This window comes from Macrotis lagotis, chromosome X (assembly GCF_037893015.1).
Source record: "Macrotis lagotis isolate mMagLag1 chromosome X, bilby.v1.9.chrom.fasta, whole genome shotgun sequence".
NCBI lineage: Eukaryota > Metazoa > Chordata > Mammalia > Peramelemorphia > Peramelidae > Macrotis > Macrotis lagotis.
Window position 1 is genome coordinate 289,301,474 of NC_133666.1, and position 72,089 is coordinate 289,373,562.

The following is a 72,089-nucleotide window of genomic DNA, read 5'->3' on the forward strand; positions in this document are numbered from 1 at the left end:
TTCACTGTTGTTCTTTTTTTTTTAGTTTTTGCAAGGCCACACAGCTAGGTAATATTAAGTGACTGAGGCCAGATTTGAACTCAGGGACTCCTGACTCCAGGGCCAGTGCTCTATCCACTGCACCATCTAGCTGCCCCCGCTGTTGTTCTTATATTTGTAACATTCAAAGACCTAATTCATCAGGTAGTTATTTGACTACATGAACCTTACCAGTTTTGAAGGCAGGAAATAATATTACTTTCTCCCAGTACTGATACACAGAAATACCATATTGATCCCAGTATTAGTCTTACCCAGATATGATCCTCACCCCTAAAATAAGATCTCTCAAAAGGAAAAAAAAATCATACATGTACACACTGAAAACCAGCACTGAGTATAGTTCTTATGTGATATATGAGCCAGATTGAGGGAGAGAATTCCAGTGAGCATTCATTCAATCCAGGTCAGCCCAAGCTAAGAGCAGTAAAATTTTACCTCAATACAAAGAGACCTGTGGAGGAGCAAATTGGAAAAGAAAGCAAAAGAGTTTCATAGAAAAGAAAAAAAAATAAGTATAATTATGGTACTCTACAGATTGTCTCACAGGAAAAGATGGACTTACAATCTTTGAAATATCCTCTGTGAGTAAGCAAAGAGATAATATTTTTATGGTGCATTTATGTAGTTTTATGAATTTATTCATGTACATCTGAAGGTCATCAAAATGTAGAATGAGGTTATTATGTTCTTTATTCAAAGGGAGATTTTGGTTTATTCATTCATGAAAGTGACTGGGTATCATTCTATGCTTGTTATTACCTGGATGCCATTACCTATACTGGAGCATGGTTTAAAGTTTTCCTCTCTGAAACATGTCTCTCTCTCTCTCTCTCTCTCTCTCTCAGGAAAGCATTAACCTCTCCTCTCCTCCTACTTTACCTTATACTCTCCCTTCAGCCTAAATAGAGATACAGATGAAGAGGTAAGAAAATTTACTTCTGTACTCCAAACAGCATATGACAGAATTGTCATCCATCCACCCCTTGAGAGAATCAGCACTTAATGGGATAAGACATCCTGCAGAATATAGAACTGATAGAATCCAAGATTAAGAAGGACCCTAGAGTTAATCTCATCCACTGATTGTTGTTATCATCTCATTTCAGGTATTTTGACTCTCTGTAATCCCATTTGGCATTTTTTGGTAGATACTAGAGTGATTTGCCATTTCTTTCTGCAGTTCATTTTACAGATGAGAAAACTGAGGCAAACAGGGTTATGTGACTTGCCCAGGGTCACACAGCTAGTAAGTGTCTGAGGCCAGATTTGAACTCAGGAAGAGAAGACTTCCTGACTCCAGGTCCAGTACACCACCTAATTGCCTTAATCTCATCCAACACTATATCTGAAGTATGAAGGCCCTCTAAACAATCCAACTCTCATCTCTTAAGTGGTTCCCCTGTTTCTACTTGTAGACCTCTAGTGAAACAATAGTCATAATAAAAGTCACCTCAATACATTTTTTAAAAGCTCCAATTCTCTTCATGTTGCACTGAAATGTGTTTCACTCATTATTTATTCTTATTGCTAAAAAATAAATTTTCTCCTCTTCTGCATCACCCACTGCAATTACTTGAAGACAACAATCATGTCTCTGCTAAGTCTTTTCTTCTCCAAATTAGACATTCCTAATTCATAACCAGCATTTATATATGCTTTAAGGTATATAACATGTTTTACATGTATATTATCTCCTTTGATCTTCTACAACTCCATAAGGTAGTAAGTATTATCATTATGGTCATTTTTGTTATTGTTATTATTATCATCCTCAACTTGCAGATGAGGCAACTGAGGCTGAGACAAATTAAGTGAAGAATGGAAGAGGAAGAGAATAAGCATTTATATATGTGCGAGGAAGTGTAGAGTGAGTTCAATGAAGACTGGTACTTCTGCTGTGAGGGTTACCAAGTCCTTTTTGGGACTGCTTTCCACCTTTGATATCCAAGTCACCTAAATCTTACCTGTGACTCCAAGAAGCTATAGAATGCATAGAAGCCATAGCCTCAGTAAACTATTTTGGCAGACAGGCTAAACCAGATTGAGGAAACTGAGGGATCTCAGGCTCATTGATGAGTTGGGGAGGGGTGTCTACCCCAGACATGTGAAGTCTTACACTGGTGGAATGGGCAGATGAGAGCAATTCATTCCAATGGACATAAAGATAGCTGAGGTAGGCATTGTATAGTGCTTAGAGTTTGATTAGTGACTGAAAAGGCCAAGGTCATCCATTTCACATAGAGCCATCACCAGTTGTCTTGACTCTGTCTTGCCACTGGACCATTATGTCTTTGGAAGATAGAATGAGGCAACAACTTTGTGTAACTCTGCCTCATTTAAAGCCAATTTAAGCATGAATCAAAAGACATCACCCATACCTTTAGTGACAGACAAGTTATGAAGCAGCAGGTGCAGATATTCTGGTCAAAAACCTGCAAACGGGCAGCCCAAGCCATAGGGTTATCTCCTCACTGGATGCAGTGGAATTTGGCAGCCCCCTGGGTGTCTAAGTAGTTGTTCACCTCCTTGTGTGAGGAAGGAACTAGAAAAGGTGCCCTAAAATTGTCTGCTTACTCAACCCTAGCCTGATTTTCATGGTAAGTGGGATTCTATCTTTGAAACATAAAAAAATAGAAAAACTTCTTCAAAGAAGATTCTACTTACCAGCATTACATGCAATATGCACAGACTCGTAAGCAATATAAGAGCCAATAGAGCTGAAAAACAAACAGCTCTTGCTTCAAGAAAATTCAACAAGATCACATCCAAATAGCAGCCCTGAGTAAACCAAAGCTGGCAAATGAAGGCCAGCTTACTGAAGTCAGAGCAGGGCATATGGTTTTCTGGAGTGGCCTCAGTGAAGGGAAATGCCATGAATCTAGGGTAGGTTTTGCAATCAAAACCAATCTAGCAACAAGTTTATGTGCCTACCAAAATGAGTGAATGAAAGGTTCATGACAATGCATTTGCCACTTGCAGGAAAACACTTAACTACCATCATCAGTACCTTTGCTCCCACCATGATGAACCCTGATGAAGTAAAAGAAAAATTTTAGGAAAACCTGGAGATCCTAATCATCAGTGTAGTCAAAAGAGAACAGACTTATAATTCTGGGTGACTTTAATCCTAGAGTAGACTTAGACCATCAGATATGGCAGGGAACCTTTGGGAGGAATGGAATTAGAAATAGCAATAGCAATGGTCACCTACTAACTACTGAAGACTTGTGCTTCTCATCACAAACACTGTCTTCCATAAACATAATTAAACTTCCTGGATACTCCCTCTCAGCAAACACTAGTATCTAACAGACTATGTGATTGTAAGGCAAAGAATCAGACAGAATGAGAGAGTGAAAAAGGCAATGTGTGATGCAGAGTGCTGGACTGACCACAGATTCATCCTCTCCAAGTTAAATATTCACATTTAACAGAAGCAGTGGACCTAAGGCAAAATGACTACTAGAAGAATTAGTGTCAAGAGATTAAAGTGCTTCTTTGAGCAATTTTTTGAGAACTTTGAGGACATTTGAGCCAACATCCAGTTAGAAAGAGTGGATCAGAAAAGGAGTGAGCCACTTTCAGAGATCTGGTGTAGAGTACTGCATTTGTTCATCTGGGCCAGAACACTCGCAAACATCAAGACTGGTTTGCTGAAAATGATGGGGAAATGCAGAAGCTAATAAAGGAAAAACAAGAACTCCATAGGGTTTATCAGTAGGGTAGTTCATCCATTTCTAAGAAGGTAGCATTTAATTCCATCAAATGAAGTTTAGAGAGATGAAAGATTCTTGACTCAGTAAGAAAGGAAATGAAATTAAGTTTTATGCAGATAGTAACAATCCAAAGAGCTTTTATGATATTCTGAAGACTATTTATGGGTCAAAGATATATGGTGAATCTCAAATATTTGTTGTTAATGAGCCTGCATGGATTAGAGATAAGGACATGATCCTAAAGAGATGGACCAAACATGCCCTCAATGTTCTTAAATGATTTTAATCAATTAATGCAAAAAATCATTGACTGTTTACCTCAAGTTGAAACCAATACTTCCCTAGCTGAAATTTCAACTGAAAAAGAGATTTTTGAATACCATTAGGTTCCTTTCATGTGACAAAGCATGTGGTATTGATTCTACTCCAACTGAGATTTACAAGGTGCTCATACAAAAACTGACTGAAATTTTCCAGGTTAAATGGCATGAAGAAGTTATCCCCCAGAAATTCAAGGATTCCTCCATCATCCATCTCTATAAAGATAAAGGGAATAAATTGTCCTGTGACAATCACAGAGCTCATAAGATTCTTGCAAGAATCCTATTCAATAGACTGTTCCTTCACATGGAAGATGGTCACCTCCCTGAGAACTAGTGTGGCTTCAGAAACGACAGTTGACATGGTGTTTGCTGCCCAACAACTCAAGAAAAATGCCAGGAGCAGAACAGAGGTCTGTATATAACATTTGAATATCTGACCAAGGCCTTTGGTATCAACAGTCATGAGGGTTTATGGAAAATTATGTCAAAATTTTTTTGCCTAGAGAAGTTCATCAGTATTGTACATCGTTCCACAATGGCATGCTTGCCCAGGTTCTACCTATGCTCAAGACTTCCAAGCCACCAATGGAGTGAAACAAGGATGTGTCCTTGCTCCCATGCTTCTTAACATGATGGTTTTAGTCATGTTATCAAACACCTTCATTGAACATGGCATCTAGGTCAGCTACCAGTTTCTTCATTTGAAAAGGATACACACCATCACCAAAGAGGTGAGAATATTGGTGCGTGATTTTCTATTTGCAGATGATTGTACATTCAGTGCTATCTTTGGAGCTGAGATGCAACAAAGTATGGACCATAATTCTTGTCTAACAATTAACACCAACAAAATGCAGGTGCTCCAATCAGCTAGCACCACATCATTCAAATGTGGAATCATTGGTTACATGAAATGGAGAAAGTTTTCAATACTGTGAACAAGTTCACTTCCTTGGCTAAGTGTCCTTTCCAGGGAGGTACACATTGACAAAGGAGTTGTCACTGCCAGAGGTAACTCGGTATTTGGAAGGCTCCAAAAGAAAGTATGGGAGAGAAGAGATATTAGACTGACCTCCAAACTGAAGGTCTACAGAGCCATTGTCTGTACCTCACTGTTGTATGCCTGTGAAACCTAGACAGTCTATCAGCACCATGCCAGCAAACTAAATAATTCCATTTAAATTGTCTTGGGAAGATTCAAAAGATCATCTGAAAGGAGACCATCAAGACTGATTTGATGAAAATGATGGGGAAATAGAGGCTGCTTAATGAAAAACAAAAACTCTATAGGGTTTACCAGCAGCATAGATTATCTATTTCTAAGAAAGCAGACACAGAGGTCCTTACTTGAGCTAAACTGCAAAGTATTCAAACATTACTACACAGAGTACAAGTTCGAAAGCTTGGTCATGTTAGAATGCCAAACATATGCTTACCAAAAAAGAATATTTTATGGAGAACTCACACAGGACAAGCACTCATGTTGCGGGAGGAGCAGGGGCAATCAGAAGAAATGATACAGGGTCATCCTGAAGGTCTCAAAAACCTTGGAATTGATTGTGCACTGGCCTAGGACTACCCAACATCAGAGAGGATGCTGTGCTCCCTGAAGTGGGCAGAATTGAAGTAGCTCAAAGGAAACCATGAGTAAATTCCCCAGATGTTCAAATGGACTATTTGTGCCTGACCTATGGTAGAGCATTCTGAGCTCATACTGGTATGATTAGCCACAGCTGGACACTAATTTGTCTCTAAATAGTGATGTCATTTTGGTCTTCTTTGATAACAAAGGACAAGAACCAACCAATCAACCAACTATGTTCTGGGCATTTTTAAAAATATTATATCCTCTGATCCTAATAATAATCCTGTGATATAAGTATTATTAATTTCTCCATTCGACAGTTGAGAAAACTGGGGCAAACAGAGGTTAAGTGGTATATGTAAAGTCAGTTAGCTAGTCTGACATAAGAATTGAAGTCAAGTCTTACTGATTTCAAGTACAGAACTTTATCTATTACACCATATAACTGCTTCTACAATAATAGGATTATCATTCTAAAAGTGAAAGAAACCTAAGAAGCCACTTTATCTAATCCACTTATTTTACAGATGAGGAATCTGATGACTTGGGGAAGTTAGGTGACTTTTCTAAAGTCACACTTAACAGTTATTGTAGAAGGGACTTCAGAATCTCTAGCACTATCCAGTGTCACATGCTTTGTTATATGATATGGCTTTGCATCTTATCACTATTCTTGTCACTCTCTTTAGATATGCTTTAATTTTTCAGTGTCTATCCTAAAATATGGTATTCAGAAATTCTAGGTCTAGTTTATACAGTGTGGAGTATAATGGCATAATGGATAAAGTGACAGACCTGGAGTTCAGGAAAACTCATCTTCCTGAGTTCAACTATGGTCTCAGTTGTATTACCCTGGGTAAGTCACCTACCTTTGTTGGCCTCAGTTTTCTGTAAAATGATCTGGAAAAGGAAATGGCAAATCACTCTAGTGTCTTTGCCAAGAAAACCCCAAAACAGGATGAAGAAGAAACAAACATGACTGAAAATGACTGAGCAACAAATAAGTTTATTTTTTGAATCTGTTTGCATCTGTGTGGAAGTTTAGGGGAAAGGAGTAAGAAGGGCATCCAGGATGGAAAAAAAGACCAAGAAGAAGGCCACAGTGAGGGAAAAGGTAGATTGGATAGGGAGAGAATAGTCTCTGCTCAACAGAAACTTTATAGGAAAGGCTGGAGATGAAAACTTACCTTCTAGAATAGAGTCTGTATGATGATCCACACTGTTAACATTCATATTGAAGTTACAGCTGACTACCTTCCTTAATCTTCTTTATAAGAACTGCTATTAAACTATACTTCTCCTATGTTGTTATCTTTCTGTAGTTTTTAAAAACAAATGCAGAATTAAATATTTATCTCTATTAAATTATACCTGGTTAAATTTTATTCCAATCTATCAAAAATCTTTTCAGGATCCAGAAACTTTTATTCAGTATATTGGCATCACTTCCAGATTTGTGTCATCCATAATTTGACAAATATTTATTTCATCTATATATTCATTGATAAAAATATATTGAACAGGAAAAGAACAAGTTAAGATCCTTACAGTATGCCATCAAAGACCTCCTATTAGGTCAATATTGATTTATTATTCAATATTCTCTGGATTTGAACTTGAATTTATCTAATTGCTCTATTGTTCAGCCCATGTGCTTTCTTCTCTAAGGAACAATTTGTCTTAAAGTTATTTTGCCCTAAGGTCATAGATTTAGAGTTGGGAGACATATCAAAGATCATCTGGTGTTAACTTCTTAATTTTACAGATGAAGAAACTGAGCCCCCAAAAGATTAGATGACTAACTGGTCCCAAGGTCACCAACCAAAATGGTCAGTGACATAAGCAAGATTTAAATTGAAGACCAACTATCCCCAATTTTCAATTCATTGCCTAGTAGAAAATACTTAGACTGTACATTAAATGTACTTCTTAACTATGGCAAATTTTTTCTGTTTTCATGACTATAAAAAGTCTGTAGGAATTGTTATTCCATGCCCTTCCCTAATCAAACAGCCTAGTAATTCAAAGGGAAAGAGAAATGGAGGAGAAAAAGAAAAGGGAAGAAAAATGTGATTCATTCTAATTCCTATTGATTGCTTCCCTTTCTACACATTACTAACAGTGGTTCAGTGACCACACTTACTTTCTGTATCCTGGAAAATAATTTGACTGAGCCAGGATACTTGAAATCATTTCAAGCAGCTAAATGTTCTCTTATCATCTGTCTTGCTCTTCAATTCTCACTTAGTCATCTTTATTTATTCTACCCTTCTCAGTTTGAAGATACTTTCTTTAACAAAAAGTACACAACCGAAATAACTATTAATGTTGTGCTGTCTCTCCCAAACATACTTCTCCCACCTATGACCCTATACTTGATCATATTGCACTAGCAAGTAAATAGTAAACTTTTCAAAACTACTTTAGATTGATTAATTGGTTCATGAATGCATTTGTTAGGAGAAAGCTCATATAATCTAAACCCATCAATTTACTCAATAATATTTAGTATACATTTAATAAAAATGTAAAGCATTATGCTAGTTGCAAGGGAAAAACAAAGTTTAAAGTAGATAGTCTTTGGTTATGTGGCACTCAGTCAAGAAAAGGCTAAGACAAAAAACACAGATAACCATAATATAATAATAATTACAGTAATAATAATAATGTCTAATTAATGCTTTAAGATTTGTAAAGCTTTTTACATACAAAATATTACTTGATTCTTACAACTACTCTGATACATACATTAGAAAAGTAAGAGGAAAACACTACTTTATATAAAATCTAAGAGTAAAAAATAAATTGCCAACCAAAGACATTTCCTTAAAGAAAAGGCAGCATTTAAATTCAGCTTTCAAGGAAAGATGGATAGAAATTTAACAAATTATCAAGAGAACATTCTAGAAATAAGAAATAGTATGAGTCAAGGAATAAAGACAGGAAAGAACAGACCATGTTTCTGGACAGAAAGTAGTTCAACTGATCTGGAATGACTAATGGAGGAGATCAGATTGACATAAGGCTCAGGCTTACTCTGTAGGCATCTCTAAAGTGCCACTGAAGGGTTTTGACCCAAGTGACATGACCTGACCTATAGGTTAACAAAGATTATACTGGTAGTGATGAAAATGATGAGAATAGATTAGAAGGGTTGAGAGGGAGGATTATAGTAAGAACCAGAAGATTTATGAAGAGGCTTTGAAAATAAAAGAAAATAATATATAGAAAAATATATAGAGAGAAATATAGAAAATAATATATAGCAATATTGTTTTAAGAACAACTTTGAGTAAGTTATTTTATTTATTATAAATACCCAAATTAGCCATAAAGAACATATAGAAAAAAGACACCATCCACATCTAGGAAAAAAACTAATAAATTGATGTATAGAATAATTTTATACACACATAGCCAGAGACAAATACCTGCTTTTGTTTAATGGTGGGGGATGGATAGGGAAGGGAAGAAAAAAAGGAAAAAATAAATTTATATGATAATTTTATTGTAGATTTGAAAGTAAAACACAAATAAAATTAATATATTGATCTCATCTGAAAGTATGTTTTATAGCTATAGCATTTCCTGATCTCCCTAATTTTTTCATTAACAGAAATCCACTTTTTTCTTCCTATAGAAAAATAAATTCATTTTTTAAATATGAAAATTTAAATAAAACAAAAGTTTCTTCAATGTTTATATACAAAGATACACACATACATACATTTATGTATACTTATATACATATAAATATGTGTATCGTGTAATTTAGACCTCAGAATGAAAGGAGGAAAGAGGAAAAACTTTGAAGCAGTGGGGGAGGGGAATAAGATAGGAGTCAATAAGGGTAGAGGAAAATGATTGTTGAACAGCCACAGGGGCTCAGTTAAAGTTGTGCAGCTTAAATTTGCAGCATCTGAAATCCATTCCATTGTTTCCCTGGGGATCCCCATAGCATCTTCAAAGCTCCAGGAATTCTTAACCTGGGATCTGGGGACTGCAAGGGGTTCATAGATAGATTTCAGAAAAAATATATGGGGGGGTTTTTTGCATTAAACTCTAACTGAAATTGAGCGTTTTGTTCTACTTTTTAAAAAGCAATTTTTCTAAGAGTCCATCAGCTTCACTAGACTGTCAAAGAGTTTCATGACACCCCCGGATTACAGGGCCTAGGCTTAATATGGAAGCAAGTGAATCCAAAGGTAGAAAAATTGACTTGGAAAACAAAGATTTCAGCTCTCTTGTCTAAATAGGTAATTGAAATACAGAAGAAATGAGAAAAATTTTAAGAAAGTACTTTAAGTTCAAGTTACCAATGACAAATTAGTTATTTGTCACACCAGACTGGAAAATATTTGTTGAATTGCTGTTAGTGATCTTTGAATGAGCATGGAGAATAGGACAAGTATCTGAATTTTGGAGGGAGGGAGGGCGGGAAAGAAGGAAGAAGGGAGGGAGGGGGAGAGAGAGAGGGAGGGAGGGAGAGAGAGAGAGAGAGAGAGAGAGAGAGAGAGAGAGAGAGAGAGAGAGAGAGAGAGAGAGAGAGAATGAGAGCAAAGCAAAGTACAGGCTGATGAGTTTGACATTAATTCCTGACAAAATTCTTAACTTTTTTCAAATGTCTAAGTTTTATTTAAAGTTTTGAGTTCTGAATTCTATCTCTCTTTCCATCCCTCACCTCCCCTTTCCCTAAAATGGTAAGCAATCAGATATAGCTTATACACAGGCACTTATTCTAAATTAGCATTTAGTATAAGAAGATGAAAATAAAAGAAAAGAATGAAAGAAAGTGAAAAACAGTATGCTTCAGTCTATAGTCAATCAATATCAGTTTTTTCTCCGGAGACAGAGAGTATGCCCCATCATTAGTCCTTTGGGATTGTCCTGAATCATTTTTATTGCTCAGAATAATTAAATCATTCACAATTCTTCATCAAACAATGATGTTGTTACTGTATACATTGTTCTCTTGTTTCTTTTCATTTCACTATGCATCAGTTCATGTATGTCTTTCCATTTTTTTCTATAAAATAATAATATTCCATTACATCCATATACTGTAACTTGTTTAGCCATTCCCCAATTGATGGTCATCACTTTGAAAAAGAACATATTATTAAAGAATTGTTTTCTGAGTATTTAAAAAGGGAAGTAGTGATGACTCAAAGAATGATTACAACAAAAATACCCCTAGCATTACTATACAGATAGATCAGGGGACTGCTGTAAGCACAGAGTACTCAGATTTCAATAAAGTTTTTGACAGAATTTCTCATACTTGTCTTATGGGCAACATCAAGAGTATGAAAACGTAGTCAGCTGGGTTTGAAATTTGTTGATGACCACTCCCCAGGAATAGTTATTCATTAACAGATCAATGTCTTCTGGAAAGGTGGTCTCTAGAGATCCAGAGATCCAGAGATCTGTCCTTCACTCTGTAGTGCTCAAGAATTACATAATAGGCATATTCCACGTTCCTTCCTTCCTCTCACCCTAGCCTTTTCGTGGGATAAGGAGATAGTCTGAAAACATAAGCACAAACAACACAGAGCAGAAGCTTTCCAGAAAGAGAGGTGGGGGGGGAGGAAGATCTGGGACCATGAAGGAGGTAATGAGGAATTTACTGACAGTAATATGCTGAGAGATAAAGCTACGCCAAGAGAGTATGAGAGTGAAAGAAAGAGACCAGACCCAGAATGGACTAATGATACTGTTGTCTCTGAATATTCTGAGAAATATAGAACAGTACAAGGGAGCTCCTGTTGATTGCAAGGACTACAAAGACCAATCTGAGGGAAGAGTTCATTCCATCGTTAATGCCTTTGTTAGATTATAAATTTGAATTGGAGTATGTATTGAAGTTCTATAGAAACTAGGTGGCAAAGTGGATAGAGCACTGAAGTTGGAATCAGGAAGAATGAATCATCTTCCTGAGTTCAAATATGGCATTAGATATTTACTTACCATGTGATCTCAGACAAGTCACTTAACCCCATTTTCCTTTTTCCTTATTTGTAAAATGAGATCAAGAAGGAAATGACAAACCACTTTGCCAAGAAAACCTAAATGCAATCATATAAAGTCTGACTCAAGTGAAACTACTGAGCAACAAAAACAAATTGGAGCTGACAGCAATATGAGAAGTATGTCCCAATTTCTGCTGTTTCTCATGGAGACTGTGCTGGGGAGCATAAACATAATGATGATTAACAAAGAAAAGAGGACCCCAAGATTAAGTCTGGTTTCTCATATAAGAGGTCTCTGATAAATGGATTATACTTGACTGGAGACATATGTGGCACGTATATCTAATGTGGAATGAAGCTTGAAGGAATTACCTAAAATAAAGAGAAAATTGCAAATAGGCTAAAATTGTGAACCAAGACTAATGGAATGAAATTCAATAAACAAAAATATAAGTTCTATATGAGTTTTTTTTTTTAAATCACCTTCCCAAGTAGAAAAGCAGGGAGATGTAACAATACAAGAATGGAGGGGCAGCTAGGTGGCACAGTGGATAAAGCACCAGCCCTGGAGTCAGGAATACCTGGTTTCAAATCTAGTCTCAGACACTTAATAATTACCTAGCTGTGTGGCCTTGGGCAAGCCACTTAACCCCATTTGCCTTGCAAAACCCTAAAAATCAAAACAAAAAAAAAAAAAACAATACAAGAGTTGTCTGAAAATGATTAGGGAGCTTCAACAAACTTCAAGCTCATCATGAATCAGTAGGGTGACATGGAAGGCAAAAAAATAAAGCTATAAAAATACTGGATGGAATTAAAAAACTGACTAACCTGGATGAAGGATGTGATAGTCTGACATACTTTACTCTTCTAAGACCAGGTAGGGAATATTGTGTTAAGTTTACCAGACTTCCCATTTTAGAAAGAATAGCATGACAATCTGGAATGTATCCAGAGAAGGGTGATGAGGATTGTGACAGGGTAAGAGACTGTGCCATCAAATAACATGTAGGGTGTCCCGAAACACTTAGTGCCATTTTCTGTCTGAAGGTGTAAACCCATAAAGTTTACAAACCACAAAGTTCTATAGAAATGGACCTGTTGGGGGGGGAGCAAAAGGATTCTTAACCTGAATTAAAGGGGCGGGGGATGTAGTGATAAATACTTCAACTATTCCAGTATTTTTTTAGGTTTTTGCAAGGCAGTGGGGTTAAGTGGCTTGCCCAAGGCCACACAGCTAAGTAATTATTAAGTGTCTGATGCAGGATTTGAACTCAGGTACACCTGACTCCAGGGCCAGTGCTCTATCCACTGAGCCACCTAGCTGCCCCTACTATTCAAGTATTTGAAGGTGGAGAAATAGGATTAGACTGGTTGGACCTGAAGAACAGAATTTGATGAGATGGATGAATGTTTCAAAAAGAAAAAAATCTATTCAATATAAAGGAATAATTCTTAATAACTAGCATTGTTCAAAAATGGAATGAACTGCTTCAGGAAGTAAATAAATAGGTAGTAGGCTCTCTATCACAACTATTGGAAGCATTTTTTGTCAGATTCCTGTAAAGAGAACAACTTGACTAAATGTTTTTGGCATTCCCTCTCAATACTGAAAGTTTTATGAGAATAGAGATGAGTGAAGAGGCAGATTCATTTCTATGGACTTGTGTATTTTTTTGCCATATTTTGTCTCAGCTGGACTGAAATGACACAGTTAGATTATCTAGAAGGTTTAATATGTCCCTGAGGACTAGCACAGAGGGATGGTAAATGTGAAACTGGGCTGGCTCCAGGAGATGGAGATAGGTGTAAATAAAAGATGGGAAGACCAAATGAGGAGAGCCTTAGACATCTATGGACTCCAAGCACTCTTTGCTGCCTTCCATGCCAGGATTACAGACCTAAAACTAGAAGGAATCATGGAAGACATCTAGCTCAAACTCCTCATTTTATAGATGAAGAAAGTGATATTCAGAGAAATTAAATGTCATCAGAGAGGGACTGCCACATAAGTACACGTACAGAAGACATATACAGAGTAAGTTCTGACTAAAGTTATACAATAAGCATTTGATCATTGTTTGACAATGTATTAGACAGGGAAGTTAAGTGGCAGAGGGGATTCACCTTTCTGAGTTCAAATATGGCCTCAGAATCTTACTAACTGTGTGACTCTGGACAAGTCACTTCACCCCATTTACCTCAGTTTCCTCATCTGTCAAATGAGCTGGAGAAGGAAATGGCAAAACCACTCCAACATCTTTGCCAAGAAAATCTCAAATAAGTCATAGCCTGAAATTACTAAACAGCGACAACAATGTATACAAAAAGAGCCACCTTCAGGGAGTTCAGTATCTAACATACAAAAGGGAAATGAAAAATTAAGGGAGAGAGGAAGGGGAGGAGAAGGTAACCCACACAGGGGCATGTGTTAAAGTCCAGGAAGTCAGAAACAGAGTCAAGAAGAGAATGAAGATTAACTGACTAGGTCCTCTCTCCAGAACGGTGATCCCAGGAGTAATTTCCAAAAGGGAGAAGAGCCCAGCATGGCAGGGGAATGATCCAGCATGAAGAGGCAATGGTGAAGAATGGATGTTCCCAGATGAGAAGACCCCAGAGACTGAGGGAAGTTTGAGGGCAATGTTTCTCCTTCATTCTCAAAGAAGAGTATGACATCAAGGAGGTGTTGCCATGACAAGCACATAAATTGGATTTGAGTGAGGGGGGGAATGTGCTAAGTCACCACCCCACTTTCTCCTCCTGAGCCATCTAGTGACCCAGATATGGAATCAAGATGACTAGAGATAACTCTGGATGCAAGGCAATTAGGGTTAAGTGACTTACCCTAGGTCATACAGCTAGTAAGTGTCAAGTGTCTGAGGCTGGATTCTAATTCAAGTCCTCCTGACTCCAGAACCAGTGATTTAAAACACCATACCAGCTAGTGGTTGATTCATGGTGTCTGATGACCAAGGAAAGTTTGATTCCAAGGCTAGCAGTATACATGGAAGCATGACTTGGCAGCAGTTTATCTGAAAAAGATTTATGGTCTTTAGCAGGATTACAAGTTGAATATGAGACAGCAGAGAGATACAACAGCTAATGAATCTTAAGCTACAACAAGGCAGGAATAGTGTCCAGGACTAGGGAGATACCAGTCTTCAAATACTCTGTAATCTGCCTTGGTCAAACCACATCTCAAGTATGATGTTTAGTTCTGGATGCTACATTTTAACATGAACATTGACAAATTGGAGAAAGACTATAGAAACATAATGAGGATAAGCAAGGCACCTTTTCATGCCATGTAAGAATTGAATGAAGTATCTAGTTAGAGCTAATCTTGAGAAGAGAAAGTTTAGAAGAAATATAATAAATGTCTTCAAGATGAAGAGCTATTATGAAAAGTGGGATTAAGGCTGTTCTACTTGGTGCTATCCAAAAGCAGAATGGACTGCCTCAAGAGCTAGTGGATTCCTTCTCAATGGAGGACTTAAAGCAAAGACTAGTAGTCCAAATTACCTTGGGACTGTATTATATAGGAGATTCTTGTTCAGATATTGGTCAATGATGGTGCATATCCATAATTACTAATACTACTAGAGAGTCTGAAGCTGGTGTATCACATGGGAGTTTTAAGCTAGAGTAGGGTGAAAGTCTACTGGATGTCTATAGTAAATATCTTCCCAATATGGTGAATCCCTAGGATAAGAAGGCCATCAGCTTCCTAAGGAGAAGCAAACAGACCTGAGTTCTGGGAGAACAAAGCAAGTTAAAGTTTCCATATCAATCAGTATTGGGCCTAGGTTCTTCAAAAGCTACTGTGCTTCCAACCTGTGTGAGAAACTGAGACTCAAAAAAAAATGGGTTGCTTAGATGGTCTCTGGAAAACCTTTCAACTCTGAGAATCTTCGAATTTGAGAGGGAGTATGCCACCTTCAAGATGATATGATAAGTGAATGATAATTGTGTTCCAAGCATCAAACAAGCAAAAAAAAAAAGATAAAAACTCTCATTTCTAAAGCATTTAAAAGTTTACAACATGCTTCTACTACATCCCTATGACATAGATTATACAAGTAGAATTCTCTTTTTCAGATGAAAAAGCTAAAGCATATAGAATTAAAATTATTTGCCTAAAATCATAGGAAGTGGCAAAACCCCAAAACCGAACTTAGTTGGGAGAAGCAATTCCAAATCTGTTTTTCTTTCCATTATATTTTAAACTATTTCAGGAGCCAGGAAAAAAAATAAAGAGTAATATTAAAGGTACCACAATATTAAAGGTAGGAATCCATTAATTATCAGAAAGGTAGCGTATAGTAGCAAATTGCTAACCTAAAGATGGAGAGCAAATGTTCATGATCATAGATATGCCTTTGTGGGGGGGGGGGTTGCAAGACAATGGGGTTAAGTGGCTTGCCCACAGTCACACAGCTAAATAAGTATTACATGTCTAAGATGGTCCTCCTGACTCCAGGACTAGTGCTTTATCCACTGTGGCACCTAGCTGCTCCAAGCATTCCTTTCTTTTTTTAAAAAAATGGTTTTATAACACAATGATTGGAACCCTGGAAAGATATAGAGTACCTTTAGTTAAGAAATAGTTTATCTCCTCCCATGTTGAATCACTATACAAAAACTTAAAAGAAAAATAAAAAGAGGTACATTGGCATAGAGAACTATTGTTTAAGAAATATCAGTAAGATTGTACTACCATTTATTCTAATGAGTTCAAAAATGAATGAACCCTTTATTTCAAAGTTAGTTTTTGTTGTGACTCAGTGTGGAAGGAGATAAGAATCTGACATCCATTCTCTTGACCTGCGGCAGTGATTTTCAGTTATATAACACAGCGCATGTGTGATACTACTAGCCTGAGAATCACTAATTGGATAATAAAATTCTGGAGAAGCATGTAAACCACACTGGATTGAATGTAGACAGTCAAGTTTGTAGATTCATCTTTACACTCATTTCTACCACTGAACATGGGCAAGTTACTTCATATCTCTGGCTCAGGGTCTCAGTTTCCTTACCAGTAAAAAAAAAGCAAAATTGGACTAGATAATCCATAAAGTTTCTTGCAGAGTCAAATGTTCTTTGTCTTGGTGATAGATAGTATTGAAAAAGTGTGGTCTAATGGGCAAAGGACTTGGAATCAGGAGGGCTTCATTTCAAAGTTAGCTTCTAATACCTCCTAGATGTGTAACCATAAGCAAGTTGTTTAACTTCTTGAAGTGCCAGATTTCTCATTCAAAAAAATGGAATAATATGACAGAATGTCTATAAAGCATTTTGCAAAACTTAGTGCTGTAAATGTTAATTGTTATTACAAATAGTTTCCCCTGTGGGAAGATCCAGGTGTCTCCCAACAGAGATGATCTGAAATCAATAAGACCAAAAAGTTTTAGTGAGTAATTTATGAAATAAAGATTGCCAAAAAGTGATCATATAAATATAAATGCTTAAAGAAGCATAAACTTTTCCCTAAGAAAGCATAAAGGTTTTCCTTCATAAATACCCATGATCATGAGTAAACTTTTACGTTTTCATTGATAGAACATGAAAGGACAGGTATCCAGAAATAATTGGAGTTTAGAAAATAAATTTGGGATATGTCTGTATACCCATGTGAGATTTTAATTATAGAATGTAATTTTTGAGGGCACAGTCTTTTTAAATATGTATATGGTGGTATAGATGTATACATATGTATCCTTAGTATCACAGAGTTTGATAACATAGAAGGTGCTATAATAAATGCTTGTTGAATGAATGAATAAAAACACTGATAGAAAACAGAACATGTAAAAATAGACCAATAATAGACTGAGAAAAATGAGGGCTCTTTATTCTATCTGGAAAAATGCAGATAAAAAAGACAGATTTAGGAGAGGAATTCTTAAAACAATATCAAATAGAGGATAAATGTGAACTTATTCACAAAACATCTTGATACACCAGAACTAGAAAGCATCCTTTGAAACTCCAAAGAGGCAGATTTAGGATAAATGAATGGAAGTAAGCACATTGTGTCCTATGGTGAGTGGGATGTCAGTTACTGGAACTTCTCGTTTCAAGAGAAGATATAGGTTGGAATTATCAATGTGTTCAATACTTAGGGAAGATGGATTCATATTGAGTTACTAACATTTTTTTAAAAATATTTGGAGTATAAGAATCATAGCAGTTTAGGATTGCAAGAAGACAGAGAAATCATCATTAGAATATTTAGGTAGCCAGTGACAATTTTGGGCTATCTGCAATGGAGAATACCATCTATATCCAGAGAGAGAATTGTGGAGTTTGAACAAAGATCAAAGACTATTACCTTCAAATTAGGGGGGGAAATGTAATCTTATTATGTAATTTTGCTATCTCATACTTTATTTTTCTTCTTTAAGGATATGATTTCTCTGTCATCACATTCAACTGAGATCAATGTATAACATAAAAACAATGTAAAGACTAACAGAATGCCTTCTGTGGGGTGGGGGGAGGGAAGCAAGAATGGAGGGAAAATTGTAAAACTCAAAATAAGTAAAATATTTCTAAAAAATACATTTTAAAAAATTAAAAATTTTTAAAGAATATTTAGGTCCCCTTGGACCTCATATTCACTTTAGTTATATTTGTATACATACATATATATATGCATACACACATATGTATGCATAAATAAGGACAATAGAATATAAATTCATTAAGGTGAGGAATGATTTATTTCTTTGTTTCTTTTTCCTTTTTCTCTTAGAGGTCAGAGGGTAGCACTGGAGCTTATCAAACAAAGGAGTGACATGGTTAGAGTTAAGCTTTAGGAACATTATTTAACTGTGAAGTGGAGGATGTATTGAAATAGGGAAAGAGTTGAGCCAGGAAGACCAATCAGAAAGCCATTGCAATAATTTATGTACAAGACGATGGGGACCAACACCAGCAAGATGTGAGCATCAGGGGAGAGAAAATGACTTATGCAAGAGATGATATAAAGATAAGATTGACAGGACTTAACAACAAATTGGATGGTGGGGAGAGAAGAGTGAGGAATCAAGGTTACAATTAGGGTGTGATTCTGGGTGACTTAGAGGATGATTATGCCCTTGGCAATAATAGGGAATTTCAGATGGAAGACAGTTGGGAAGAAAAGATATTGAATTCAGTTTTAAGATGTCTGATAGGCAGTTGTAGATGTCCCACATCTAAGGTCTCAGGCAGAAATCACACTCAAGTCTCCCCAACTCTGAGTCTACCACTCTATCTGCTATGCTATATAGGTATGTTCTAACCTAAAAAACAACAGTACTATGTTAAAAAAGAGAGGATTCACAGCTGAAAGCAAAGTGATATAATGCTAATCTATCTCAACTTTGGCCTCAAACCACAAGTCAATGTTGCCCAAGAGAATAGAATGGATGAGGAGGAGAAACAATAAAGAAAGCAACTCATCCTCTTTCCCTGTAACTTCATCAGTCAAGTTGTATCATTGTTTGTCCTTCATTCTTGAAGAGGGCTATGATATCAGGAAAGTGATGTCATGACTTATAAGAGAATTGAATTTAAGTAAGGAAGGGCTGTGCAAAGTCATCAGCCTCTCTCTCGCTCTCTCCTCTGGACCTATCTAGGTCTAGTGGCAAGGACTTAGTAGAAGACATTGGCATTTCAGTTTCCCTGATGCAACATTCATTAAGAGAATAAGGTGAAAAATGAGGGAAAGAATGGCCTCTTTTACCTAATCAAAAAAAATTAACCTGGAAGGGGGAAGACCCACATAGTTTCTGGCCAAAACAGAAACTATTGCTATTTACACTCAGTCTGAACCAACACACAGTCTAAACAATGACCAAATGAGGTTTGGCTTGGGACCTATCATTGGTTAATCAATGAAATGAAAGTTAGAGGGATTTGAGTTTAAGTTTTGGTCCTTAAACCCCAGGATATCTTGTAAGGTTTCAATGTGATTATGAATACCAAAGCTAGCCATTTTCACATCTTAACCCTCCCTCCTTGGACCAGTAAGATCCAAGGCATTATTTAAACTTTATATTTTCTCAGAGTACTTAACACAGTATGCAATTAATAAGTGTTACTGAATTGAATTAAAGTTTGTCTCATAATTTGCTATTTTTGAGCTGGACTCAAGACAACCTCTCCCACATTTCACCTTTGTAAAGATGTAAAATTGTTGTGTTTATATATATACATATAGAAATGAATGCATACAATTATGTATATATATATATGTGTGTGTTATATACATATATATGTAAAAAATAGGGTGTCCCCAAAAGATTAGTGTAACTTTAAACTATTAAAGCAATTAAAACTTAAAATTGTTCTAAGACATTTGGAGCACCCAGCACTATCTGATTCTATCTTGCCCATGTGATAGTGAGTCAATCTATTTTAGGGGTGACCAGTCCTCTAAGCCTGCTCCTTCCAACCTGGTATTTCCATAGTCCTTATACCTTGAGATGAGGCATTGAACTGCCTCTATGAAAATGCACACTAATCTAAGTAATTCAATGGCACACTAACTCAAATGAAGGAACAGGCTAAGACAACTGGCCACCCCTAAAATAGATTAACTACTTATGCCTGTTTGCCCTGGGGTCTGGGGTTTGTACCTCAGGGAAGTTTGAGTGATTGGTGCAGTCAGTAAGTCAAACCCCAAATATTATCTTCCCCAAGGTTTGCATTTCAGAGTCTTACTAGTAAGGAGCTATCCTAGGAAGAAAAAAGCCATCTGATTGTTCCCATCTATTTGATGTCCACCAAATACAAAGCCATTGTCACCCTACCTGGTCAATAGACATGTGCAAAACATAACAGATATTTTAGCAGAACATCAAACAATACTCAAATCTTTTCTAATGATGCATGTTTTGCCCTTGATTACTTCCTTGCCTTTGAAATCCATGATAAATTATCATCATCATCATCATCATCATCATCATTATATGCATTGAAAATAATATACCAAATACCAGCCAAGAAAACTTCAAACCCTGACTTGACCATGAGTCCCACAAATCTGAGCCAGAAGATTAAAACAAAAGTGGAGGGAGGTTCATACAGGTGCATCTGATAGCTGTCCCATGCACAACAGAAGGAAGTTTCCTTTAGGGTACCTTGAACTTCTTAAATTCGGGATCAGTGACCTAATGCCTATACAGAGGTGGAATGAGTCTAGGTCAAGGGCCCAGCCAAGTGTGCTGTTGATAACAGAATGTGATCACTTACCTTGCACATTAGCAAATACTTTTGGACTTGATTGGTTTGCTCCAACCAAAGTAAGAGTTAGATGAGGGCAACCTCTGCCCCCAGAGTCAGACATTTGGATACAGTCTGTCAACAAAGGGCTTTAAAGCCTGTGTGGGAGCTCCCAAATGGGCAAAACAAAAAGAAAAGAGCAGGGAGGGTAACTTCACAAAACAACAACAACCCTGGAGCTGGTAATTTGGACATTCTATGTTGTCTTCGAGTGACCTCTGGTGGCCAGATTTCCCACACGCCTCCAAGTCTATGCCTCCCAGCTCAGACAGCTGACCATGGTACATTCTTTTACATTTCTGTCCTCTCCTTTTGTCATTCACTTCAAGCATGGAGCAAGATTCAGGTACAAACCCATCCAGAAAAAGGTTCTCTGTGTCTGACTAGCCTTCTCACTAAACTAGAGCTGCCTGCTGCCCTGTTCTCTTTCAGTGAACTGCTGATACCTTTCTTTTGAAAGAGAAGAAAGCAAAGATGAAGGAAAATGTGACATCAGCAATTGTCTTTCTTTTGCTTCTTTTTCTCCACACCAACCTCCTAAATGGTAAGTGAGAGTTTCTTCTTGCTTTCTATTATTCCTGGGGCCCTGGAGGGGAGGAGAGAGATTTGAACTCCTTCACAGACCTCTTGGAACTAGTGGGTACTAAAATGATTTACTTTGTTTGTACTGCTGTGATATCATCTACCTTCTGGGAAATTAGAAGGAAATTGTGCAACTGATATTTGTTCATTTGCATATGTAAATTCTGGAGTTTTACTCATTATCACATTGGTGATAGAGCAGAAAGAATTCTGGATTGGAAATTAGGTAACTTTCATGGTCTGCCACTCATTAGCCATGTGGTCTTGGACATGTCACTAAAACCTTTAATTTCCACATCTGTTAAATAAGGACAATATAATACCCATCCTACCCACTCTACAAGGGTGTTATGAGAATAGTGTATGTTTAAATCCTTTTAAACAAAAAATTATTAAACAAATATGAGATATTCTATTAAGTGATGGAAAACAAAAAAGATTGATGGGAGGAGAAAGAACTATGGAATAGGAAATCAAAGATTTGAGAACTGACTTCACTGTGGTATAATTGTGCCATTCAGACAATTTATTTCATCACTCTCAAGCCTCAGTTTCTTAATCTGTATAATGGGCATGATGATGCTATTTGAACTACCTAAATTTATAGGATTGTTGATAGCTCTAACAAGTGAACTCTTTCTGAGCGCATTTTCTGTGTTAACAAGGCAGACCCAATGGAATTCATACTTGAGTTGGATGGTGGGAGAGGGAGAGAGAGAGAGAGAGAAAGTCCCTTAGTTTAAATTACCTTCAGTATTAAGGAAAATTTTGGGTAGGTCTGAACTTAAAATTTCTGTTTTCATATGGAGATGTTAATGAGCAATAAATGCTAACAAAGAAGAAGAAGGAATAAAGAAGAACCTGAATAATCCATAAAGAAGATATGTGTGTGGGGGGGGATTCCTTTACCCTTTAATTGATATAATCACAGAAAGTAAGGGACAGATGACATAGGTCATAATGTGCTAACAATGTACCATTTCCCAAATTATTAAGTCTGAAGTTCTCTGAGTGACGGCAAGACAATGAATGTTGGCCATGACCCCAGAGATCTTTAAAAGCTAAGCCTGCCAAATTCTGGACACTCTAATGGTTTGAGTCATTGAAAAGAGAAATAAACAGATACAGATATAAAACCAGATCCAGAAAGCAGGCCTTAAGGCAAAAAACAGCCATAGAAAGAAAAAATATTCAACTGTGGATTGAAGTGAGAATTAGCCCCAACCATTGATGACTGCCATTCAGGAAAGAAGTTCCAAGACGCACAGATGAGGGTGAGGGACCCATCCAGAAGAGAGACTGTACCTGGTGGGAAGTAACATGAGGTCTCCACAAGAAGAGAAAGGGCACTGGGGTTCTGATGTTCCAGAAGCATCAGCAGTTATGGCCCCATGTCCCTGCATACATTTGCCTCACTACCATTGTATTACACCTCCCCTCCCTCCTCCTCCCCATGACCTCTCTGCAGCATTTCGTTCCATTAACTATACTCTTTCTCCTAGATCCTCAGCTTCAGAAATATCCATTCCTCATTTTCTTATCACCTATCTAACATTTCCTTCTCTGGTTCCTTCTAAGTTCTCATACTCATCCAGTTTCTTTCTCTTCATAGTATTCTTCCTCAATGCCTCATCCTTGGATCTTTTTGTCTTTTTTTTTCTTCCTCTTTTCTCTTTTCTGTGTCTGTTTATTTACTTGGCAATCTTATTTTATCCTGTGGTATAAACATAATGACTCTAATATTTATAAATCTAACCCTGACCTCTCTTGAATTCTAGACCTTCATCTCTGAGGTCTGACATCTTTACATAGCTGTGCTATCAGCACTTAAATTTTAATATATGCTAAACCAAGCTTAACATTTTTTTCTTCAAAATCCTTCTTCTCCTTCTGACTTAAATGTCTCTATGGCACCACCATTCACCTAACCTCCTGTGTTAGAAACCTTGATGTTTTCGACTTGTCCTTTGCTTCCTTGCCCTTTTTTCACTTTCCTTCACTTCTCATGTATAAACATAATCCTGTTGACATACCATGGCATGTCAATTGTATTCACCACGTTCCTCCCTATTTCCTCAGGCAGTATGGTAATTTGTAGGTTTGGGTCACAGATATTAATGTGCTGTTTTGTATTATTAGTGGTATACAATAACAGTAATGGTAAAATTGTATTAGTTGAAATATAAGCCATAATTTTTCCCTTCAAGTATTATTTATATAAGTGTATATAAGTATAACCTAAGTATTACCAAAATTACACTATTATTTAATTCAATTCACAAGAATATATTAATTATATATTATAAAAAGATTGACCTACTTTGAGATATCATCATGGTGTGAAAGGGATCCTGGAATCTTGCAGAGGGTGATGGCAGAGAACTAAGTTTGGCAGATCCAAAAGAATGACAAGACTTTGAATATAGGTTGGATCTGGAGTATTCTATTTAATTTTGAGAAACTCATTTTAGGAAATGTAGTGATGATGAATTGGAATGTAGCAAAAAGATATCAACCAAGGTGGTAAAGGGCCTCAAGATCATGCCAAATGAGCTTCAGAGGCAGGATACTTTATTATAAAGATTAGCTCCATTTCTCTATCAAATCTTTTAAAGGCAAATACTTTCTTCATGATATTTTTAACAGTGTACAACAGGACACTTAAACAGCTAAACCCCACCATATAAAGAGATGTTTAAGAGAGAGTTAATAAAGACTAGCAGAAATGTGGGTTGTCCAGGAAATTAACATACAAATCCATCCACATTTCTTCTCTAGATAGAGAATATAATTCATAAGAGCAATCTTAAAAGTATCAGATACTCAATCAAATAGGAAGAAATTGAATTAATGTCCTTAGGCCCAATGAGGGTACCTTGACAAATTCAAGTGGGCTTTCCTTAGAGAAGGGAAAGAGAAAAGAAAAGAACTCTTCTGGGTCTGTGTTCTCTTTTGCCCATTATAGAAGATCTACTACCAACTATTATTCCACTTGCCAAGAAAGAGTAAAAGCACAAAGTCATTCCCAGATGACTTCTGCATAATTAATTTGCACCCTGTATCCTTATCCACCACCAGTTACTTTTAGTTTAATCAGGTAATAGTTGAGTTCACAGTCAAGTTACTTTTCTCCTCAGCTAACTAGACAATTGTGTATTAAGGCTTCCTTTTCAAGGTACAAGATCATATTTTTGATAAGAGAGAGAGGTATCCTTGTAACAGCAAAAAGCTGTCTCTTCAACTTTTCATTATAGCCCACTGGATGCCACTTTCCTAAGACCTGCTGTTCTGACTGGAGATGAGTTACAAATGGTATTAGGTATTATTTCTCATCCCCATTCCAGTTAGAAGGTATCAGTTGAGAATTCTGGCAGTAGTCTGTTACCTGGACCATCTCAGAATCAGGGTTTGTTATTTTTTTTTAGGTTTTTGCAAGGCAAATGGGGTTAAGTGGCTTGCCCAAGGCCACACAGCTAGGTAATTATTAAATGTCTGAGGTCAGATTTGAACTCAGGTACTCTTGACTCCAAAGCTGGTGCTCTATCCACTGAGCCACCTAGCCACCCCTAGAATCAGGGTTTGAAGGACCTTCTAAGCTTATATCCAGTCTATAATTATCTCACTGACAACCCTCTCTGCTCAAGAGTCATTACTTTTGAGGAAATAGTGACCCCAAAACAGAATAATCTACATAAATAACTATGACACAAGGCATGTAGTAAAAGATAAGGACCATCCAAGCAAAGTATTATCAGAATTGGAGGAGGAATGACTCCTCAACCTCCCTCACCACAACATATCTACTTATCTAACCTTGTTGCTCCTGCCTTCTTGCATCTATCTCCTTTTCTCCAATCACACAGCTGCAGTACCCTAGAAATTCTAATTTAAGTCCTTATAATATGTCTCTTTTGAACTAATAAAATAACCTATTCATTGCTTCTAGTCTTCTCCATTCTAATTCATTCTTGATAGTTGCCAAAGTTACAAAGTGCCTTTAAACACAAATCTGACCTTCTTGTCACCCTGTTCAATAAAATCCAGTGGCTCCCTATTACCTCTTATGATCCATCCATCAAACACTCAGCCAGCAATTAATTAAATACCTGATAATTAAGTACCCAATATGTGCTAAGCACTGGATAGACAAGTACAAAAAAATGAAATAACAAACTCTCCAGAAACTTAGGATAAAATTATAAATGTTTCTAGTATTTAAAGTCCTTCACAACCTGTCTCCAGTATACCTTCCCAGCTTTAATATACATTATTTCCTCTTTCTTTACTATATAGTACAGCCAAATTGGTCACCTTACTGTCCATATACCTATTGAGGCCTTACCACATCTTTGTACCTTAAAAGTAATCTTTCCTGAAGTCTTTCCTGAAGCCTGACATATCCACCACCATGTTCCAGCTGTCATTGTCTTCCTTAAAAAATTATCACTTATCTATTTTTGGGTGGAATAGGGAGGGGACATTGAACCAATTAATTTTTACCCCAGTTCAGCTGATGTAACATTTAGATACTTATGTATTTACAAGGTATCGATGACCTAGCATCTCTTTATTAAATGTGAATTATTTTAACTACTTTAATAAGAAAGTACAAGGCTTTGGTCCCTTGCTCTTGTAAAAATTGTCTCCCTGCCCCTTGCTCCAGCTTTAAGTATTTTACACTTGGAATCAGTTCAAGAATTCAAGACAGTCCTGGTTAGAGATAGCATAGTAGAGCAGAGCCCTCTCCCCTCCCCATGTATACACACACACACATATACACACACACTCACACAAAACTTGGAAAAAATTTGTTCTTCATGTTGTCAAGTACCCTCCGAATAACCCCCTATATCCAAGTCCTTTAGGGATGGAGATTCTCATTGATAGAGATAGAGCTAAGATAAAGTCACTGACTATTCTTCCCTCATTCACATCTCCAAAACTACAGAAGATGTTTAAGGGTATATAATAGAAGTGAACCCCATCACAGTCCCTTGTTCCAAAAGAGACTGCATTTTATTGTGTTTTCCACTTGTATATATCTGACCTCCAAGCTGGGCTTGTCATAGTAGATGAAGCTCTAAAGATCTTATCACATAGAAACGAAAAGGAGGTGATAGGAGAGGGAAGTAGACAGTTTCAGAATTTTCCAACTGAAAATAGGGTGTAAAGAGGAGAGCAAAAGAAGAAAGGGAGTGAAGTAAACAAATAACTATCCATGTTTATCATTTTCTTTAGATCTGAGAAGTTTGACACCCTAGAGCACTGGATTCAGAGTCAGTAGACTAGAATTCAAATCCTAGTTCTTCCATCTGTGCCACCTTGGGCAAATCTCTACTTTGGACTTTGCAATGCTGACCTTAATATCAGGTTTTGGCCGAGAGTTCTAAATCTATGATCCTATATTGTCTATTCATTATTTAAAATCTCACCCAGTTGGAAGTGAAGGAGCTACTCATGGTCCTGATAACATTACTGATTTGTACAAGAGTTGTGACCTTCTGTCTCTGATATGAACTAATTAGCTCCCTTTTATACAACTTGGTGGCTTCTTATTCCCAGGAGGTTTATCACATAAATGCCAAACTTAGCATAGACACCCAATGGCTTAGCACACTGAAGTTCAGAATTCTCAATATCAAGTACTCTGCTGACCTCAAGTTCCCTGATAGCTGGGATATGCTAGTCTGACATATAGTCATTTAACATTTTAAATTGTCCTACTTTCTTACATCCCCTTTAACTTCATTTGATGTTTTATATTTTGTATGGCAGAAGTTTATTTATTTATTTTTTAGAAAAATAAGCTTCTTCCAAAAGGTAGTAGTTTTGCTTAGGTGGTAATTTTGCATGTTTATTTTTCAGGGTGTGCCTATAAAAGTTGTTTTTCCTTTAAAAGAGCTCTAATTTTTATATATATACATATATATATCCTAAGATATATTAATATTCTAATGCAATGGATATTAAGAGATATAGCCAATATTCATAGAATCACAGTCTCATATTTGGAAAAAACTTGGTCACTGTCTCATTCAACCAACATCTAAAAAGAATCCTCTCTATAACATTTCCAATGAGTGGCTGCTTGACTCTTGCTTAAAGATTCTACTATCAGTCAACTATCTTAAGAGACAGCCCAATCCATTTTGGAACAGTTTTTCATAAGCTTTTTCTGACATCAAATCTAAAATTACATCTTGCCCTCTCTACTCATTGTTCCTAGTTCTTTCCTCTGAGACACAATAAAACAACTCTCCTCTCCCTTCTCTATGATAACCCTCCAAATACTTGGAGGCAGCTAACACATCCTCTGTAAGTCTTCTTTTCTCCAAGCTTAATATCCCCTGATACCAAAACTCATGACATTATCTTAATTCTACCTGTCCTCCTCCAGGGACATTATAGATTGCAACTACCCTTCTCCTCCTCCTAAACTGTGTTACCTGGAACTGAACACAATACTACAGTTGTGCCCCAACAAAGACTCTAATTATAGACTCAGTCTCCAAACTGAAGGAACTAAAGGTTATCTAATCCAACTAATACCTGAAAAAAGAATACACTGTGTGTGATTTTCAACAAATAGCTATATAACTTTCATTTGAAACCAGTTCTACTTTTCCTTTAGACTTTTCCACCTCCTTGTCACTCTTTTTTTCTCCATTCACCCATCTCTACTCTACCCCTATTTTATAATTTGTCTTTCTCTGTTACAATATAAGCTCCTTGAGTTAGAGATTGGCTTGTTTCCTTATATTTGAACTACCAATGTTTAACATAGTGCCTGACACATACTCAGGGTATATAATAAATGTTTTATCTTTCTACTGTATCTTTCTTCAAAGATGGATACCTCTGTGATAAAAGCCTAAAACTAAATTAGTATCTTTTGATTGTTATATAATGCTGTTGATATCTTGTGAACATGCGTCCACTACAACTACCAGATCTTTTTCTAAAATGAATATAGCCATGATGGTATGACCATGATGATAGTAGCAGGTCATATGTCTCTAACACCAAATAGATTCAAAAGCACTTTTGCTTCTCAAAATCTGATCTGGGTAATGCCATGTATTTTATAGATAGAGAAAGTGAAACTCAGAGGTGTGATGTGATTTGCTTACAATCCCAAACTAGTAAGGGGAAGAACCAAGTACTCAAAACTTTATTCTCTGATTCTAAGCTAAGAATTTTTGAAATAACCATTCATTCATTCATTCAGGAGTATTAATTAAATACCTCCTTTGTTAAAAATTCATGGTGTTAGGCAATGAGGATGCAAAGTTGGAAAACAAAGTACCTGCCCACAGGGAACTTCGATTCTACTGGAGAAGTCCTGAAATGTTAAGTGTTAGAGTCTAAAACTACCTTCATATAGTATTTTAAATGTTAATGGTTTAAAGCGTTTTCAAAGTTCTTAACATATATTATCTTACTTGATTCTAACAACCCCATAAAGTGAGTACTAATATTATCCTCATTTTACAGATAGAGATAATAACTAATAACTGAGGCTGAAAGATTAGGCAATTTACCCAAGATCACACATCTAGTAAGCAGTATCTGAAAGATAATTCAAACTCAGATCTTCTGACTATAAGTCCAGCATTCTAATTAGTATGCCACCTAGTATACAAAATAGAAATATATAAATGGAAAAAATGACTCTATTATACCACACTACCTATCAGTGGAGATATTTAGAAAAAGTATATACTTGCAACAGTGTAGTAATTTGTGAAACATATTACTCTCCTTGATTTACTCTCCTTGATTTCCTGATCCAGGCTTCAGATCAGACACTTCTTGGTAAAAAGTAGATTCTTTAATATTGGTTGGATGTATATCATTGAAAAATAACCCAACCAACAAATTACCAGTCACCTTATCTAATCTACCTCAATTTAGTTTTAAAATCTCATGAAGAAAAGATGGGGTCAATCTGAAGACACATCAACTCTTGGAATTTGACTAAGGAATTCAGGAATCATAAAGTCCAAAGGATTTCTACCACCTGAGAGGGTTTCCATACTTTATTTAGGAAGAGTTCATTTTTTTAAATTTGTATAAGCTTTTTTTTTGCAAAACAATGGGGTTAAATGGCTTGCCCAAGGCCACACAGCTAGGTAATTATTAAGTGTTTGATTTAAAGTCAGGTCCTCCTGACTCAAGGGCTGGTGCTCCATCCACTGTGCTACCTAGCCATGCCTGTATAAGCTTTTTTGAAATGTCAGCTATCATTACAGAATTTTCTCATTTCCTAAAATTATTAGCTCCATGTTGTTCAACAGCATCATACAAAACAAATAAGGGGATACTGGATTTTCAAACACTTGTTATGTTCAGGGGAAGAATGGGAATCATAAGGAAGATAATTCAATACTGCAGTGTATTTGTCATCTCAGTGATGATTTTGGCAGAGGGAAGTTAGGCATTTTGTGCCTCAAGAATGTCAAAGGTCCCAACTCTACTTAACTGTACATTCAAGTCAGATGGGGGATGAAACAAAGAGAAGTACCAATCACCAGCAAAACAAGGGACTCAGAAAAGTTAGGTAGAGGAAGAGCTGGGGAGAAAGGAGAAAGGAACAAAGAAACTGAAGGAAGTGACCAGGAAGAAGAGCTTGGAATACTGAAAGAAGAACAAAGGGAACAAAATAGTATGGTGAAGGAAATGAAAGGGAAAAGGAAAAATCAAGAAAAGAAAAAAGTACCATAGGAACAGTTCTGAAAAGGAGGAATCGGTGATGAAAAAATAAGAGATCAGAATTATTTGGAAGGAGGTCAGTATTAGAGGAGGGGTGGGGTGATTGGGCAGATTAATGTTGGAGAAAGGAAAGTTGGAGTTAATTAGCCAAGCATCTGCAGGGTGCTTAGTATCCGAGGAATTTTTTTTGTATTAATCACACTTCTACTGCTAGGAATTTTAGGGTTTATATGTTGCATATAACAAGTATATTAGAGCTGCAAAGGATTTTTACTGTTCTCATTTACAGAAGAGGATACAGGGATCCAGAGGTGTGAAGCAGATCACCCAAAGAACACTATAAATAATGGTTGCCTTCCAGCTAGCTTCCCCAGTCTTTTAAAGGTTAATACAGTGCCCTTCTTTCCACTTTTCCCGTGCTGCCTCTCAATGATCTAACTCCTTATGAGTATTCCCCCTTTCATATCTTCATGTTTATCACCATTTTTCATTTTTCTATGTTTTATGTTTACTCACTAAGACTTAGGATCTCTGTAGGCCATCACGATCACCCCAGTTGTACCATCCCCTAAGCTAGAATTTCACCTCTGGAATTCTGTCCAACTGCCTGAAAACCAGTCTGCCCTGGAGCTGGCAAGATTGGGGACTAGTCTTTGAATGGTTCCAGCCCCCATAGTCCCTCCAGTAGCTCCAAGGTCATATCCATCTACAGCACTGAGGAAGTGGCACCTATGGAACGGTAACTATTTAGTAGAATCTGGTAAAATACAAATCACTCATACTTATGTGGCACACATTATTAGATTGTGAGCTCCTTGAAGGTAAAACTGTTTGCCTCTTTTTTCTCTTCTTTGTTTGTAACATATCCCCAGTTACCTATCACAGTACCTAAACCATACTTAGATGTTTATTAAAAATTTTTCAACTTGATTTACCTTTAGGTTTAAGGTAACTTTCACAACTGCCCTGTGAGGTTAATGGTTGTTATTAGTACTGTTCTACATGTGAGCAAGCTAAGGTTCTAAGGCAGAGGTTCTTAACTTTTTGTGTTATGGACCCCTTTTGCACTTTGATAGTCTATCCACCCCTTCTCAGAGTAATGTATTTAAATGCATAAAATAAAATATATGAGATTACAAAGGAACCAATTATTTTGAAATCTTGTTAACAGAGTAGTTTCCAAATCTGTGATAAACAGATATCCCTTCTATGTCATGTCTTTTCTCTATCATGGTTTGAATATAACAAGAGTCATAAGAAATTAAATGGGAATTTTTAGGAGGTTTTCAGAAGATAAAGGTCAGCAGACAACATAGAAAAAAGTATTTTTAATTAACATTGACTTACATATAGCCTATGACCAAATATTTAACCCAAATTTTATAATAAAGTACAATAAACACCCTATAAAAGAAATAGAAAAAAATCAGATTTCATCTCTGATATGAAGGGAGGGTCAAAAAATATTATGTGAATTTTACATCATTACATAGGGTTGCCATGTCCCTAACCCTCATGATGTAGAAGGAATAACAACAGTACATAGACACTATGAAATCTGCCCACAGACCCTTTGGGGATCCTACTCTGATAGATTAAGCTCATAGTTACATTACTAACAAATGCAAAACCCAGATTTTCTAACTCCAAATGCAGCATGTGCTCTTTCCAGTGTTTCCCATAGCCCAGGAGCTGCTGAAGACAGAAGTGGTATGAGTAGTTGCATAGGACATAATAATGATCCCCCATTTGTTCTCTGACTTTCTCTAGGACAATCAGCCCCTGGAAAGCCTAATATCGAAAAGTGTCGTTCTCCTGAAAAGGAAACATTCACTTGCTGGTGGAAAACAGGATCAGATGGAGGAATTCCTACCAACTATACTTTGTTTTACAGAAAAGAAGGGTAAAGAAATTCTGTTTTCTCCTCATTTGTTCTAACTAGACTTAATCATCCTCAATTCAAATATAGTCTGCTAGTTGTGGGGTTGCCAGAGCAAGTCTTCCTCCTATTTCCTGAATTGACAGATGTCCTCTATCCACATTTTTTCTGTACAATTTCTTGAAATTTAGATGCACTTGGTATTTAATACTCATTGTCATTATATATTAATGAAGACTATTATTAGTAATGGGGCTTAAAGTATGATTCTCTCAGGTACTGCCTTTCCTGTATGTTCTATGAACTTTGGGGGGGGGGGTGCTTCATGCCTTTTATCACTAAAAAATTTTCTCATTTTCTAAAATTATTAGTTTCACATTGCTAGGATGTATAGAACTTAATTTCAATATCCATGCTAATAAAGGGAGTTTGGATTTTCAAAGTGGTTTTATATTCAAGGGCAGAAAGGAAGCTGTGAAGAATTTAATTTAATATTTCAGTGGATTTGTAATCTCAGGGGGGAAAGGTTTGTTAATTGATATTAAAAAATAAATAGGACAGAAAACAGTTCTGATTTCAACCTATCCTCATCTTCTTATCCTGTGGAATCTTTGTCCATGTCCTCAGTCTAGGGGAGTGAGTTCATTTAGCAAACAGGGAACCTTTACCTACCTCTCCTGATCTGATAGAGTTATCAAAAGAATTCACATGCTATCTACCATTTAGACCTCTTTTCAACTCACTGCATGACCTGCCCACCTAGTAGGATCTTTTGTTTTCTGAAAGGAAATACTTTGTAAAGGAAGATGTGAGGAGTTGATTTGAAAGTAAATAGGAAATTTGTACAATGGAAAGAATTTGGTGAAGAAGGTAATTTCAAGGATAAATAGCAAATATATTTTTTAAGATTGAAATATGCCCACATAGATACTATGTCCTCCTACCTGGGAATCAAACTTTCCATCTGAACACCGAGTTCAGTTTTCATATTTCAAGAATCTTTTCAGTGAAATATGTTTCACTGAAAAAAAATTCTATCACCTCCATGATATATCTTCTATTTAAATACATACGTTTAAGTATAAACAGACAGATGAGAAACTTGAATTTGTGAGTTCTCTTCAACATGATGATGACTGGCATAACCTTAAATATGCTGAGGTAAGAAAAGGTTGGAAAAAATGTTTGAAATTTTGTTATTTTAAAATATAGCAGACCTTATTATATGATTATTAAACATGCTCTCCTTACCTATTGACCATCATGTTTTCTTACCTTCTTTTGGTTTCTTTAGCTTACTTCTGTCCTTCCTAAAAGTACAGTAATAACTAACACATTGCTACAAATATGACCTAAGATAGAATGAAGAAACACTAGTACTTCCTTTGCTCTAAGCATTATACCTCCCTTAATGCTGTCTTGGATGACATTAATTTTTTTGATCACCCCTTCACACAGTTGCCTTGTCCTAAGCCTGCAGTACACTGAAAGACCCAGATCTTTTTCAGTGAACCATTCCTAGTCAAGTCTTCACCATCTTGTACTTGTGAAATTGACTTATTTTTTATTAAGTATTATATTCATTTATTTAAGGCAATGGGGTTAAGGGACTTGCCCAAGGGCATATAGCTAGGCAATTATTAAATGTCTGAGCCTGGATTTGAATTCAGATCCTCCTGACTCCAGGGCCAAGGCTTTGTCCACTGTGCCACCTAAGTGCCCCCAAATTGACCTTTTAATGCAAGCTTTACATTTATACCTATTAAATTTCACCTTATTTTGGTCATCTCATTGTTCTAGTCCAAATAGTAGCTATTTCTCCAAGCTTTGTATCATCTGTAAACTTGATTTCTATATGTTAATCCATAATCTATATCATCTACACCTTGACTCAAACCATTGAAAAAATTTTTGATCGGCTTAAGAGAAGCATGGATGTCTTAGACGCTGAACTAAAGATCACCCTTCAATTTAATTTTAACCCATTAATGAGTATGTTTTGGATCTAGTTATTCAGCCAGTTTGAAATTCAGTTATTTGTATTATTATCTAGATTATCTCTCTATATATAATTCACCAGCAGTGAATAAGAAATTGCATCAGATGCTTTTCTGAATTCTAAAATATCTAATGTCTACAGCATCCTCTCAGCTGCCTGTCTAATTAACCTGTCAAAAAAGGATATAAAGTTAGTCTTGTATGATCTTTTCTTGCTGGAGCAAGACAAAATGTTTTATTTTCTATTTTTTATTATACTTAGAGCACTATATAAATACTATCTACTACTACTACTACTACTACTACTACTACTACTACTACTACTACTACTACTATTATGCTGAAGTTATGCCAACCTTTGGTACTTATTGCCTATGTACATACAAACTATCCTCTTAATAATATGTTCTAAAATTTTACCAGAACTAGAAATCAAATTTATCTATTGACCACTATCTTCTAACAATTTTTTTAATGACTGAAATGATATCTACCCTTCTTCAGTCTTATGTCCCCAAATTATTTTAAAAATTACCAATAGTTGCTCAACAATCACACCTACTAGTTCTTTCAATACATAAGAAATGTTTGTCTAGGTGTGACAATTTAAACTCATTGAGAATGGTTAGAGGCTGCCTAACCATCTCTTCTCTTAGGTTGAATTTCGATTCCCTGTTAACCAATTTCTATTCCCTGTTAACCTCTTTTCCAATCTAGATAGCATCATCTTAAGAAGAAAAGAGTCAAGTAATTATGAGTTTTCACTGTAATTCCTTATTATCATTCATCCATTCCAAGAAGAAATTCTCCTCTTTTTACTTTTTGATCTTTCTCTTACCTACAACATGACTTTAAAAAAAAACCCATATTTTATTCTCTTTAATATTTATCATCAGTTTCTGTTCATTCTGATCTTTAGCACTGTCAATGCAAGTCTTATCATTCCTTTGTACTCATTTCTTCACTTCCTTCTTCATAGCCTTTCTCACACCTAGATTCCTCCTTGTCTTCCTCATCACATTCAATTCTGCTTTTGTCAACTTGAGGTTTTCATAAGGTTCTCCCCAGCCATTCCCACTCTTGCCAAATCTTTTCTCCTCTCTAATATTTTGCTATTTATAATTTCTAATTCTCATTCTTTATCTCTTCCACCCTGGTCCAGAAAGTCTCTTCCTTTAGGATAATTGATTTCCAAGAGCCAATAACATATTTCTAATGAGAAATTGGAAATACCACTCTAGAATTATTTTCCTAACTTTTTCTTTGGTTATTCCTTTCAGAGAGTCACTCATTCATGAATGTCCTGACTACAAAACTGGAGGTCCTAATTCCTGTTATTTTAACAAGAGACATACCTCTATATGGACAGTCTACGTCATCTGGGTCAATGCCACTAACCAGATGGGAAGGAATATGTCAGAGCCACGTTATGTGGATGTGACTTACATAGGTAAGAGGAAACAAAGCTTTTCAAATCATTAGCTAACAAACAAAATCTGATTTGAGTTCTCTTGGCCTCTATAAATATTCCCAAATAGTAAGATCAGATGATGCTTACCATCTGAACATGATTACCCTATTTTCCTTATTTGCTTGCTGTGCACTCTTGTACACACACACACACACACACACACACACACACACACACACACATACACTAGAATAGTTTCCAATAGTACTCTACTTCCAAGTCTATTGTTCTCAGTGACAATAAATTAGTAGCTGCCACTGCTCAAATTGGTTTTAATTTTAGGTGACTGGGAACTGGGAGAAGGAAATGATGATACAAGATTTACAGAAATGGATATAAGATCTATTGAGTTATTGAAAGAGATGAGGTCAAAATATTTAGAAAGGATGATAGACCCAGTGAATGATTCACCTCAACCATAGAGTGGAGGCACGCAAGAAGGGTCAATGTTTTGCCAGAGAGTCTGGAAGTTATAGAGGGAAAAAAACAAGAAAAAGAAGGGAGGGAGAGAGAGAAAGAATGAAGGAATTGGCTGGGAATGTGGCAGGAGTTATCAGCTAGTGGAGCTACCAGGAATTGCAAAGGAAACTTGAGAGGAGTCAGGGAAAATTGACCTGCCTTGGGGACAGTCTTTATAAAGATATTTTGGAAGGGAGTGTGTAGGCAAAGTTAATAAGGTTCTGCTGGACTCTAGGGCAGCAGGAAGTTATATTGCTAAGAGTTTAATGAAAAAAAAAGAGGAATGACCATCAGTTAAAATAGCATAGCTGGGCATGTACTGACCATGAAATGTTTCCTTTTGGGATGGGTCAAATATAATTTAGAATCATTCTTGTCCCTTGGCAGACAGGGGACAGTAAAGGACAGCTAGCTGGTGGTAACTAATAAAAAAAAATAGCTTGGTTGGTTGCCATCTTATAATACCCTCCCATGTGAAATGGGACATAGGTTTGGGTAGTTATCCAAAGAAAGAATATTTTCACCTGGGAATGAAAATGCCCCAGGAAATTTTCCTAAGGACTACTCACTATAATTAAGAGCAACAATTAATGGCCAAGATGCATTATTCTGTAGAGGAACTTGGAGCAGAAGAATGGGCAAAAATAATATGCAGCTGTGTCTGAAATTTCAGAGAAAGTCAAGGTTGTGCATCTTACCAGTCAAGTGGCTTCCCTGATAATGTCAAGAGGAGACCAAATAGAGACATAGCTACGTGCTTTAATATGGTTTTATGGAAGAGCAGGAAAGAGACATCAGTCATTAATGTGAGAGGGGCCAGAGTAAACAAAAGCTAAGCTATGACCCTGAATAGCTCCTCAGCAACCTTACTTCCTCAGGGAGACTTTCCTCTCTTTAAAGTAATTTCCCTTTCCCACTTAGTTCTTTTCTTTTTAAAATTTTTTTAACATGTAAAATTAAAGTTTTGAGAACCAAGTTTTATCCCCGCCTCCCCTCACACGGTAAGAAATCATATATAAATTGTTCATGTGAAATTATTTTCATATTAGTCATTTTGTATAAGAAGAAAAGAAAATATTGAAGACAAAAGAGAAGACAACATGCTTCAGATTGTATTCAATCAATATTTCTCTAGAGGCAGAAAAAAATCTAAGTTGTTTATAATTATTCATCAAATAATACTACTTTACTTTGTATGATGGTCCCTTAGTCCTGTTCACTCACTTAGTATCATTTCATGTAAGTCTCTCTCTTTCTGGAATCATCCTGCTTGTCATATGATACATAATAATATTCAACTACAATCATGTACCACAACTTGTTTAGTCTTCCCCCTATTGATGGGCATCCTTTCAATTTCCAATTCGTTGCCACCACAAAAGAACTGCTGTAAATACTTTTTATTAAAATAGGTCATTTTCTCTCTTTTTGGATGTCTTTAGGATATAGCCCTAGCAGTAGTATTGCTCAAACAAAGGATATGCAGTTTTATAGCCCTTTAGGCAAAATTCAAAATTACTCTCCAAAATGGTTGAATCAATTCACAACTCCACCAGCAATGCATTAGTGTCCCAGTTTTTTCCATATTGTGTCTAACATCTAACATTTTTCTTTTTTGTCATATTAGTCTCTGATAGGTGTGAAGTGATACTTCAGAATTGTTTCAATATTCATTTCTCTGATCAACAGTTATTTAAAGAACTTTTTCATGACTTTATATAACTTTGGTTTGTATATCTGAAAACTACCTATTCATATTCTTTTACCATTTATCAATTGTGAATGATTTATATTGTTTGTAAATTAACTTAGTTCTCTATAAGTTGGAGAAATGAGATCTTTATCAAAGATATTTGTTGCAAAATTTCCCCCACTTTTAAAAATTATCTACTTTGCATTTTGTAAATCTTCTTTGGTCTCAAATTCTTCCGTTATCCAAAAATCTGACATATAAATTATTCCATGTTCTCCTAATTTACTCATGATAACACCCTTTAGGTGTAAATCAGATACCTATTTTGGCCTTATCTTGGTTTATAGTTGTTCTATACCGAGTTTCTGTCACATTATTTTCCAGTTTTCCCAGCAGTTTTTGTCAAATAATGAATGTTTATTCCTAAGGCTTAGATCTTTGGGTTTATCATTCACTATATTTCTATGGTCATTAACTAAGATGCAAATTGTACCTAACCTATTCCACTAATCTAATTACCACTTTATAAAACAGTTTGAAATCTGGTAAAGGTAGAGCATTTTCTTTTGCATTTGTTATTTATTTCCTCGATATCCTTGACTTTTGTTCTAGATGAATTTTGTTATTTTTTCCTAGCTCTATAAAATAATTTTTAATTGTTTGATTGGTAGCCCTAAATAAATAGATTAGATAGAATTATCATTTTATTACATTGGCTTAGCTTACCTGTGATCTATTAATATTTTTCCAATTGTTTAAATATGACTTTAATTGTGAAAAAGTTTTTTATAGTAGTCTGGTAAGTAGATTCCAAGAATTTTATATTGTCTATAGTTATTTTAAATGGAACTTCTCTCTCTGTTCTTTTGCTGCTGGACTTTGTTGGTAATATATCAGAAATGCTGAGGATTTATGTGTAATTATATTGTATCCTGCAACTTGGCTAAAGTTGTCAATAATTTCAAGTATTTTTTAGTAGATTCTCTAGGATTTTCTAAGTATAATATTGTATCATCTGCATAGAGTGATCGTTTTATTTCCTCATTGAATTTTCTAATTCCTTTATTCTTTTTCTTTTCTTATTGCTATACATTTCTAGTACAATATTAAATAATAGGGTTGATAATGGGTAGCCTTTCTTCATCCCTGATTTATATTGGGAAGCTTCTAGCTTATTCTCATTGTAGATAATACTTGCAAATGGTTTTAGATAAATATTATTTGTCCTTTTAAAATAAGCTCCATTATTCCTAAACTATCTAGTGATTTTTTGTTTGTTTATTTGTTTTTAAGGTGTTTGAGGTGACTTGCCTAGGGTTACAGGGACTAGTAAATGTCAAATGCCTGAGGCCATATTTAAACCCAGGTACTCCTACCTCTAGGGTCACCTCCCTGGGGACTTTATCTGCTTCTAATTATCAGTCTCATAACATTTTAAATGTTATATAATGTCATTTATTTCATTTGGCAAATGTCTCAAAATAGAAAAAAAAAAGTAGGAATGTCTTTACTCCACAGAAATGCACATCATATTCTAGTTTTCAATGAGAACAATAGATAAAGATCATAATTCTCCCCATATGAAATAAAGATGAAAGCTAGAAAACTATCTAAAATAATCACTAAGTACATTTTAAAGAAGTAAACAAACAATTATGGTTTTGAATGATTTAAATATTAAAAATGTGTTAATGGATGTAATGTCAAACAGAAATGATGATTTAAAATTAAAAAGGGATAAATTCAGTGAATATGCCACCTAAATCAGCCAAGTTTATATTGTAGTGCAACTATAATTTTAAAAAAAATGATCAGAAATACAATTGTATATAAGGAAAAAAATACAAAATCCACAAAGCTGTCAGGTCATAAAATAAAATAGCACCATAGTTTACAGGTAAATCTGAGGCAATAAAAATGTGTGCTAATCTCCATTAAGTAGATATTCCTACAGAAGATATAATTTTTTGTTTATAAACAATGCAGTAGGCAAGATATTAGGAAAACAAGATTCCAAAAGATCTATCATCAGGAATGGTCACTCCTGCACACTCATATCTAGCAGCAAATAAACAGATTCCCTTTTCCTCATTAAAGTTTTAGACATTTCCTGACCAACTTTCAATAGTCTAGATGATGCAAGGGCCATAAATTCTTTAAGGTGATCTTCTGTGCTTTCCTTGTGAACAGTAAATTATGCTGTAGCAATCTGGTTGATGCTTTCTGCCAAACAACGTATGTTGTTGCAGTATCCTTCAATAGCAGGGCTAATCTGAGATGTAACATCACTGGCCAGTATGAGTAAAGAAACTGTCACGAAAATCATAGGAAGGCAGGTAATTTTATGTCCTTCTTCTGGACTAATGTTTTCTTATTTTTGTGTCAGCTTTTTTCTTAAAATATTCTTTTGTTACCTCTCTTTTTGTTTGTTTTTTTTTTCTTGCCTAGTCTGAAACCTGCTTAAACTTCCACACTCTACCATGTGGTAACTACAGCTACAATTTATTTGAATACTTCCATAGGACTGTGATCTCATTGAAATAAGATTTTCCCCTAATATTACACATCCATGCCTCCCAGCATATAGGAGTCTTATCTTTGTCTTCCAAAGGAATCTATCATCCATGCTAGCGGATGACTTCTGTTATTATTGCATGGATACCAATTGGCATATAGGCTGTCTATTGACTGTTCCTTACTCTTATCCTGTGACCAGGATGCATCTTTTCTGGTCATGAATCTCTCTCCTTTACCCAGATTTTCCTTTTAAATTCTTTGTTACTAATGTATTGTAGTGTTGTTATATCTGCCATGTGCCCCTCCATTACCCTTTGAGTCAGCCTCAACTGAGGATAAAATCCTTCAGTCTATCAGTATTCCATGATTCCATTTAAGGCATTCCAATACATTTTCCCTTTTATCCAGTGTGGTTGGAGACAGAACCATTTTTGTTAACCAAACAGTCTAGTTAATAGGGAAGGGGCCCCAATATCTCAAGTGTGTTATCCATGAATGACTAATTTCCAAATATTTACCATGCTATTTTATAATTCTGAAGTGGCAGTGGACAATTATATAGTAATCATTCAAAGACCAGACTGGTAAAATTCATTATCACAAGAGATTGATTACTACTAGATATTGATGGAATAGATTAGTGGTTTATTGACCACCAAGTACTAGAGAATGGTGGTCATTGGCCACTAGAGAATGAATAATTTGGCTAAGGCAACTCATGAAGACATCTAATGATATGGAAGTGCCATGTCAAGGGAGGGAATTCTCCCACTGATGAAACCTTGAAGCTTTGAAGTACTACATAAATACAAGACAATTAAATATTCTTGACATTAAAATTGTACTGCGTATAATTTCATTCTCCAATGATAATTCAGGAGGCACTTCAGAAACTGTGCTCCCTTATCATCTGAACATCAGTTACTCTGTTAAGTATCATTGTGCCCATTACAAGAGATCTACTTGATACAATAACAAACAAGATGGTTTTCCAATATTTCATAAAGGTCACTGAGACCCAGTGCTATTCTTAAAATGGATTATTTACCACTAGCCAATTTGGATTAACTCATTGTGTACTGGAGGCAATATCTTGAAATCCTTTTAGGGATGTAGGGGTGTCTGGTTGGTAGTCAGAATGGCAAAAAAAAGTATCTGAATTGTGATACTACTCAAAATGTTATCACTTGACCTTTCAAGTATGGATATTACATATCACGAAGACACCATACACCCTACCACCTATCCATTGATTATCAGTTGGAGTCCAAATGCAATTTTAAATACTGGGCCATATCTTTTTTGTCCCTGTATACAATAAGACAAAATCACCCAGCAAATAAGAAACACTCTGACTGGGATAAAGACAAGAAAAGGCAGGCAAAGGCTGAATGAATAAAAACCCATTTTTCTTAAAAGAAGTGCAAAATTAAACCCAGTAAAACCTATTACTAGAGTCATAGACAGGTCACTTAACATTATCGTGTCTGTTTCCTCAGGTCTAAAATGGAGATAATACCTTCAGGATCAACCTCACAGGATTGTAGTGAGGAACAAAAGGCATAATGCAGTAAAGTGATCTGCAAACTTTTTGTTTGTTTTTGTTTTTGCAAGGCAATGGGGGTTAAGTGACTTGCCCAAGGTTACACAGCTAGGTAATTATTAAGTGTCTGAAGTTGGACTTGAACTCAGGTACTCCTGACTCCAGGCTGGTGCTCTATCCACTGAACCACCTAGCTGCCCCAATCAGCAAACGTTTTAACACTATTCTAATATACATCACTTTGGTTGTTTTTGTTGTTGTTAGCCTATGATAAGTTAAGAAACCAGTGATTTCCTAGTGAGAGAATAAAACTAGCTCAAGGAGTGACAAGATAGAACTTCCACTATCAGAAAAATTGAATGCCAAATACAATTCACCAGGGATAACTTCTTTATAGAATATAATTCAGTATATATGAGGCCAGGACAAGTTAAAATGGATAAAAATTCAATTTTAGATTGAACGATTAGTTCAATAAATAGTTCTAGTAAAGAAGGATTCCAAAAGCAAAGAACTTTAATAGTGACAAGCTTGACCAAGAAAATTAATTCACCACTGTGTGCTACTTTAACTATTATTGACCCTGGAAAGGTAAGTATGTTAGTGAAAAAACATATTGATAATATAAAGTTTCAGCAATCCAATTGCAAACTGTTTCTCTGAGGGTATGTAAAAATAATTCAGTGATGATTATTTTTTTAAAGGTAATTTATTTTCCATTCAATTTGATATATTCAAGAGACAAATATAATGCCTAGTATTTCTATATACCAGACAACCTTTTAAGAATTAATATTTATGAATAATCCACAAAAGATTAAATAATATGTGAAAAAGTCATTATTTGAATATCCTACTCAGATTTTCAGGGGAATATTGTTTTATTCATTAATTCTACAATCATTAAATATTTGTTATGTACAAAATTTGTGACTAGGAATCTGGAAGATAAACAAACAATTAAGATGTGGTCTCTGCTCTCATGAATCTAAAATATTTCCCAGAAGTATATTTAACTTCCATCTTGTTCTAAGTAACCAATGTTAATTCATTAACAGATTGTGAGAGAATCTTTCAGACTTAACATTTCTTTGTCCTGTCTTATCATCTGTAAAAGTGAGGGTTTAAGACTAGCTGACCTGTCAGGTCTCTTTTGGTTCCATAACTATGATATGATATTAACTAAGTAAAGGGTGTGTTATAAATAATTGGTTTTCATACTTGGAAGCAGCTTGTAATTGTTTCCTAAAAATCACTTCATAATTTCACAAATACCATCTAGTCAAGTTTATTTTTTTTATTTGGGGGAGGGGGGAGAATAATCTAGTCAACTTTAAACTGCACTTCAACTTTTGGGACATCCTGACAGTCCTAGAGAAGATCATAGACATCTTGAATATTACTCTTCAAAAGGTCAATAGATCTGTGTTTTCATCCATCTAAATATTCCCTCTACTGGTGCAGTTTCCCTCTTATCCTTGGACAACATTCTCCATGATCCTCCACAGAACTCCCAGTGTGTTGGAAAGGATCCTCTGGATCCTTTCATTTTCTAGAAATTGTGAAATTCTAATTCATCCAGCATTATCAGAGCATTTATGTTATAAATGATTGGTTTCACCCTAGGGGGCAGCTTGTAATTATTTTCCCAAAAACATTGCATAATTTCATAAATACAATATAGCCAACTCTCTTTTTCCTCATAATTACTAGACCCAACATACTGTCAGCCTACAGTGTCCCAAATAGAAGTACCAGTGTGCTAACTCAATAGAGTTCCTCCAACTGCATGTCAAAATATGGACAATAAGTATTTTTCATACACTTAATTTTTTTCTGTATGGATTGTCATGTCAATCCCTTCTGGAAACTTATGGATCTCAGTGAGGTCTTATAATGTTCAATAACTTTAGCACAATGTCATTCACAAATGGGGGCATGTAGAGAGCCTTATCACCTAGAGAGAAACTCTCTTTCATTTGGATTTTTTATGGGATATTCTTAGGAAAATAGTGAATGCTGTTAATGAGCCAACTATGTCCATGTTATGCATTTTAGATACCAATAAAAAGTGGACAATAAAATAGTTATCTCTGTAGAAGCCTCTATCAAAGAATCTTATTGGATCATATGCTGCATTTTGCTTTACCCATGATTTTTTAAATAAACAAAAATAGCAAGGGTTTTTTTTTCCCTCTGTACCTTTCCATCAAGCTTCTTGACTCTAAAGATGTCAATCTACTATAAAAAATCCTTTATAAAAATTCAATCTTATCCCTTCTTATATTTCATAACAACCCTGGGACAAAATAGGTTTGCAATAGACATTATTTATCTGTTTTTAGAATAACTGGGTGACATTGTAGGTAGAATGCTCAACTTGAGTACAAATCCTCCCCAGTCACTTAGTTGTATATCCTGACAAGTTGCTTCCCATTCTCAACCTCAGGTTTCTCTTTTGTAAAGTAAGGATAATAATAGCATCTACTTCCCAAATTTGTTGTGGTGATTCATTGAGATAAGACATATACCACTCACTACAACTCTTAAAAGGCTATGTAAATGTGCTGTTATATAAATGTTAGCTATTTTTACTTACTCATCATGAGCCCTGAAAGATGAGATGATAAAGTGTCCCAAGAAAGAATAGTTATTTCCTCAATACACAATTGAACCAAATAACTTTTATTTGTACCTTTATTTATATCACCAAAGAAAACCTATGAGATATGCTTTCATGCAGTGACAACTCCTTTTGATGGAACAGTTTTGTTTGTCATAAGAATATCAATGTCTGATCAACTATAATAGACTGAGCTCTTGTCAGCAATACTGTTATCAAAGATAATTCTAAAAGACTTGTGATGGAAAATTCCATCCATATCCAGGGAAAGAACTGGGAGGCTGAATGCAGATGAAGGTTTACTAATTTCACCTTTTTAAATTGGCTTTTTGTTTTTTTTCTTTCTCAAGGTTTTTCCTTTTTGTTTTGATTCTTCTTTCACAGCATGATTTATATGGAAATATGTGTAGCAGGATTGTGTATGTATAACCTATATCAGATTACTTATTATCTTGGGGGGGAAGAGTGGGAGGGAAAAGGTTTTATAAAAATCTTTGTCGAAAACTATCTTTACACATAATTGGAAAAATACATTTTAAAGGGGGAAAACAGATTTCAATATCAATGTGATTTCATTCTTCCAATATAATATGTCAATTTGTTGGTCTTTAAGTAGTGATCTCACTGTTGTAGCACAATTAAGTTAAGGTCTATAGAGAATCTAAAAATATGTAATATTCAGCATTCTCTGCCCCTTTTTCAACCATTGTTACTACTGAAGCTGAGGGGACTACATATGAATGAGTGTACTTTTCTCCGTTTAATGGTTTGCCAAAAAATTTGTTGCCTAATGATCAGCAAATCACTGGTGATAAGTTTCTGTATTTAACTAAATTGGACCTAGCATAACTAATTCAATCAAACACTGGGACCATTTTTGAAGACTTTCCTGCATGAGAGAATCTATTAAATCTTATATGCCAAATATTTAGCTTTTGAGAAGTCAGGATGACTCCTCTGCCCTACTCCACAGTCAAACATATGTTTACTATACCTGTGACAAAAATTCTAGCTGAATGAATTGAACATTTTAGCATTCTTGCATCCATATATATATTATAAATAAATATAAACAGAGGACTTGCAAATGTGATATTGGGAAATGACTTTGAGAAGTTAAACCTTGAGCAAACCTATCATGAGTTACCACAGCATGATAAGGATCCAAGTAGTGGTAAAGCATTTAGGATGACCCAAATAAGTCTGAGCTTCTTTTCATCTACATTTTCTTGTCAGTATTATCATGGGTCAATCAGTCAATAAACATTTATTAAATACTTCCTATGCTAGGGACTATATTAATTGTTGTGGATACCAAAGAAAGGCAAAAGACACCCTTGCCTTAAAGGAGCTCATAATCTAACAATGAAAGACACCTAGAAAAAAGAGGCTGAAAAGGGTGTGGTAGGGGAGAAAGATGAAGTCCTTCAGTTGGTTGAGAAATCATGAGATGACTTTCTTGGGCATCTTCCTTGAATGAAAAATCTGAGAGAAATGCTCTACCATCCACCCTCTACCTTTTTCAAGCAGAACAACAGAGAAGCCACGGCAGAGGGTACTAATGAGGTAAGTTTCAGAGTCAATAGATAAAACTGGTGTGCTGATCACTTTGCTAAGTATTAATAATGGGAGTACAATGGGTTTATGGTCCTATATACAGAGAGCTTCTATACACAAAGAAGATAGCTAACAATACAAGGGGTAATAAATAAAATATCAAATGTTTAGCATTAGAAAGTATTAAAGGAATTCTTTTAATGTCCACAGTTGAACCGGACCCTCCCTTGAACCTAACTTTAGATGTTAAACGACAAGAAGATGGAACACCATTTCTGTGGTTGAAATGGTCTCCACCTGCCCTGGTTGATGTTAGGTCTGGTTGGCTAACACTTCAGTATGAATTGCGACTAAAACCTGAGAAAGCAGCAGAGTGGGAGGTGAGCCATCTTTTCTTCAGGCATTCCTGTTTTAGTATTTGAGCAGCTACCCATAACCGCTAACTTGGTTTAGTATCTTAGTCTAGTATTGAATTTGAATGACCATATGGATTTTGACATTTCCATTAGTAGAAGCAAATATCATTCAACATTCTGGGCTCCTCTTCTATGGGCATTTCTTAATCTGCCCTACTTTTCCCATTAGCTTCTGAACCCTATCTCCCCATGGGACCCAGAATGTCATAGGTTAGTTCCATATTTTTGTCTTCAGAATTTCAGTTGTATTATTCCACTATCAATACTAATGTAAGGATCTGATTTCAAAATGGAAGGGAAGGGGAAGAATGGATACCAAAAATGGATAAATGACAGGAAAGGGTGAGTCTATGATTTAGAACATCAGGCCTTTCCTGAGCCCATTTACCAGGACTGACTTCTCAGATAGTCAGGAACACCTCAGACTCTTGCTAGCAAAGAACTGAAGTGACTACCATTTACCATATTTCTCTCTAGACCCATTTTGCTGGTCAGCAGACACAGTTTCAAATCTTCAGCTTATACCTGGGACAGAAATATGTTGTAGAAGTTCGCTGTAAACCAGACCATGGCTCTTGGAGTCAGTGGAGCCCTGAAAGTTCAGTTCTGATGCCCAGTGGTAAGTTATCTTGAAACTTTTTGTGGGTCTTCCCAAATCAAATAAAGGTAGAATTTGAAGGTACCAGCACCAAAGGAAAAAAAGAGAAAAGGGGACTAAAATTCTCTATACTCAATAGAGAGACAACATGAAGGGCATTATTACTATCTATGTGATCAAACCTGAGCCCTGGTTTCTCTGGCAAAGTTACCTACAAGTATTTACTACGTTTGGAAGATGTAGAAGCAGACCCTTATGTCACAATTAAACCCTTCTATTCCAACATCCCTGAAGGTCCTGGACAAGAACATTTCTCAGATTGTACATCCCTATTAGAAGTTGTCAAAAGATGTAGAGTAATTGGCCAGTTAACTAAGCTATACATTTCTAGAGCTAGAATTATGGGCAAAGTGTTATGAAAGACAGTAGTTTACATTCCTATGAATGCCATCTTTGTGGTTGTGAATCTGTCATGTCCAACTCTTCATGACCTCACTTTGAGTTTTCTGGGCAAAGATTCCTTCTCCAGTTAATTGTACAGATGAAGAAACTGAGGCAAACAAGGTTACAACTTGTCCAGAGTCACACAGCTAGTATCTGAAACTAGATTTGAATTCAGAAAGATCATTCTGATTTCAAGCCTAGTGTTCTATCCACTATGCCATCTAAACTGCCATCTTACTGGTACCCCAAAAAGCAATGTGGAAACAGAAACCAGGATAAAGATGCTATAATGAGTCTTGTATAGTAAAAAGAGTGTTGGATCAGAGATGGAAGAACCTGAACTCTCATGCTGGCTCTACCATTAAACTTTGTGTCCTTGGGCAAAGTCATTTGATCTCTCTGAAATTTAATTTCCTCATCTGGAAAAATGAGAGGATTAAACTCAATGGCTTATACTGCTAATATCCGATGACTTTAGAATCCTATTGGTATCAAAATCCTGTGAAATTCAAAAGTTGTGGCAATTACAGCACTTTGATATTTCGTATCCTTGCTTTTAAGAAAAAAATTTAACAGAACTTCTAAACATTATTTCATTCAATTTGCCACTCAAAGGAATGGATAAAAAGAAAAGGAATAAACCTAACCCCAATATTTAGTGGAAGTGTCTCTCATTGGTTTGGAGTGTGATTTGTATGACTTAAGCTTTTCTCCTAACTATTTCTAGATCTCAAAATGAAAGACACAACGGTGTGGATCTTTGTGGCTGTTCTCTCATCTATCATTTGCCTAATAATAGTCTGGACAATGGCTCTGAAGGGTTACAGGTGTGTCATTGCTTTTTAAAATCCTGCCAGATCTTGATTACCTGAGATAATAGGGATAGAGAGAGCAGGGATAACTCACAGATAATCCAAACATCCCTTTTAGTCATTAGCTCTACTCTTCCTCCATAATTTTTTTTCTATCACAACTCGCAACAAATAGCAAAGTGGACTTCTTTGAATCTGACCTTTTCTCTCTCTGCTAAGTGTGGAAATGGTTAGATTTTAAAGTTAGATCTTAAAGCTAGAGAAACAAGTAGTTTGAGGAACCCATAGACTCATTCATCAGATCCCTGAGCAATTCAGGATCTGCTAATTTTATCAAAACCTGACCTACCATAGTTTGCTCTCAAATTGTCTCCATACCCTAAAGTTTTGCTTACAGGATTTTGATTGAACACAAAGTAGATACATTTGGGAATAATTTTAATCCTGTGGGGAGGGAAAGACAATGTTTATCTAACCTAATAAATTTTCTGCTGTTTTTATAGCATGATCACCTGCCTCCTGCCACCTGTCCCAGGCCCCAAAATAAAAGGATTTGATACCCATCTGCTGGAAGTAAGTGTCAATGAATGAGAACATTAAAAAATTCACAGACATATAAAGTATATTATTGTAGTAAGCTTTTCTTCTGCCAAAAAAAGTGAATGTCAACATCTTATAATTGTCCTTGTAGCAGTACTTTCAGAAACCTAAGACCTGAGATAGCAGCAATCAATTAATCAATCATTGAATATTTATTAAGTCCTTATGAAATTTTGGGCACTGGTGAAAAATACAAACAGTGAAACAATCCCTGATCACCAAGAGCTAATATCTAAATGAAATGTTCTATGTGATGGCACACATACAAGCCTTATCAAATTGCTTATCCTTTCAAGAAGAGGATGGGAAGAAGGGATGGAGAAAATTTGGAACTCAGATTTTTAAAACCTGAATATTAAAAATTGTTTTGCCTGGAATTGGGAGAAAATGAAGTACAAAAAAATTTAGAAATAGATGACATCCTAATAGGGGAGATAACTGATTCAAATAAAAATATGTACAGCATAAATCTAAAGTGAACAAATATAAATATATTCAGAATAGCCAAATATAGTACAAGGCAATTTGAGAGGGAAGACACAGGGAGGTGAAAGAATCAGAAAATTTTTCATGTAGAACGTGGAACCTGAGTTGCATCTTAAAAGAAAAGAGAGACTCAGTAACCAAATATCTGCCCTACCATAGGAGATTAAACAGAACACTTACAGTCTCCTTAGTACCCCTGAGAGCCTTGCTGCCCAAGAGGGATATGTATATAAAAAGGGGCAAAGATGAGTCAGCAACCTAAAAGTTGGCAGGAGATCTGGAGTGACAGGAAAGGTAGGAGGAGGGGAGAAAAATGGGTTAGCCCAGTGAAGTTTTAAATGCAAAATTCTCTGTCTTTCTTTGACTGAAGACCATAATAAAAAAAAAAAACCAATCCTCATCAAAAAGGTCTCCACTGAGGTATAATCCTGGCCACCACCTTAGTTTCTATTGTATAAAGGTACACAACCAGAACCCAGGAAAGCAGACTTATAGATACCATTGCATCACATTCATCTTGGGGTAAAATAGCATCACTTGGGGAGGAGTATAGTGAATGAAAACACCACCTTGGAGAGGTTTCAGCTGTTCTCCAGATTTAAAAAAAAAAAAACCTAAGCTTTTAATTATCCTTCAATAGGATAATTTTTTTAAAAATTTTCATTCTTATGATATTTTAAACCTTTATAGATCTGCTTCCACAAAGCACTTTCATGTACATTACTTTCTCATAAAATTCTAGGAGGAAAGCAATGTGTGTGTATATGTGTGTCTGTGGTGCGCTTTGGTGTGATTTCACTAGTGTAGAATTCTGAGTGTGGAAACTCTATACAATAGAGCAGCAATTCAAGTATAATTCATAATATTAGAGAGTTCCCCTATAGTGCTAAGGGGTTTAGTGCCTTGCCCAGCATGATCCAGATCTTCATGATGTCAAAGTTCTCCCTTTAGCTATTATATCACATTGCTTCTCAAAGCAGATTTTATTAGATCTGTCTTGTACTTGAGAAATGTAAGGCTTATAAATGTTAAGTGACTTGTCCACAGTCACATTGTTCAAAGGCAGATCCACGTCTACCAACCTCTAGTCTAAGCACCCTTTGTACTATACCATCATACAATCTCTGGCATGTCCTTTCACAGGTACTTGTAATAACCTAGCCAACAGTGCCACTCACCTTACCCACCAACCCTGCCTATTAAAAAAAAAAGCATCAGCCTAGAATAACTCAATGACCTTCCAGCCCAGTGAGTCCTAAATCATGTGAGAAAGGAAAAACAAACTATAAATCTTTAAGATCAATATAAAAAGAATAATTCTAATGATTTTTGTTGTTTTTATTTTAATAGAAAGGGAAGTCTGAAGAACTCTTGAGTGCCTTGGGGTGTCAGGGTTTCCCTCCCACTTCAGATTGTGAGGATCTTCTGGTGGAGTTTCTGGAAGTGGATGACAGTGAGGACCAGCAACTGATGCCCACCCATGAAAAAAGTCATCCTAACCAAGGCATGAAGCCCACACACCTTGACCCAGACAGTGACTCTGGCAGGGGGAGCTGTGACAGTCCTTCTCTCTTGTCCGAGAAGTGTGAAGAGCCCCGGGTTCCTCCACCAACCTTCACCATTCCAGAGGTCAATGAGAAGCCAGATGATCCTGAAACAAAAATAACCCATAATTGGGATCCCCAGGACATAAACTTGGAAGGCAAAATCCCCTATTTCAATGCCATTGGGTCCAAATCTTCAACATGGCCTATTACACAGCAATCCAGCATCCACACACTGAGATCCTCTTACCACAACATTTCCGACATTTGTAAGATGGCCCCAGACACTGTAAATGTTCCAACTGTTTCACTGAAGACAGAAGACAATCATGCTTTAAATTACTCAGCAACCATTGACACTGTGAGGGAAGAAACAACAGACAAGCAGAATGAATTGGAACACTTCCATTCCAAGGCTGATCAAGATACAACATGGCTACTGTCCAATGAAAAAATGCCTTTTATGTCTCCCAGACCCATGGATTATGTGGAGATTCACAAAGTCAACAAAGATGGCGCATTATCATTGCTACCAAAACAGAAAGAAAGCAATGCTAATATAGAACAGGCCAACACTCCTGACACCAGTAAGGAGTATGCCAAGGTATCAAGGGTTATAGATAATAACATCCTGGTACTGATGCAAGACCCAAGAGCTCAGGCCATGGTGACATTTGAAGAATCTGCTAAGCAAACTCCTCAGCCTCTGCAACACAACCAAGCTGAGAAAAACCTGTCCTACTGCACCTCTTCACCAGGTGACTGCAGACTCCAGACTGGTGGGTTGGATTACCTGGATCCGACTTGTTTTATGCACTCCTTTAATTGATTGATTGATTCATTACAATGTGTGATTTTTCTTCAGGTAACACTACAGAATAAGTTAAATGCAATCAAACATAGAAGTTCAAGAATGAGGTTTAAAAATGGCACTAATTAAAACTCATCTGCAGCTCACACTTTCTTATGCTTCACCTTCAGGCAGTCATCTACTTTCAAACAGTTGATGCCAGAAAAAATTATTTTGTTTTCTACTTGTAATTTGTAGTTTTAATTTCTGCTGGTAGTATACAATAACGTGTACAATAAAATTAAAGCACATCATTTAGTTTTCTTGGTGGGGGGGGATTAAAGGATTCATTATTTTGATAGGAGATTCATGGTTCAGTATATAACCAAAGTAAACTAAATAGATGAAATTGTTTAAGGCCATAATAAAGGAACTTAGCTATACATAGAGCATGGGCCATGAGTTCTCAGGTGTGCTGGCACATCTAGTCCATCATCCTATGGAAGTGAGGAAGGAGAAAGGGGATTAAATGACATGAAAACCCAAGCTGAAAACCAATTCCTTTAGCTTTGCATTCCTCTCTCATTTTGTTAGGACTACCCAAATAGAATGCACTAAAAGAAAAAAAATCCCAGAAAATATGACCTATTTGTTGACTTGCTGTGGCATGCCCATGTGCTACTAAAAACAATGCCTTGGCTTATTGTTGCTTTTTAAGATAGTTTGATCACTATCTTAAAGATCTTCCTAAATTTCATAGAATCCCAAGCCTCTACAATATTTAATTGGGAAATTTAAAGCTTCTTTTATGGGGGCTAATACTCTTAAAGGGACAAATCAAAAATTTCCTGTTTCATTTAAATATAATGGATCTATCTTATGCACCCAAGATATTTATTAGAAGGAAAGAAGGAATGAAGGAATGAAGGAATGAAGGAATGAAGGAAAGAAGGAAGGAAGGAAAGAAGGAAGGAAGGAAGGAAGGAAGGAAGGAAGGAAGGAAGGAAGGAAGGAAGGAAGGAAGGAAGGAAGGAAGGAAGGAAATCTGGCAATGTTCACTTTAATTTAAAAGACAACCATAGAAGGATGCTATATGATATATTGCCTTATTGTATATAATACAAATTCTACTTTAATATACCCATAAGCTTGACAATGTATTTTTGAAGACTATTTTTCTATCACTACATGAAATAAAAGAAAATATTTTCTATTCTCCCAGTACAACTGTTTATGTATTCAATAGATACAGTATTTTCCACTCCAAAGTTATAAGAAATTTAAAGTAAGTGGTAGTTCATTCAGACACCATTTCAAGAATAAAATACAGAACAAGACCAGAGTTTAATGAAGAGCAGGAAGTAAGGGGGTATAATGGTATAATAACAAGGTATAATAGTGTAAAAACACAATGTTCAGTTCTTTTTGTCACTATGATATTTCTAAAGAAGAAAGTAAAATAGAGATTTTAAGGACTCTCCCAAGACCAAAAATCACATCCATCCAGAGTTTTCAAGGCTATACAGAGGATACCCTGGGCATTCAACAGGTGGAGCTTTCTATAATAAATATGAAAAAAGTCTAGGGAGTCAAATATTTGTTTCCTGGGAAAACAACAAACAAGCAAGTTTACTTTTAATGCTTCAAACTAGGGATCACAAAATCAAATCAGTGTTCAGACTTCTCACATTTATCAAAAGTCATGGGCCTAATTGTTCCATATTCCTTACCCACTCACCCTGGCACCTCCTATTCACCTCTTCACATGGTGGTGGAACCTCTATCCATGTTAAAGCTGAATTTAGTCCACCAAGCCTTCTCTTAAATGCTCAAGAATAATCTTAACTCGATAAGCCCCCTCCAACATGGCATTTAGAATGGGAAATATCCTTCATTATCTTCTACAAAAGCTAGCATATTAATAATTCTTATAGAAATGCTAAAAATAGATTATTGAGATGAGGTTATATTCTCCACTACATCAACTCCCTGAAAATAAGGTAAGCACTTTAGAAGGTTTCATGAACTTAAACAGTTTCCTTAATTTACTATATGAAAACAAATTGGGGGTGGGGGACCCATGATTTCATCAATGATAGAGATTATCTCCATTGATAGAGATCATCAGCTCATCTGCCACTTACAGCCTTAGAAGATCAGTTAAGTAAGAGACTAAGAGGTAAAGTCACATAGCTATACTGTGACAGATGAAGGACTTGAAACATAATCTTCCTGACTTCAAGGCCCCCTGTAACTGCTACAGTACATACTGCCTTGCCTAAAAAAAATAACCTGCTCCAAATTCTAAACTCCAGGGAGACAAGAGCCATGTTCATTTGACTAATTTGCTACATAACCATATGCAGTAGAATTTTTGATCATAAATATTTGTTGATGGCATGAACTTCCAGGCACCCTAATGACTTGAAAGAGGATCCATGACTTTGGAGAGTATCATGGAGTTTATTTTCCCCTGGAAGATATTGCATCAAAAGGAAGATGACCTTTTGAACTATTCTGGACTAAACTTGTCCCACTCAAATTCATATTTTCAAGGGAAGGAAACATTCCATTACAAATTATAAACCATCTTCTTCAACAACTTGATTTGCACTATAGAATGTGTATAACTTTTATCAGAGCTAAAGACGCAACTTGGGCTAGTACTAATAAAGAGAAGCATTAGAAAAGGCACGAATCAATTAGGGTCTAGTTTCCACATTTTATCAGCGATATTGACTTTTTAAAAGTTTTTCCTTGTCCTTTAGCAGAGATCAGGGCTCCCTATATATAATCCTGTAATGATAATTAAAATCATGACATAACACAATACTTGTTAACTAATTATTCTGCATTAAACAACTATAGGCACAACCCTAATGAATTTAACTAATTGTTTTCTCCACTTTATGTCAATAACTCCAGCCATTAGCTTCAGCTATTATAGATAAGTATGCCATGTTATAAATATGTGAATATTCACATATATACTTTCTAAGTGCCAAGAATATGTGTATTTTTAAGGAGAAATATGAGCCAGACATTGAAAAAAAGAAGTCAAAACACTGAAAAGTGGGTGATTTTACCAGCTAGATAAACAACGAACATCCTCCACCAAAGTCACCAGCCCTAAATTTCTTATTTTAGTCAGCCAATAATCAGATATTTATTAAGTACCTACTTACTATGGTGTACTAAGTACAGAAACTGTTGTAAGTATTAAGAATACAAAGAAAGACAAAATATAGTCCCCACTCTGAAGAAGCTCACACAGTCTAATATAGGAGACAACATGCAAATTACTATGTACAAATAAACTCTATCAGTATAAATTGGAGATAATCAACAAAGCGAAGTCATACAGATTAGTTAAAATTGGAAAAAAAGTAATATTTTTTAGCTAATTTTTGAAGGAAGCCAGGGAAACTGGTAATAGAAATGCTGAGGGAGTGCATTTCAGGCATAGAGGACAGCCACCACTAGAAAGCACCACATATTACCAATGAGTATTTCCTTGGGAGCTCAAGCAAACCCTTTCAAATTATACTTTTGTTTCTACCAAATAGAGGAGACAACAGTTGGAAGATGCACAAAGGACAATAGCAAGAGCCATATGTTTAGAATTAGAGAATTCTCCACTCAGTCAGCCACTTATTTCACATAGGACTTTAGCAAATTATTTCACCTATCTGGGTCTTTGTTTTCCTCATCTGGAAAATAAGTTGTTTGGAGTAGATGACCTCAAAAGGTCCCTTCTAACTCTAAAGAGTATGATCTTATGAAAATTTTGATATGAGCACAAACAGTTTCATGGAATGTTTAAGGGACCCTATTCTCCCAAGTGCCTAAGTCCCTTTCTAATAGTAAATCATGCTCTAAAAGAGATACCATCACAATTTCAGGTCACTTAATGGATTGTTTACTCTGTACTATCCCTTATTACTGATGGGAAATACCTCTCCCTATGTAACCTGATAAAATACAAGACTCATTTAAGAGAATGACTTGCTATAGGCATCTGCCTTCTGGGAGATGACTGAGCCCATAGAGAGTATCTGGTTGGCACTCTTTCCCCAAGATAATAGGTTCTGTCTATTCATAATTCATCATAAGACTATGCCTTTCAAAACTTTCCTATCTACTTGTATATGGCAAGGATGAGTTGATATGCACAATTGACAAAGTGCCTTCCCTCCCCCTTTCTTTTTAAAGAACTGTTGGAGGTTTGCAGAGAATAAGCTAAAGATGGAAAATGGAATTTACCTTAAATATATTTAGCTATTTATAGAAACCTTTGGAAGGAAATAGAAGGGAGTCATAAAATAGAGGGCAAAAAAGTAACCAAAATGCCTGAAAATAATAAGGGTTAAAAGACACCCGACAACTTCTATAGGAGTTTTCCAATTGATTAAATAATTCTAGTTAATGTGGAGATTTTATGAGAAAATAATACCCTACTTTCCACTGTATTTCAAGTAATTTCTGGATAGAATTTGTTTCTTTTGAGATGAGACTAACTCTGTGGTTCAATGTGAAAGCTGTGGTGAACTTTTAAATGGACTTGAATAAAGTACTTTGGTCTGAATGGAAAGGGTGGCATATATTCAATGAACTTTTTCATAGTGCCATAGATATATAAATGATTTCTCCATTATTCCCCTCTGCCCTTTTCCCAAGGGAGATACGTTCTTGGCAAGAGTCTTATATGTGGCTCAATAAACCCTTTCCTTCTTTTGCCCTTTGTTAGGATCATGAATCTAGAACCAGATAAGACCTCTGAGATCATCTAGTCCAATCCCTCCCTCCCCTTTTTACAGATAAAGAAACTGATGTCCCCAAAGGATAAGAAGTCATTTGACTAAGGTTATATGGGTAGTAATAGTCAGAGACAGGATTGAAAGTCAATCCCTCGGGGCGGCTAGCTGGTGTAGTGGATAAAGCACCAGCCTGGCGTAGTGGATAAAGCACCAGCCTTGGAGTCAGGAGTACCTGGGTTCAAATCCGGTCTCAGACACTTAATAATTACCTAGCCGTGTGGCCTTGGGCAAGCCACTTAACCCCATTTGCCTTGCAAAAAGCTAAAAAAAACAAAACAAAACAAAAGAAAGTCAATCCCTCTGACTTCAAATTCAGCACTCTTTTCAATGTATCCTTTCCTCCTAGTTTAGAAAGAGAACTGGATTGGAAATCAGAAGCCCTTAATATAATACCAACTAGCTATGTGTTTGGACAAATCATGATCCCTTTTTGAACCTCAATTACCTCCCCTACAAAATGAGGAGGATTAGTCTAAACCATCTGAGAGGCCCCTTTCAACTCCACTATTCCAGACTTCTTTAAGCTTAGTGGAGAGCTTCAAATAAAAAAGCAAAAATTCAGGACATTTGTTAAAATCGCTTCAATCCAGAGTGTTCCGTATCTGAAACATAACAGGAGACAGGGACACTCCCAAAGGAAGATTAAGAAACCATCCTCCAGAGTCATATTGCTTAAGCTATTTAGGGAGCTTTGGGATAATTGTCTTCTTTGTTCTATTCTCTCCAGTTTTTAAATTGAACCCTAGGAGTCAAAGATGCTCCCAAGGGTATCAAGAAGCCTAAGAAAGTTAATGAACCTTCTACATCCAACTTACTTCAACTAAATGACTGGCCCAATGGAAAATTTTGCCATTGGTTAACTTGACTGCACCTAATCAACTTAGTTAACCAGACTAAGTTAAGTGACACAAGTACATACCTTTGAGCCTACTGAGAGACCTTACCCTACCATTTGTTCCCTTCTTCTAGACTCACGAGAAATCCAAGCTATGACAGTAATTTAAAAAGAATAAGAAATCTTTAATAGAAGGCTGCAATTATAGAGTCCCTGCCTCAGGGCTTCTGATCTAACAAAAAAATTTTACTTTTAATTCTATTATGAATATGTTCCATGAGAACGGGCATCAAGATTATACTCCTAGAAATATGGGAGTTTGTGGTGTCAACATTCTCTGGGATAGAACCTGGTCTAGGTGAAAAGACTGGGCTACCACTACTCATTTCACAGTTTTCTAGATCAATCAGGAGTTTCCTCTACTCAACAAATCAAAGAATAAGGGGAAACAGAAAAGAGCAGTGGAAAGCTGACTTTTGGTCTGAGACACTCACAGCATGTATTTCAATAAAGAGAACATAAACTATAAGATTTAGCCATGGTGAGATTGACATCTCCCAGTATTCCACAGAGTGGGCCTACATTACACAGAATTGCCCTTTAGGCTCATATTTGACGGGACAAATGTTGTCTACATCTAGTCAATTCTAGTACATTTTCTAAATTTGTATGGAAGAAAAATATTGCTGTTCTTGTTGTTTCTATCTACATTATGTTCTTTGATTCAAACCCTGATTCAAGGTGAAGAACATCACTCTGCGTATAAATGGAAAAAAATGATTGACTGATCTGATCATTGTAAATATTTGCAGGGAATTTTAAGTTATACTACTCAATCAACAGCCTATCATTTCAAATTCATTTTCTACTTGTAAAGTGTTTAACTCTATAGCACTGCTTTTACACACTTTCTGAGACTGTAATATAAGCAGATCCAGAAAAAAAATGGTTAAACTACTTTATAAAATGTTCAAGTTCTGTTCTGTGGGGCCTTTTTTCTGTGTAATGTCCATGAGAATCTGAAATAACATTTTCAAATCACAAGTAATCTGAAAAATCTAAAAGGCAAAAATACCTCTGAAAAGAATAGTAATTTGTTTTATAAAATGCATTAAAAATAACTTTAATTTTTTAAAAGGAACTACCTCCCCTTTGTGTCCTAATGTCTTTATTTCTGATTAAGCTGCTTACATTAGGCATTGAAAGGTAATGTTTTTATGCTTTGACCTTTCTTAGTGATGGATTTGCTGTATTTTCTGTATATATAACTCTTGGCTTTAAAAATTACAATTACATAAGATTTAAATTGCTTCAAGTGGTCCCAAGCTGTGGTTGGTTGTCATTAAAATTTTGTGACCTTTTTCTCACACAGTTCATCTTGAACCATGGCAAAAATTAATAATGAAATAATTTGATCAAGCTAGTCATCTATAGCTGCAATCTCAAAATGTTTGTGTATATTTAGAGCAAATCTGCAATAAAGAAAATGTAATCATCATATAATTCTGTTGAAACAGTGAATGTAGTAAATGTTTTTATTTTGTCTACAATAGTTGAAAATGCAATTGTATCTCTGATTTTAAAGTATTGTTTAACTGTTTGAAGTATGGTCCAGCGATTGTTTAAAAGCTAACAGAGCTTTGCCTTCTGGGCCTCTGATAATGTGTAAACATTGTTTACATATGAGGTCCTGCTTCTGTGTTCATCATTCATTTGAAATAATTTAAGAGACTTATGTGGAAACCAAAGCAACCTAGAACCAGCTTGTTGGATAATGCATGTTCTCTGTAAAGCCATATTGAAATGAAGAAATGTAATAGCACAAGGTTCCATGTTTTCAAAGCTACTACTCACTACCTCTCCTTTTTTTCCCTTTCCCTAGAAAATGTTAAGCAATGGTTTCCTATATTCACTGGCAAATTAGAATGAATCATTACAATATTTGTAATACACAAGCATCCCTTCCAACTCAGAACTTACAGTTTGACAAGTTGACGACAAAAGGCTTGCCAACTGATGAGGGCAGGAAGGAATATATATAATTCTGCTGACTTAGAAAAAACCGATTAGGGGTAAAATTCATTGTCATGTTGTCACTTCAATATTGCCCTCATTTTGAGTTCCATTTATTTAGGAAAGTAGGCTCCTCCTTTATAATTATTACTGTGACTAATTTTCCCTTTTTATGCTCTTAACACTCTGGAGAACTTCTAGTCCCCAAACTAATCATCTTCAGATCTCTGATTTTACATTCCATATTTAATTATACAAAGGTCTGGTCAGAATATACTTGTGCTTTTTCTTTCCCGTCTCCCTGTCCACCACACTTCAGCTATGAGCAGGCCTTCTCCAATTTAAAGCCGTTACAAAAATATAGAGGTCATTTATAATCATTTTTTACCAATTACTTGACACCCCAAATATAACTGTGCCTGTAAAAAATAAATCACTCTTGACAGCAGATTACCTCTGTTTTCCTTAATTTACCTTCTCTTCACAATAGTTGATAACTTCCAAAATCCCCAACCCAAGAATGATATTTCTTATAATAGAAAATGTACATGGAATAGATTTCCCCCAAAGTTTAAACTCAATATTTTTATAAGTTCCCCTCCTCTCCCCATTATTTTTCTGAAGGAAAGTGCTTAAAGAAAAATCTAAAAGGCTTTATCTTCTTACTTTTTGAGGTCTATTAATGTTACTGCCCCTTGATTTGCCTGTTATTAATAGGGGTCCAGAAAAAAAGGTTAATAGGGTTAGTCCACAAATCCTTGCTCTCCTTTTAATTCTCTATTTTTACATCTCATAAAGACCCAGAAAACTTTCTTGCATGAATAACTGACTGAAATGCTGTCTCCCTCAAATGAATTTTAATCTTCAAATATTTGCCCTTTTTCTTTAAGCTTCACCTGTTCTTTTGGGCTGTCATCTTTTTTAATAAAATAATATTTGTAATTTCACTGAAAAATAAAAATTGATGGACAAACAGTCACTCAGTCAACCAGATTATAGCATCTAAAAAGGATGACCTACCCCATCTTTCCAGAAGCCTATTTCAAATTTAATCCAAGCCAATCTTTCCACATATTGATTGAAGTTCCTCTTAATTCATTTTTTTTCTATAAGGATACCCCAAACCTTTTTCATGAGGTTGAGACAATTTTTTCCTTACTCTGAATGTTTGAAAGGGAGAGAAGGGAGGGAAGGGAAAGGGAAAGGGAAGGGAAAGCATGACAGGACATATGCAGATAGCAAAGGTGATGGAAAAGGTAGAGGGAAAGACCAAAGGAAGGAAATAAATGGAGGTAAGGGAAAGGGAAAGGGTGGGAAGCATTATTTGAAAAGTTCAGAGCAAGAAAGAAGCTGTTACAACTAATTGTACTCCTTCCTTTCTTGGGAATCCCAGCAAACATTAAGGACTATGAAGTCATGACAGGAAAAAAAAACAATTTACAGACCCACCAGCCATAGAAAGGTTTCAATATCTTCTAATAGATCTAGATCTGTTCGTTGGAAAGCCCTTGTCCAAGGTAGTGAATTCCTGCAAAATACAGTAGATGTTCCTAAGCATAATTTGGAAATCTGTCTGACTTTTACCAACCATGACCTTTCCCTCCCTTATCTGCTGATACAAAATGCTGTTTTTTTTTTAATCAGGTTTTCATTTTGAAAAAAAAAAATATGCTAACAAACTGACTTGGAGTACAGAAAATTTTATATGAATGGGACTTTTTTTATGAAAAGGATAGAGGATATCAGTCAAACAAAATGTATATGTACATTGGTTGATGAACACTGGTATAAGAAAATGGATGCTCAGGAATCTTTATTACTGTATTTATAAATGTGTTTGGAAAGAAATTGTTTATGCCACATTATATTTTTAAGGTGACACGTCTGCTCCTTTAAATTATTATGATAATAGTGGTAGCTTTAATGACATTTGTCAATAGTCTTATTCACATGATCAATATCGTTCCTTGATGATGTAAAGATGCATTTTCCAATCCTTTTCCAGTGCAGCTGCTTTTGCAATGGTAGCAATGCTTAGAATGATTTAATAAATTCTTTCCTGGGCAGATTTTTTTCAAGAGAGTTTTATTTTCTTAGGGTTTTGCCGAATCTGATGTTGTGTTGTGTGTTTATTCATCAACCAACTTATAGGAAAATATACCTAAAATATTATTTTAAAAAACTTCATATTCTAGCATCTTTTAACAAAAAGAGATATATAAAAACAGATCAGATTAAGTCATCAAGTCTCTATTAAGCACTTACTCTGGACTTAATGGCTGATTGAAGGTGAGAGAAAGTGTGAGGAATCTAGGGGTTCACCTAAATTTGAAGCCTAGACAACTGGGAAGATGGCAATGTCCTTAACATTAATTGAGAAGTTGTGAAGAGAGGAAGATGGAAAGGAGTATATACAAAAGATATGCTAAAGGTAGAAATGATAGAACTTGTCGATAGATTACAAATGAAGATTGAGAAAGCAAGGCAACTAAGTTTCAAGCCTGGATGACTTGAGAGAATGCTGATACTCTTGATAGTAATAAAGAAATGAGATTTTAAATCCATTTTTGGACATGTTGAGTTTAAAGTATCTATCTATATCCATATACATATACATATACATACACATTCACACACACACATTTGTGCTGTGGAACACAGTCAAAGCACTAGCTGTTTGGATATTCCCTGCTCCCAATTTTAATGAATTTCCTTGATTTTATTTCTACAGTCATCGTTACTAACTCCAAGATTTCCTCCAGCTTTTCAAAATTACCAGTTTACCTAACTGACATTTAACACAACCAGTCTCTTTCTCTTTCCCACCCATCATCTTGGCTATCCATTTTCTATAACCAAATCCTCACTAATCAGACTCCCAGAAGTCAGATAATCCATCTCATACTTCACTCAATTTAAGTGACTAGTAGTCATCCAAATTTTTTCTCAAAGATATCAAAAACACCTATAAGTCATGGTTACATTCTAACCTTCCTAAATCTCATCTCTCTGGATGAATTAAAAAGCAAATTCCCCAACTCAAGAACCTGGGCAGTACCCTTTTGAAGTCCCCTCTGCAATATTCAGTGATAAATGTTTGCTTTCCATTTTTAGAACTTTCTTTCTTCAAACTTAAAACTATATGTACAAGTTAAATTTTCTTCTTTTTAAAATTTTGCTTTGCTTTAGATCCATTCAATAAACATTTACTGACTTATCCTGATTCATATAAGGCCATGGAATCCTGGTGACTTTACACAAGCCTCTGTCACTTAAATCCAAATCAATGCATGTCATGGCATCACATCCCGGATATCATGGGTCTTCAAGAACAAAGAACAAACAATTGATGCTTACTATGGACAAGGCTTTGTAAGCACTAACAGAATGGTATGCAAAGATAAATTAGGAAACAAGATCACATTTTAGAGCACTTTACATATAAAATTTTCACTTACATTGTCTCATTGTGTCCTCACAAAACCCTGAGATAATTTCCTTTTTACAGATGCATGAGACTCAGCTGCTCTTTTCCCTCTGACACACACTTGGTCCCTAATCTTCAAAGAATTTAGGCATCTTATGCTTCCAAGAATCATAATTACATTGGGAAGGGGGAAGGAAGGAGGAGAACAATTCCTTCCTCACAAACACAGATCAGAACATCTCTCTACCTTGAGTCATATGACTGATGATGTAGTCAACTTGGTGAAAAGTTTCTTAGAACTCATCCTCCAGGACTCCAGGGATAAGCTATTATCCATCACTAGGCCAGGCTGGTACTCCATCAGCATCACCTTCAAGGTCCCAACATCACCTCCAAGCTGTGTGAAGCATCAGAACAGGGTTTTAAAGAACAAGGAATCAGGTCAAATGGCTGGGGACAGGGAAGATAATAACAACAATAGTTTCTATGCTAAGTGCTTTTCAAATAGTTTAACTATTTCAATCCTCACAGGAACCCTGGAAAGTAAATTCTATTATTATTTCCAGTTTATAATTGATAAAACAAATAGAGATTGAAAGGTTTACCCAAGGGGTGGCTAGGTGGCATAGTGGATAAAGCACTGACCCTGGAGTCAGGAGTACTTGAGTTCAAATCTGGCCTCAGACACTTAAAAATTACCTAGCTGTGTGGCCTTGGGCAAGCCATTTCACCCCATTGCCTTGCAAAAACCTAAAAAAAATAAGAAAGAAAGGCTTACCCAAGGTCACAAAGATAGTAAGCATCTGAGAGTGGATTTGAACTCCAATCTCCCTGACTCCAGATCTGGCACTGTACCTACTGAGCCACCTACCTATTTATAGAATAAAAAATATTTTTAAATAATGCATTCATCTCAAAAATTCAGTAGATGTTATCTATTATATGCAAGACATTTGTATGAATATACAGAAAGGGACAGAAATGAATGATACTGTCATTCTCCCTTTTTCAAATCTGAATAAGGGATCAATAGCTGAAATAAATTATATTTTGGGTTTGTAACTTGAAGTGACTTTAAAGAAAATGATTATCATGACCATATCTTCATCAATGTATATATCAAAAGATTCTTTTGATATGAATCCTCTTTTTGTTTCATTTAATGATATTCAATAATAATTTTTAAAACCTTTGCATAAATCCTGCCTCTGACACTAGTTGTGTGACCCTGGACAAGTTATATAACTTCTATGTATGTGACCTTGATTGCTTCAAGTTGTTGACCTGGCCTCAGACCTTCATGCACATGATGTTTTACGAATCCAGAAAGATCCCCATCAAAGATTTTCCTTAAAGAAACTTTAATCCTGTTTGCACTGTCATTCTTAAGATAATAACAGCTCAGGTTGATGCTTTATTTAATGCAACACCTGAGACCCCCTTCACTCATCCTTTCCCTTGAGTGGCCCTGAAAAGAAACCCCAGATCTGAGGCACTCCATGAGTCAACACTTACCCAAACAGCTCATGAGACTTCACTAATGTGTTTAATTTTACCAGGTAAGCAGGGTTATGCATTAGATCAAATTAAAAGGTAAAAACAGATAAATAAAAAATTTACTGAATGAATGAAGGGATTAATGAATGAACAAATAAACTTTTATTAGGTGCTAAGTTACAGACACTATTCTAAACACTGGGTATATAAATGCAAGTCAAAAAACTATCCCTCTAAAATGGAAAGATAACCGGAGGTGACCAGAGGAAGCAGAGGAAGAGTTATGGGAGAAATGATTGGCATGTCCTTGTCCTTTCCATATATAGTAATATTGATTTTATTAAAATTAACATTTAATAAAACAGAAGAATGGATAAAGTGATCATTTCAAAATTCTCTAAATATCTGTAAAGTATATTTTCCTAACATACATGACCAAGGAACACAAATGGTTGGAACATATAAAAAGAATAAGTGTGTGGCCACAGAATATGCAAAAAAGAGCATAAGAAAATAACCAATGTGGACAGGAGGCACAGGGAGGACATACATGAAGAGGTACATGTATTCAGAATACACTGACACATAGGCAGAGCCAGACCTATGCTTGGGGTTCTTTGAATAACTAACTACCTTAGAAATACCTTATACCAGAGGCAACTTGGTGGCAGAGTGAATAGAGCACCGATGCTTACCAGCTGTGTGACTTTGGACGAGTCACTTAACTAACCTTATTGCCTTTTCAAAAAACACAAAAAAAATTTTAATACCTTATAACTACTATTTAACACCTTATGTTGTTGTTTAGTAATTTTCAGTCATGTCAGTCTTTATGACACCATTTGAGATTTTCTTGGCAAAGATACTAAAGTAGTTTACCATTTTCTTCTTAAGTTCATTTTATAGATGAGGAAACTGAGGCAAACAGGGTTAAGTGACTCACCCCACAGTCATACAGCTAGTGTCTGAAATCAGATTTGAACCAACTCCAGGGCCAACACTCTAGTCACCAAGACACCTAACTGTTCCTTTAACACATTATAGCAATCTTCTAATCCCAAAATCAAGTAGTAGACTTTGTCTTCCTACCTCATCTCCCCCAATCAACAGTAACTCTGAGGAGGTTACAGCTGAACTCATTTCATTTTCACAATCTTCTTTGAATGGCATTCAAAGGAAATTAAGAAAGTACAAAAATGAAGCATATAAGATAAAGTCTTTGTCTTCTACCCTCCAAGTCTATATAGTCCTTGACTTATTATTACATCTGCCAGCAATAAAGCCCTTGGATTATGTACTGTGTTCTATTCAGTGCAAAACTTTACTTGAATACACTTTCCCTATAACCTTTCCAGGTAGGGAGGGTGAATATTATTATCCCTGTTTTATAGATTAAAATGCACACATGCACACCACACACACACACACACACACACACACACACACAACCTGAGGTTCAGGATTTGCCTGGTATTGAACAACTAGCAAATATCAGAATTAGAATTTAAACCAAGTTCTCCTGTCTCTAAAACCAGTGTTCTTTCCACTTTATCACACCACTGGACAATGCTAAGGGAGAATGAAAAAGAAAGAATTATCCCATTTTACAGGGGAGAAAGCAGAGTTCAAGTTCCATGCCTACAGACCCATAGCTAATAAATAGCAGAGGTGCTCTTGAAACCCAGGGCTTCTGACCTTAAATCCAGTGACTCTCCCTATATTAGTCTTTCTGTCCAAGTAAATAAAGACTTTTCTTTTCTGTTGTAACTCCTCCTTTGAACCTGGCTGGTAGTCAGAACCTTTTGATGTCTAAAGTCCTCTTTAGCAAAAAAGCATAAGAATCTAAAGAACAAAATACCCCTTTGCTCCAAGTACTGTGACCACTTCAAACTTTTATTCCACTCAATTTAACAGCTGGGAGGAAGAGGAGAGAATGGAAGGTGGTGAAAAGAGATGGAGAAGCCTGAGTCTTGGAGACAGGGTTAGACTATAGTTATTGATCAAACAACTCTACACCTTTGGACCTTATTACTCTAGCTTTATTCCTTCATTGCGTTTTTTACTATTCTGAGAAGAACTGGTGGCAAGTATGGCAGAGAGTATTATCTCAGTATAGATGGGGTAATTCTAGTATATTAGAAAATAAAAAGCTCTAAACTGGAAACTAGCAATAAATTCTGTCTCCTTTTAATCCTGGAGCACTGATTTATTGTCCATATATAAAGAAGAAATTGGCAGGTGCTGATTACCTATGCATGCTCATGTGATTAAACATGACCAGTAGGCAGCCTTTTCCACACTACAAGCATATATACTCCACCTTTTGAACCCCACCCAAAAACTTGGTGAGAAATATATGTTAACAAGTAGTCCTTCCTTTTTCCTTTTTTGCTAATTCTTTCTTTCTGTCTTTCTTCATTTATTTGCTTGTTCTATTGTTTTTAGTTATATGTTAAGATAGTTTTCTATATTCATTTTTTCTTTTGGCTTTTGCAAGACAGTGGAGTTAAGTGACTTACCCAAGGTCACACAGCTAAGTAAAATTGTTAAGTGTCTGAGGTCAAATTTGAACTTGGGTAATCCTGACTCCAGGGCCAGTGCTCTAACCACTGTGCCACCTAGAACCCATTCATTTTTGTAAAATTTTCTCCCATCCTTTTCTCCTCCCCCCCCAACATAGCAAGTAATCTGATATCGGTATACCCGTACAATTTTGGGGGGGATTTTTCAAAGCAATGGGGTTAAGTGGCTTGCCCAAGGCCACACGGCTAGATAATTACTAAGTGCCTGAGGTCGGATTTAAACCCAGGTACTCCTGACTCCAAGGCCAGTGCCCTATTCACTGCACCACCTAGCTGCCCCACAATTTTTTTAACACATATTTCCATATTAGTCATATTGTGAAGGAAGAATCAGAAGAAAAGGGGAAAAATAAAAGAGCAAATTTTTAAAAAGTGAAAATAGTATCTTTCGATCTGTTCAGATTTCATAGTTCTTTCTCTGAATGTGGATGGTATTTTCCATCATAAGTCTTTTTTTTTTTAGGTTTTTTCAAGGCAAATGGGATTAAGTGGCTTTCCCAAGGCCACACAGCTAGGTAATTATTAAGTGTCTGAGACGGGATTTGAACTCAACGTACTCCTGACTCCAAGGTCGGTGCTTTATCCACTACGCCACCTAGCCACCCTCATCATAAGTCTTTTAGAATTGTCTTTAATCACTATATTACTGAGACCTAAGTCTAGCGTGGTTGATCACTCAATACTGTTGTTACTGTGTACAATGTTCTTCTTCTGCTCACTTCACTCAGCATCAGTTCATGAAAGTCTTTTCAGGTTTTTCTGAAATCTGCCAGTTCAACATGTCTTGTAGAACAATAATATTCCATGACATTCATAAACCACTACTTGTTCAGCCATTCCCCAATTGATGAACATCCCTTCAATTTCTAATTTTTTGCTACCACAAAAAGAATTGCTATAATATTTTGTACATGTTTTCCATTTTTTCTGATCTCTTTCACATCAAAACCTAGAAGTGGAATTGATGGATCAAAGGATATGCACAGTTTTATTGCCCTTTGGGTATAGCTACAAATTGCTCTCCAGAATAGTGGATCAGTTTACAGTTGCCCCAATAGTGTATTAATGTCCCAATTTTCCCATATCCTCTCCAATATTGATCATTTTCTTTTTTTGTCATTTTAGTCAATCTGATAGATATGAGTGGTACCTCAGAGTCATTTTAATTTGCATTTCTCTAGGTAATAATGATTTTGAGTATTTTTTTAATATGACTATAGATAGTCTTAATTTCTTCATCTGAGAACTGCTCATTCATATCCTTTGAGCATTTACCAATTGGGGAATGACTTGTGCTCTTATAAAGCTGACTCAATTCTCTATATGTTTTAGAAATGAGGTCTTTTTCAGAAACACCAGTTCTAAAAATCACTTACCAGTTTTCTATATTTCTTCTAATCTAGGTTGCATTGGTTTTGTTTGTGCAAAAACTTTTCAATTTAATGTAATCAAAATTATTCATTTTGCATTTCATAATGTTCTCTGTGTCTTGTTTGGTCATAAATCCTTCTCTCCATAGATCTGACAGGTCACAAGAAGTGAGTGAGAGAGATATCATCCTTTATATCTAAATCATCTATCCATTTTAACCTTATCTTGGTAAAGAGTGGGAGATATTGGTTTATACCTAATTTCTGTTATACTATTTTCCAGTTTTCTCAGCAAGCTTTTTTTAATCAAAAAAATTAATTATTGGGGCAGCTAGGTGGCGTAGTGGATAAAGCACCAGCCTTGGAGTCAGGAGTACCTGGGTTCAAATCTGGTCTCAGACAATAATTACCTAGCTGTGTGGCCTTGGGCAAGCCACTTAACCCCATTTGCCTTGCAAAAACCTAAAAAAAATTAGTTATTTTCCCAGAAGCTGGAGTCTTTGAATTTATCAAAAGATAGATTATTATAGATATTTACTACTTTGTCTTGTGAACCTAACATATTTCACTGTTCTATCTCACTCTATGTCTTAGTACCAAATAGTTTTGGTTGCATGGCTAAGCTACCTAACATTTGTTTCATTAATTTCCTTGATATTCTTGATCTTTTGTTCTTCCAGATAAATTTTATTATTTTTCCTAACTCTATAAAATAATTTTTGGTAGTTTGGTGTGGCACTAAAAAAAAGCAGATTAATTTAGGTAGAATTGTCATTTTTATTAAATAAGCTAAGCCTATCCATGAGCAATTGATATTTTTCCAGTTATTTAGATCTGACTTTAATTTTGTGAAAAGTGTTTTGTAATTGAATTCATTTAGTACCTGGGTTTGTCTTAATAGGTAGATTACCAAATATTTTGTTATCTACAAATGTTTTGAATGGAATTTCTCTTTCTATCTCTTTCTACTGGACTTTATTGTTATGGCAAACAGTTTTTCCAGTATTCCCTAACTTCTCAGGGACCTCAGATCTGACTTGGGGACAAATTGTTCATAATGTATAATTAATATTCCATGCTCTTGGTAAAGGGTAGGAGAAACAGGCAAGGCGGGTAGGAAGAGGAACAAAGCAGAGGCCAAAATAAATCTGGCAAGGTTTAAGCTAGCAGAAGCAGTAGTGATGAGTCTGAGAGGAGACAGTGTCTATCTAAGCTCCAAGCTAGATTTTGCCTTTGTTGAAATTAGCACTACTGATCAGAACATTAGGGCCAAAGAGACACGGTCACATGCCTCCCTCTTTCCTTTCCTTTCCTTTTCTTTTCTTTTTTTTTAGAGAAGCTAGATGGCACAGTGGATAGAACACTGGCCTTGGAGTCAGGAGGATGGGAGTTCCAATCCAACTTCATTTGATCTTACTATGTGACCTTGGGCAAGTAACTTAATCCTGATTGCCTCACATTCAGGGTCATTTCCAGTCATCCTGATTCCTATCTGGTCACTGAATCCAGATGTCACTGGAGGAAAAAGTGAGGCTTAGTAGCTTAACACAGCATCCCCTCATTCAAATCCAATTACTGTGCTTGTCATGGTGCCAACCTCCCTGATGAACTTCCAGAATGAAGGACAAACATCTTCATCATCCCTTTTAAAATGTATGGTAGTTTCTCTGCACACTTTAAATTCATTTCCCTCTCAGTGGGTTAGATACAGGAAACTGTTAACATTAGCTTTAAATGTTTAATTTCTTGAGCCATTAAATGTAATAAAATTGTTGATCATCCAAAAAACAAAAAAGTTTGAAATAATTTTACTTAAAGCCTATACAAATGTAGATGAGAAAGACAGAAAGATCAGTTGTTCTAAAAAATGAGACATTTGGTTCTAAAGCAGCCAGTACTGTTCAGGGACTGACTTATCGACTGGCAAAAGAATCTGTTTAGTCTCAGTTTTTAGTCTTAGTTTAAAAAACAAGTCTGCAAATAAATAGAGCAATCATTTTTTCCTCTTTTTTCTGGGAAAGAACTATTTAATGCTATGGTTTTATAAGAAAGGGGAATGATTTGCTTGGAAAAGGAAAGCCATACATCTGAGGGGGAGTGAGCTGATTGGGAAGCTTCCTTCATGTCCTCCAGGCAAAGGAATTGAGATGGAAAGAAGGTAGTAAGTTGTCTAAGTATGTTAAAAAGTTTCTCTGGACCAGGGAATAATTTATAACTCAACCTGCTTTTCCACCAGTCTGACCTATTGGGTTTATACATGTATAGACTGTTTTAGAAATCTTTATAATACAGTAAGAAAAAAAGTGAAAAAGTGAACAAAAGAAAAAAATGACTGATTGGGAGTAAGGAACCTCTTTGACAATCATTAATAATATAGTTATCAATTAACCACCCATTATATTCTAACTATTTGGACTGAAGAAAGAGAAGCATAAAAGCATAATCCTCCCCTACCCCTTCCCTTCTCCATTAAATTCAGTATAAGTTAAGTTCTCAGATACATAGAGATCTTCAGAACTTGCTTTCTCTTTGAATTCTTCCCAGTAGACAAAATATCAGGAAGAAAATTTCCTCACTCTTCCCAAATAGGGGAAATAAGCTTCAGGTCCCCCCCCCCTTACTGTTCCTCCTCTTCTCTGTTATTTGGAAGTCTGTATCCTCAGAAAACCCAACTGGTCCCAAGATAAGTAACCCAATTCCATTCTATTTGCCAGTATGCTTATGAATTGTGATGCTTTAGACTTGCTGGAAAGAATTATATCTACAATTTACAGAAGTCCATTTTTATGGGCTTACGTGTTTGTACTGAGCTAAAAATTTAGTATACTTATTATTCTCTCTAAAAATCTCTCTCCTCCTTTCTTGAGAAATTGTTTCTTTTTAATCAGTGGAAATTGGTCATCCAAGCATCCAATTATCCACTGAGTAAAGATTCTAAGTTACTAGTTGTGAAGGGAAGTCGGTCTCCTATGAGGGTTGGTCTTAATAGTGATATAAAGAGCAAGTAAAGAAACCTTATCTGGTAACTAGGGGATGGAGGTGGTAAGAAGGGCATTAGATTTAGCACAAGATCTGGTTTAGAATTCTGGCTCTGCTACTTACTTCTTACTTCCTGCTACTTACTCCCTGACCAAGTCATCTCCCTGAGCCTCAATTTCCTCAGCTGTAAAATAAAAGAGATCATACTGTATAGACTTGAAGGTTGTTTCAGGCTCTAAATCTATGACCTTATGATCTATAAGCATATAAGACTGAAGACCAACTAAATCATGTGCAGTGAGCACCAAATTTAATCCATAATTTCCAGGATCATATATATATATATATACATATATATATATATATATGTATGTATGTATATATATATTTATATCATAACATTGGTGAAAGTTCAAATAGTTGTGTCTACATTATAAACAGAAAAGGAACCATAAAGGGATGGGAATAGCCCTTCAGTAACTGAATGCATTATGGTATTGGAATTTTTAATTAAGGCTAACAGCATGTCAGAGGCTTTTGGGTATTACATTAATCTATAGAAATTCATGGTCAACAGCTGACCCCTGGAGCCTGTTGTTGATTCCATTTGACTTTTGCCTTTGACACAGTTCCTCAGAGCTTCAAAAACATGCTTTCTTTTTCATTCCTGGATTCACCTAGGAGTTGTCTATATAAGCAGAATTGCTGAACAAAAAACAATTCATCAGCAAGATCCCAAGGTTTGTTCAGGATTACATTTTACATTTTATTGGATTTGGTTCTGATTCTCTGAATTTGACATGTATCAGACCTCTAGATCTTTGCTTTTATACTTTTTATACTTTATACATGTGTTTGCCTTTTCTTACTCATATTCAAATGGTTGATTTTTAGACTCTGATTTAATATTCCTGTTTTCAAAATCTACTCGTTAACT

At 35.8% G+C, this 72,089-nt stretch overlaps 1 protein-coding gene across 1 annotated transcript; it reads left to right on the plus strand.

Annotated features, from left to right (window-relative positions):
- The first annotated feature begins 18,233 nt into the window (after positions 1–18,233).
- Positions 18,234–56,217, plus strand: PRLR (prolactin receptor). The gene is made up of 8 exons (XM_074207863.1): positions 18,234–21,452; positions 31,973–32,105; positions 35,360–35,529; positions 46,153–46,322; positions 46,836–46,977; positions 48,128–48,227; positions 48,716–48,785; positions 50,649–56,217. Exons 1-8 carry the CDS (start codon positions 21,383–21,385, stop codon positions 51,669–51,671), a joined length of 1,878 nt encoding a protein of 625 aa, XP_074063964.1. The 5' UTR covers positions 18,234–21,382; the 3' UTR covers positions 51,672–56,217.
- Positions 56,218–72,089: the final 15,872 nt, after the last annotated feature.

Excerpts from the sequence above, each read along its gene's own strand:
- PRLR (XM_074207863.1), top strand. The coding sequence starts at position 21,383 with ATGAAGGAAAATGTGACATCAGCAATTGTCTTTCTTTTGCTTCTTTTT. Across the intron at positions 32,106-35,359 it reads TTGTTTTACAGAAAAGAAGG|AGAGTCACTCATTCATGAAT; the intron begins GTAAAGAAATTC and ends TATTCCTTTCAG. Across the intron at positions 48,228-48,715 it reads ATGGCTCTGAAGGGTTACAG|CATGATCACCTGCCTCCTGC; the intron begins GTGTGTCATTGC and ends CTGTTTTTATAG.